This window comes from Aegilops tauschii, chromosome 4 (genome assembly GCF_002575655.3).
Source record: "Aegilops tauschii subsp. strangulata cultivar AL8/78 chromosome 4, Aet v6.0, whole genome shotgun sequence".
Lineage (NCBI taxonomy): Eukaryota > Viridiplantae > Streptophyta > Magnoliopsida > Poales > Poaceae > Aegilops > Aegilops tauschii.
The window spans coordinates 469,139,149-469,211,237 of record NC_053038.3 but is presented as its reverse complement, the minus strand read 5'-3'; the positions used below and the strand labels follow the sequence as shown (position 1 = coordinate 469,211,237).

Below are 72,089 nucleotides of genomic sequence, written 5' to 3'. Positions count from 1 at the left end.
CTCATGCCTGCATGACCAAGTCGTCGATGCCATAGCCAGCCTTCTGAAGCTTTTGCAAGTAGGCATACGGCTGGTTGTGGTCCTGTAGAGAAATCAACAATATACAAGTCTCCTCTCCTAAAGCCTTCGAAGATTTTGGAATGGTCAGCTTCCATGATCACAACACAATGATACTTGCCAAAGACAACAACCATATCAAGATCACAAAGCATTGAGACAGACATGCGGTTGTATCCTAAGGACTCGACAATCATGACTTTGTCCATGTGTCGGTCCTTTGAGATCGCAACCTTACCTAGACCCAATACCTGAATTTTTCCTTTGTCAGCGAAGATGATATGCTTCAGATGCGATGGAGATAAGGGAGCATCCATTAATAGATTCCTGTCACCAGTCATGTGATTTGTACATCCACTATCGAGGACCCACTCATTGGCTTTGGGTTGATCATCCTGCAGATGAATTAGTGCAACTTACGAACTCATATACTTCATCAGTGAAGAATATGACATCAATTTCATCAGATCAATTTCATCAAGTAATAGAACATATAAAGCAATATGAGGACGTGAGAAATGAAAGTTCATTTCTTCATGATTTGCCTGCGTCCTTTCACGCAATTTCAGGTCTCCAGCAAATTCTTCAGACATTTAAGCACGTCTGGAGACCTGACACTGCATAAGAGATTAGTTCTTTTTCTTCACCACCCACATCTGAAGGGGTGGCAAAGAGTTCATCACTCCGCGAGCTCCATACGAGAAAGGTGGCATAGAAGCCAGTCCACTTCGTTTCACATAAGAGGAGTTAGGGTAAGCATATGAATAAGCAGAGACATTCTTCGAGGACTTATGAACATAATGATTAGAAGAATAATGCTCATATTCATAGCCCTTAGCTCTTTCCTGCGAAACAAAGGTGTTAGCACGATGATGATCATATGAGGACTTTGATCCTTTTGAGGAATTTGATCCACGTGAGGAATTTGGTCCATATGAGGACTTGGATCCATATGAAGAATTTGGTCCATATGAAGAATTTGATCTGGGGTTCCTATTCTTCACAGGTGGTGTCATGAGGACATTCACCTGAAGACTTTCAAGGCATCTTTTGGGAACCCAGATTTTCTTCATAGGGGAACCGTTCCTGGAGTTAGTGCCAACATATCTAGCAAATACTTCACCATTCTGATTTTTTAACAGTTTATAGTTGGAGTCAAATAACTCATCAGAAGAATGAGGAGATTCACATGTAAAGCCAGATAAATTGGAGGGATCAACTGGAGGTCCCTTTGCAGCAACCCATGAGGTTTTGGGGTACTGATCAGGCTTCCAATAAGTACCATCAGCATTGAGTTTCCTCTCAAAGGCAATACCCTCTTTCCTAGGGTTCCTGTTGAGGATCTTCTTTTTAAGCACATCACAAAGAGTCTGATGCCCTTTGAGGCTTTTGTACATGCCTGTCATGTACAATTCCTTCAGCCCTGCATCATCAATGATACTAGCAATGTCCTCAGGTGAGGAATTAGTGATAGCAGAGACAGGTGAAGAATTTGTAGCATTAGAAGCATTTGAACATTCAGGTTAAGAATTAGCAGATTCACGTTCAATGCACTTCAAACATGGAGGAACAAATTCTTCCCGAGAAGCGCTGATTTGTTGAGCAAGTAATGAATCGCGCTCCTTCTGAAGATCTTCATAACTCACTCTTAGCTTTTCATGATATTGCTTTCTTTGAAGAAATTCATAAGAAAGCTTCTCATGATCAGATAAGAGAGTGTTATGATGACCTTGAAGGTTGTCAAACCTGGACTGAAGTCTCTGAAGATTTTCAGTCAAGGTCTTAGTGCGATCCATTTCTTCACCCAACATATCAGCACTTTTGTCTAGCATGTTTTGAACCTTTTCAAAAGCCTTTTGTTGTTTCACAGCAATCTTAGCAAGTTTAGAATAGCTGGGCTTTAGGTTTTCATGAGATTCATCCTCACTAGATTCAGAGGAGGTATATTTGAGTACCTTGGCACCCTTTGCCATGAAGCAATAGGTGGGAGCGTAGTCATCATTGCCTTCATCAGCCTTGTTGGTGAAGCCATTTTCTTCAGAGTTGAAGATGGACTTGCTGACGAATGCAGTGGCGAGAGCTAGGCTCGCCACACCGGACTCGGACTCCTCAGATGCCTCCTCTTCCTCATGTTCCTCAGATTCAGCCTCAGAGTCCATTTCCTTGCCAATGAATGCCCGAGCCTTCTTGGAGCTACTCTTCTTGTGAGATGAAGACTTCGAGGATTTTGATGATGAAGACTTTGAAGATTTCTTCTTCTTCTTTGAGTCATCAGAACTGTAATCTTATATTTCTTCTTCTTTGATTCCTTTTCCCACTGAGGACAATCTTGAATGTAGTGACCAGGTTTCTTGCATTTGTGGCATAGCCTCTTATTGTAGTCACTGGATGAGGAATCATTGCTCCTTGAGGATTTTCCAAAGCGACCACGTCTTGAGAACTTCTGGAATTTCTTCACGAGCAGTACTAGCTCCTGGCTCAATTCTTCAGGATCACCAAGGCTACTACCAGAATCTTCACCTTCAGATTCAGAGACAGCCTTGGCCTTCAGGGCACGTGATATTCCATAGCTCGAACCATAGAGATCTCTCTTCTCAGCAAGCTGGAACTCATGAGTGTTTAGCCTCTTGAGGATATCAGCGGGATCAAGTGACTTTTAATCAGCACATTCTTGTATCATCAGTGCCAGAGTATCAAATGAAGAATCAAGCGATCTCAGCAATTTCTTCACCACTTCATGGTCGGTGATGTCAGTGGCACCAAATGCTTGAAGCTCATTTGAGATGTCGGTGAGGCGATCGAAGGTTTGTTGACCATTTTCATTGTCGAGTCTTTTGAAGCGATTGAAGAGATTGCGAAGAACGTCAACTCGAGAGTCACGTTGGGTTGAGACTCCTACATTCACTTTGGACAGCCTATCCCAGATAAGCTTAGCAGTTTCCAAAGCACTCACTCTTCCATACTGCCCTTTGCTCAGATGGCCACATATGATGTTCTTCGCTTGAGAATCGAGTTGCTTGAATCTCTTCACATAAGGAGAATTCAGAGAAGGTGTGACTGAGGGAACACCATTTTCCACAACATACCAGAGATCGTTGTCAATTGCCTCAAGATGCATTCACATCTTATTCTTCCAGTAGGGGTAGTCCGTCCCATCGAAGGTAGGACACCCAGGAGAGACCTTGATCATACCTGCGGTCGACATAACTAAAACTCCAGGCGGTTAAACCAAAATCAAACAGAACAAGGGAGTACCTTGCTCTGATTCCAATTGAAAGTGCGTTATATCGACTAGAGGGGGGTGAATAGGTGATTTTTATGAATTCTTCACTGAGGAATTTCAGGGTGAGGAAATTCCTAGATGAAGAACTACTTGCAGCGGAATAAGTACTCATATGTAAACATAACAGAACACAAGCATGGTCATCATCATGAAATGAAGACAAGCACAGAGTACAGAAAGCGTAAACATAGGATAAAACAGGATGATGACGAACAGACTGAAGAAATTGAACTGAGGAAATTGAGAAAGTCTTCAGTCAAAGTCTTCAAACAGATATGAACAAGCACACAACAACTGTAATGAGGAAATGAAAGAATTGAGGAAATAGAACCGGTAGGCTTGGTGAAGACAATGATTTGGTAGACCAGTTCCAACTGCTGTGACAGTTGTACATCTGGTTGGAGCGGCTAGGTATTTAAACCTGAGCACACACAGTCCCGGACACACAGTCCTCACCGTATTCTCCTTGAGCTAAGGTCACACAGACCTCGCCCAATCACTCGTGGTAGGTCTTCAGGTGACTTCCAAACCTTCACAAACTCGGTCACTCGGCGATCCACAATTTCCTCTTGGATGCTCTAGACCATGACGCCTAACCGTCTGGAAGATGCACAATCTTCAAAGGTAACAAGCGTCGGATCCACACAGGATCAATCTCTTAAGTGATGCTCAATCACTTTTGGTTTGTAGGTGTTTGGGTTTGGGTTTTCCTCACTTGATGATTTTCGCTCAAAGTCCTCAGAGGATGGGATGCTTTCAAATGACAAGTGTCAGTTTCTCTCGGAGCAGCCAACTAGCTAGTGCTTGTAGGGGGGGCTATTTATAGCCTAGGGAGCAGCCCGACATGATACGACATAAATGCCCTTCAATGATATGACCGTTAGGTGGGTAGATATTTTGGGATATAGCTGGCGCGTAGCACAGCAACGGTCGGATATTTGAGGCTCAATTTCCTCAGGGCTATCATGTTCCTCACTTGTAGGCAATCCACATTGGCGAATTCCTAACTCCTCAGTCAGAACAAATTCCTCAGAGACCAGAAGAACTTCGTCTCTGTCACTGAAGAAATTGACTGAAGTGTATGAGATTTCCAATGGCTTCACTCGAAGGGACTGGTAGGTGTAGGATTTTGAGTTGAGCATCACATGGAAATTTTTCCTTAGTATTTCCTCGACCCCCTTTAACAGTACGGTGTTTCCTATGACTCAAGAAAGAGAAAACGAAACTATAAAAACAAAAGTCTTCACGCTTCATGTTCCTCGAATGAATGCCAAGTCTTCAAGGTCACACCAATTTCTTCACTTTCAAAGTCTTCAAAAAGTCTTCAGAAATCCAAAGTCTTCAGTCGAAGAACTTCATTTTTAGGGGTCGACTTTCTCTGTAAACATCAAACTCCTCATAGAGTTACAGACCTGTGTACACTCAAAAACACATTAGTCCCTTAACCTATAAGTCTTCAATATACCAAAATCACTAAGGGGCACTAGATGCACTTACAGTAACCAAGTGTGAAGCGTGCCAGTTCCATTCAAAGAAGCTTCATCAACCAGCTCAAGCTCTCCAAACAATCCCTCTTTCCTAGCCATTCTCGGTCTGGGAGCTCGACATACTGGGCCCCTTTCCCCGTGCTATCAGGGGCTTTTAGTACTTGTACGTCGCAATCGACAAGTTCACAAAGTGGCCGGAGGTGGAGGCAGTGAGAAAGGTGACAGCACAGTCGGCCGTCAAATTCTTCAAGGGACTATAGTCTGCTGTTTTGGTGTGCCAAATAGATTCATCACCGACAACGGCACGCAGTTCACGAGCCGCGCCTTCATGCAGTACATCCAGGACCTCAGCAGCTAGGTCTGTTTTGCTTCCGTTGCACACCCACGGAGCAACGGCCAGGCTGAGAGGGCGAATGTTGAAGTGCTGCGAGGCCTTCGGACAAGAACTTTTGACAGGCTACACAAGTGCGGACGGCACTTGATTGATGAATTGCCGGCGGTTCTTTGGTCAATCAAAACGACACCAAATCGTGCCACCGGCTGATACGTCCATTTTGCATCATGCTTTTATATCGATATTTATTGCTTTATGGGCTGTTATTACATGTTATGTCACAATACTTATGCCTATTCTCTCTTATTTTACAAGGTTTACATAAGGAGGGAGAATGTCGGCAGCTGGAATTTTGGCTGGAAAAGGAGCAAATATTAGAGACCTATTCTGCACAACTCCAAAAGTCCTGAAACTCCATGAAAGTTATTTTTGGAAATAATAAAAAAACTACTGAGCGGAAGAAATACGTCAGGGGGCCACCACCTGCCGACGAGGGTGGGGGCGCGCCCCCCTGCCTCGTGGGGCCCCTGTTGGCTCTCTGGTGGCCATCTTCTGCTATATGAAGTCTTTCGTCCAGGGAAAAATCATAAGCAACCTTTCGGGACGAGACTCCGCCGCCGCGAGGCGGAACCTTGGAGGAACCAATCTAGGGCTCCGTCAGAGCTGTTCTGTCAGGGACACTTCCCTCCGGGAGGGGGAAATCATCGCCATCGTCATCACCAACGCTCCTCTCATCGGGAGAGGGCAATCTCCATCAACATCTTCACCAGCACCATCTCCTCTCAGAACCCTAGTTCATCTCTTGTATCCAATTCTTGTCTCCAAGTCCGGGATTGGTACTAGTAGGTTGCTAGTAGTGTTGATTACTCCTTGTAGTTGATGCTAGTTGGTTTATTTGGTGGAAGATCATATGTTCAGATCCTTTATGCATATTAATACCCCTCTGATTATGAACATGAATATGCTTTGTGAGTAGTTACGTTTGTTCCTGAGGACATGGGAGAAGTCTTGCTATTAGTAGTCATGTGAATTTGGTATTCGTTCGATATTTTGATGAGATGTATGTTGTCTAGCCTCTAGTGGTGTTATGTGAACGTCGACTACATAACACTTCACCATTATTTGGGCCTAGAGGAAGGCATTGGGAAGTAATAAGTAGATGATGGGTTGCTAGAGTGACAGAAGCTTAAACCCTAGTTTATGCGTTGCTTCGTAAGGGGTTGATTTGGATCCATATGTTTCATGCTATGGTTAGGTTTACCTTAATACTTTTGTTGTAGTTGCGGATGCTTGCAATAGAGGTTAATCATAAGTGGGATGCTTGTTCAAGTAAGAACAGCACCCAAGCACCGGTCCACCCACATATCAAATTATCAAAGTATCGAACGCGAATCGTATGAACGTGATGAAAACTAGCTTGACGATAATTCCCATGTGTCCTCGGGAGCGGTTTTCTCTATATAAGAGTTTGTCCAGGCTTGTCCTTTGCTACAAAAAGGATTGGGCCACCTTGCTGCACTTTATTTACTTTTGTTACTTGTTGCTCGTTACAAATTATCCTATCACAAAACTATCTGCTACCACTTATTTCAGTACTTGCAGAGAATACCTTGCTGAAAACCGCTTATCATTTCCTTTTGTTCCTCGTTGGGTTCGACACTCTTACTTATCAAAAGGACTACGATAGATCTCCTATACTTGTGGGTCATCAAGACTCTTTTCTGGCGCCGTTGCCGGGCAGTGAAGCGCCTTTGGTAGGTGGAATTTGGTAAGGAAAAATTTATATAGTGTGCTGAAATTTACTGTCACTTGTTACTATGGAAAGTAATCCTCTGAGGGGCTTGTTCGGGGTATCTTCACCTCGACCAGTAGAGCAAAGAGTTGCTCCTCAACCTACTGAACCTATTGAAAATGAAAATGTTCCCTTTGAAGTTCCTTCGAGTATGTTAGAAAAACTGCTAGCTAATCCTTTTGCAGGAGATGGAACAAAGCATCCTGATGAGCACCTAATCTATGTGGATGAAGTTTGTGGATTATTTAAGCTTGCAGGTATACCCGGTTATGTTGTTAAGAAGAAGGTCTTCCCTTTATCTTTGGAGGGAGATGCATCGACATGGTATAGGCTATGTGATGATACGGGGTCATGGAACTACGAACGATTGAAATTGGAATTTCATCAGAAGTTTTATCCTATGCATATTGTTCATCGTGCTTGCAATTATATATATAATTTTTGGCCTCGCGAAGGAGAAAGCATCGCTCAAGCTTGGGGGAGGCTTAAATCAATGTTATATTCATGCCCCAATCATGAGCTCCCAAGAGAAATAATTATTCAAAGTTTTTATGCTCGGCTTTCTGAAAACAATCGCACCATGCTCGATACTTCTTGTGCTGGCTCTTTTATGATGAATACTATTGAATTCAAATGGGATTTATTGAATAGAATTAAACGCAACTCTGAAGATTGGGATCTCGACGAAGGTAAGGAGTCAGGTATGACACCTAAGTTTGATTGTGTTAAGTCTTTTATGGATACCGATGTTTTCCATAAATTTAGCACTAAATATGGACTTGACTCTGAGATAGTAGCTTCTTTCTGCAAATCTTTTGCTACTTATGTTGATCTCCCCAAGGAGAAGTGGTTTAAATATCATCCTCCCATAGAAGTAAAAGTAGCTGCACCTACTAAAGTTGAAGAAAAGACTATTATTTATAATGATCCTGTTGTTCCCACTTCTTATGTTGAGAAACCACCGTTCCCTGTTAGGATGAAGGATCATGCTAAAGCTTCAACGGTGGTTCGTAAAAGCAATATTAGAACTTATACACCTCCTGAGCAAATCAAAGTTGAACCTAATATTGCTATTGTTAAAGATCTCTTGGCTGATAATATTGATGGGCATGTTATTTATTTCTGCGGTGAAACTGCTAGAATTGCCAAACCTTGTGCTAAAGATAAACATAGACCTGTGGTAGGCATGCCTGTTATTTCTGTTAAAATAGGAGATCATTGTTATCATGGCTTATGTGATATGGGTGCTAGTGCTAGTGTTGTACCTCATGACTTATACAAAGAAATTATGCATTAAATTGCACCTGCTGAGATAGAAGGTATTGATGTTACCATCAAACTTGCTAATAGAGATACAATATCACCCATTGGAATTGTTAGAGATGTTGAAGTCTTGTGTGGGAAAACTAAATATCCTGCTAATTTTCTTGTTCTTGGTTCCCCACAAGATAGCTTTTGTCCCATTATATTTGGTAGACCCTTCTTGAACACAGTTAATGCTAGGATAGACTGCAAAAAGAGTGTTGTTACTATTGGCTTGGGTGATATGTCTCATGAGTTTAATTTCTCTAAATTTAGTAGACAACACCGTGAAGACGAATTACCTAGTAAGGATGAAATTATTGGTCTTGCTTCTATTGCCGTACCTCCTAGTGATCCTTTAGAACAATATTTGCTAGACCATGAAAATGATATGTTTATGAATGAAAGAAGGGAAATAGATGAAGTATTCTTTAAACAGGAACCCATTCTGAAACACAATTTGCCTGTTGAAATCCTAGGGGATCCTCCTCCACCCAAGGGTGATCCCGTGTTTGAGCTTAAACCGTTGCCTGATACTCTTAAATATGCTTATCTTGATGAAAAGAAGATATATCCTGTTATTATTAGTGCTAACCTTTCAGAGCATGAAGAAGAGAGATTATTGAAAACTCTGAAGAAGCATCGTGCTACTATTGGAAATACTCTTGATGATCTTAAGGGCATTAGTCCCACTCTATGTCAACATAAAATAAATTTGGAAGAAGGTGCCAAACCAGTTCGTGATCATCAACGAAGGTTGAATCCTAAGATGAAAGAAGTGGTAAGAAAGGAAATACTAAAGCTCCTTGAGGCAGGTATAATTTATCCCGTTGCTGATAGTCAGTGGGTAAGTCCTGTCCATTGTGTCCCTAAGAAGGGAGGTATTACTGTCGTTCCTAATGATAATGATGAATTGATTCCGCAAAGAATTATTGCAGGTTATAGGATGGTAATTGATTTCCGCAAGTTAAATAAGGCTACTAAAAAGGATCATTACCCCTTACCTTTTATCGATCAAATGCTAGAAAGATTATCCAAACATACACATTTTTCCTTTCTAGATGGTTATTCTGGTTTCTCTCAAATACCTGTGTCAGCCAATGATCAATCAAAGACTACTTTTACTTGCCCTTTTGGTACTTTTGCTTATAGACATATGCCTTTTGGTTTATGTAATGCACCTGCTACCTTTCAAAGATGCATGATGGCTATATTCTCTGACTTTTGTGAAAAGATTTGTGAGGTTTCCATGGACGACTTCTCCGTCTATGGATCCTCTTTTGATGATTGCTTGAGCAACCTTGATCGAGTTGTGCAGAGATGTGAAGAAACTAATCTTGTCTTGAATTGGGAAAAGTGCCACTTTATGGTTAATGAAGGTATTGTCTTGGGGCATAAAGTTTCTGAAAGAGGTATTGAAGTTGATAAAGCCAAGGTTGATGCTATTGAAAAGATGCCATGTCCTAAGGACATCAAAGGTATAAGAAGTTCCCTTGGTCACGCTGGTTTTTATAGGAGGTTCATTAAGGACTTCTCAAAAATTTCTCGGCCTCTGACTAATTTATTACAAAAAGATATACCATTTGTCTTTGATGATGATTGTGTGGAAGCATTTGAAATACTTAAGAAAGCATTGATCTCTGCACCTATTGTTCAGCCACCTGATTGGAATTTACCCTTTGAAATTATGTGTGATGCTAGTGATTATGTTGTAGGTGCTGTTCTAGGGCAAAGAGTTGATAAGAAATTAAATGTTATTCAATATGCTAGTAAGACTCTAGACAATGCTCAAAGAAATTATACTACTACTGAAAAAGAATTCTTAGCAGTTGTATTTGCTTGTGATAAGTTCAGGCCTTATATTGTTGATTCTAAAGTAACTATTCACACGGATCATGCTGCTATTAAATATCTTATGGAAAAGAAAGATGCTAAACCTAGACTTATTAGATGGGTTCTCTTGTTACAAGAATTTGATTTGCATATTGTTGATAGAAAGGGAGCTGAGAACCCCGTTGCAGACAACTTGTCTAGGTTAGAAAATATTCCTGATGACCCACTACCTATTGATGATAGCTTTCCTGATGAACAATTAAATGTCATAAATGCTTCTCGTACTGCTCCATGGTATGCTGATTATGCTAATTACATCGTTGCTAAATTTATACCACCTAGTTTCACATACCAGCAAAAGAAAAAGTTTTTCTATGATTTGAGCCATTACTTTTGGGATGACCCACATCTTTATAAAGAAGGAGTAGATGGTGTTATTAGACGTTGTGTACCTAAGCATGAACATGAACAGATCCTACGCAAGTGTCACTCCGAGGCATATGGGGGACACCACGCTGGAGATAGAACTGCACATAAGGTATTGCAATCCGGTTTTTATTGGCCTACTCTCTTCAAGGATGCCCGTAAGTTTGTCTTATCTTGTGATGAATGTCAAAGAATTGGTAATATTAGTAGACGTCAAGAAATGCCTATGAATTATTCACTCGTTATTGAACCATTTGATGTTTGGGGCTTTGATTATATGGGACCTTTTCCTGCCTCTAATGGATACACACATATTTTAGTTGTTGTTGATTACGTTACAAAGTGGGTAGAAGCTATTCCAACTAGTACTGCTGATCATAACACCTCTATTAAGATGCTTAAGGAAGTTATTTTTCCGAGGTTTGGAGTCCCTAGATATTTAATGACTGATGGTGGTTCACATTTTATTCATGGTGCTTTCCGTAAAATTCTTGCTAAGTATGATGTTAATCATAGAATTGCATCTCCTTATCACCCACAGTCCAGTGGTCAAGTAGAATTGAGTAATAGAGAGCTCAAATTAATTTTGCAAAAGACTGCCAATAGATCCAGAAGAATTGGTCCAAGAAACTTTATGATGCATTATGGGCCTATAGAACTGCATATAAAAATCCTATGGGTATGTCTCCGTATAAAATGGTTTATGGAAAAGCGTGTCACTTACCTCTCGAACTAGAACATAAGGCATATTGGGCTATTAAAGAGCTAAACTATGATTTCAAACTTGCCGGTGAGAAGAGGTTATTTGATATTATCTCACTTGATGAATGGAGAACCCAAGCTTATGAAAATGCCAAGTTGTTTAAAGAAAAAGTTAAAAGATGGCATGACAAAAGGATACAAAAGCGTGAGTTTAATGTAGGTGATTATGTATTGCTATACAACTCTCGTTTAAGATTTTTTGCAGGAAAACTTCTCTCTAAATGGGAAGGCCCTTATGTCATCGAGGAGGTCTATCATTCCGGTGCCATAAAAATCAACAACTTCGAAGGCACAAATCCGAAGGTGGTGAACGGTCAAAGAATTAAACATTATATCTCAGGTAATCCTATAAATGTTGAAACCAATGTTATTGAAACCGTAACCCCGGAGGAATACATAAGGGACACTTTCCGGAACCTTTCAGACTCCGAAAAGGAATAGGTATGTGGTACCGTAAGTAAACCGACTCCAAAATAATTTTTATGGCAATATTTCTCCGTTTTGGAATATTTAGAAAAATAGATAAATAAGAAGTAGTCCGGGAAGGACACGAGGCCTCCACGAGGGTGGAGGGCGCGCCCTACCCCCAGGCCCCCCCTACCTCATGGGCACCTCGTGTGCTCTCCGGACTCCGTTTTCTCGCACGATACGTATTTTGGTCGGTAAAAATTCATTATATAATCTCCCGAAGGTTTTGACTCCTGTATCACGCAATTATCCTCTGTTCTTGTCTCGAGCTGTTTTTCTGACAGATCTAGATTATCATGACGTCTCCAAGTGCCCCCAAGGACAAGTTCTTCGAGAAGCTCATCAACCCTTACCTCGCGGAGGTGCTGCGACACCCTCAAACCATTGAGATGCGTGATGGGTTGCTGCACATCCGCGATGTTGAGGGACCGAAGGGGACCGGAAGCGTGGAGACGAGGCTCGAAGCAATGGAGCAACAAGTTTTCAAGCGCCAGGGGATGGTGGAACGTGGACTCAACTCCAACCACATGATGATCGCGGAGTTCACCAACAACCACAAGCTGGATGCCGACAACATCGGGGAGACCATCTTCAAGCTTCACGAGAAGATCGAGCACCTTCAAGCCCAAATCTATGACCTGCAAAACCAAAACGGTGAGTATGAATATAGATTCAAAAGGATGAGTTTGGCTGCATATTTGAGGATCCCGGAGACTCGATCATCCTTCTATGATGGTGAGCCTATGCCTTGGAAGATGGACGACAAGCCCGCATCATCAACAACACCGCCACCTTCTTCACCAGCAAAGGAGACATAATCACATGGGTATGGGCACTCCCCTTGACAACTGCCAAGCTTGGGGGAGATGCCCCGGTATCGTATCACCATCACACTCCTATCTTTACCGTTTTCTTAGTTCGATCCTATTAGTAGTATCTTGATCTAGTAGAATAAAGTTTATGGCATGATCTAGTTTTGAGTTTTTGCTTTATGATCTCTCTATGTAATCGAGTCCGTGAGCTATATAATAAAGATTAGCGTTGAGTAAAGGGCTTGATTATTTTGCCATGATCTTGAGTGAATAAAAGAAAAGAGAAAAAGAATAAAAAGAAACAAAGAGATCATATTGATCTTATTGAGAGTAATAACTTCACATAGAAAGGGTATGATGATTAAAAGTTGTTGGGAGTTGGCAAACATAGCTTTGGTCATCGTTGCAATTAATAGGAAGTAATAAGGAAAGAGAGGTTTCACATATAAATATATTATCATGGACATCTTTTATGATTGGGAGCACTCATTAAAATATGACATGCTAAAGAGTTGATGTTGGACAAGGAAGACAACATAATGGGTTATGTTTTCTTATATCTGAGATAAAGTATATTGTCATGGATCATCCAACATGTTGAGCTTGCCTTTCCCCCTCATGCTAGCCAAATTCTTAGCACCAAGTAGAGATACTACTTGTGCTTCCAAAAACCCTTAAACCAGTTTTGCATGAGAGTCCACCATACCTACCTATGGATTGAGTAAGATCCTTCAAGTAAGTTGTCATCGGTGCAAGCAATAAAAATTGCTCTCTAAATATGTATGATTGATTGGTGTGAAGGAAATAAGCTTTATACGATCTTGTGATGTGGAAGAAATAAAAGCGACGGACTGCATAATAAAGGTTCATATCACAAGTGGCAATATAAAGTGACGTTCTTTCGCATTAAGATTTTGTGCATCCAACCCTGAAAGCGCATGGCAACCTCTGCTTCCCTCTGCGAAGGGCCTATATTTTATTATTACCTTCTACCTTATGCAAGAGTCATGGTGATCTTCACCTTTCCTTTTTTACATTTTATCCTTTGGCAAGCACAGGGTGTTGGAAAGATCCTGATAGATATATCTAATTGGATGTAAGTCAGCATGAGTTATTATTGTTGACATTACCCTTGAGGTAAAAGGTTGGGAGGCGAAACTATAAGCCCCTATCTTTCTCTGTGTCCGATTAAAACTCCGTAACCACAAGTATTGCGTGAGTGTTAGCAATTATGAAAGACTAAATGATAGTTGAGTATGTGGACTTGCTAGAAAGCTCTGACATAGACTCTTTTTGATGTTATGATAAATTGCAATTGCTTCAATGACTGAGATTATAGTTTGTTAGTTCTCAATAATGTTTCTGATTCATACTTTACATTGTGAATAGATTATTACTTTAGCATAAGAAATCATATGACAATATCCATATATGTTGTTGTTATGAGAATAATCATGATGCCCTCATGTCCGTATTTTATTTTATCGACACCTCTACCTCTAAACATGTGGACATATTTATTGTTATCGGCTTTCGCTTGAGGACAAGCGAGGTCTAAGCTTGGGGGAGTTGATACGTCCATTTTGCATCATGCTTTTATATTGATATTTATTGCTTTATGGGCTGTTATTACACGTTATGTCACAATACTTATGCCTATTCTCTCTTATTTTACAAGGTTTACATAAGGAGGGAGAATGCCGGCAGCTGGAATTCTGGGCTGGAAAAGGAGCAAATATTAGAGACCTATTCTGCGCAACTCCAAAAGTCCTGAAACTCCACGAAAGTTATTTTTGGAAATAATAAAAAAATACTGAGCGGAAGAAATACGTCAGGGGGGCCACCACCTGCCCACGAGGGTGGCGGGCGCGCCCTACCCCCCAGGGTGCGCCCCTTGCCTCGTGGGCCCCCTGTTGGCTCTCCGGTGGCCATCTTCTACTATATGAAGTCTTTCGTCTAGAGAAAAATCATAAGCAACCTTTCTGGACGAGACTCCGCCGCCACGAGGCGGAACCTTGGCGGAACCAATCTAGGGCTCCGGCAGAGCTGTTCTGCCAGGGACACTTCCCTCCGGGAGGGGGAAATCATCGCCATCGTCATCACCAACGCTCCTCTCATCGGGAGAGGGCAATCTCCATCAACATCTTCACCAGCACCATCTCCTCTCAGAACCCTAGTTCATCTCTTGTATCCAATTCTTGTCTCCAAGTCCGGGATTGGTACTAGTAGGTTGCTAGTAGTGTTGATTACTCCTTGTAGTTGATGCTAGTTGGTTTATTTGGTGGAAGATCATATGTTCAGATCCTTTATGCATATTAATACCCCTCTGATTATGAACATGAATATGCTTTGTGAGTAGTTACGTTTGTTCCTGAGGACATGGGAGAAGTCTTGCTATTAGTAGTCATGTGAATTTGGTATTCGTTCGATATTTTGATGAGATGTATGTTGTCTAGCCTCTAGTGGTGTTATGTGAACGTCGACTACATAACACTTCACCATTATTTGGGCCTAGAGGAAGGCATTGGGAAGTAATAAGTAGATGATGGGTTGCTAGAGTGACAGAAGCTTAAACCCTAGTTTATGCGTTGCTTCGTAAGGGGTTGATTTGGATCCATATGTTTCATGCTATGGTTAGGTTTACCTTAATACTTTTGTTGTAGTTGCGGATGCTTGCAATAGAGGTTAATCATAAGTGGGATGCTTGTTCAAGTAAGAACAGCACCCAAGCACCGGTCCACCCACATATCAAATTATCAAAGTATCGAACGCGAATCGTATGAACGTGATGAAAACTAGCTTGACGATAATTCCCATGTGTCCTCGGGAGCGGTTTTCTCTATATAAGAGTTTGTCCAGGCTTGTCCTTTGCTACAAAAAGGATTGGGCCACCTTGCTGCACTTTATTTACTTTTGTTACTTGTTGCTCGTTACAAATTATCCTATCACAAAACTATCTGCTACCACTTATTTCAGTACTTGCAGAGAATACCTTGCTGAAAACCGCTTATCATTTCCTTTTGTTCCTCGTTGGGTTCGACACTCTTACTTATCAAAAGGACTACGATAGATCTCCTATACTTGTGGGTCATCAAGACTCTTTTCTGGCGCCGTTGCCGGGCAGTGAAGCGCCTTTGGTAGGTGGAATTTGGTAAGGAAAAATTTATATAGTGTGCTGAAATTTACTGTCACTTGTTACTATGGAAAGTAATCCTCTGAGGGGCTTGTTCGGGGTATCTTCACCTCGACCAGTAGAGCAAAGAGTTGCTCCTCAACCTACTGAACCTATTGAAAATGAAAATGTTCCCTTTGAAGTTCCTTCGAGTATGTTAGAAAAACTGCTAGCTAATCCTTTTGCAGGAGATGGAACAAAGCATCCTGATGAGCACCTAATCTATGTGGATGAAGTTTGTGGATTATTTAAGCTTGCAGGTATACCCGGTTATGTTGTTAAGAAGAAGGTCTTCCCTTTATCTTTGGAGGGAGATGCATCGACATGGTATAGGCTATGTGATGATACGGGGTCATGGAACTACGAACGATTGAAATTGGAATTTCATCAGAAGTTTTATCCTATGCATATTGTTCATCGTGCTTGCAATTATATATATAATTTTTGGCCTCGCGAAGGAGAAAGCATCGCTCAAGCTTGGGGGAGGCTTAAATCAATGTTATATTCATGCCCCAATCATGAGCTCCCAAGAGAAATAATTATTCAAAGTTTTTATGCTCGGCTTTCTGAAAACAATCGCACCATGCTCGATACTTCTTGTGCTGGCTCTTTTATGATGAATACTATTGAATTCAAATGGGATTTATTGAATAGAATTAAACGCAACTCTGAAGATTGGGATCTCGACGAAGGTAAGGAGTCAGGTATGACACCTAAGTTTGATTGTGTTAAGTCTTTTATGGATACCGATGTTTTCCATAAATTTAGCACTAAATATGGACTTGACTCTGAGATAGTAGCTTCTTTCTGCAAATCTTTTGCTACTTATGTTGATCTCCCCAAGGAGAAGTGGTTTAAATATCATCCTCCCATAGAAGTAAAAGTAGCTGCACCTACTAAAGTTGAAGAAAAGACTATTATTTATAATGATCCTGTTGTTCCCACTTCTTATGTTGAGAAACCACCGTTCCCTGTTAGGATGAAGGATCATGCTAAAGCTTCAACGGTGGTTCGTAAAAGCAATATTAGAACTTATACACCTCCTGAGCAAATCAAAGTTGAACCTAATATTGCTATTGTTAAAGATCTCTTGGCTGATAATATTGATGGGCATGTTATTTATTTCTGCGGTGAAACTGCTAGAATTGCCAAACCTTGTGCTAAAGATAAACATAGACCTGTGGTAGGCATGCCTGTTATTTCTGTTAAAATAGGAGATCATTGTTATCATGGCTTATGTGATATGGGTGCTAGTGCTAGTGTTGTACCTCATGACTTATACAAAGAAATTATGCATTAAATTGCACCTGCTGAGATAGAAGGTATTGATGTTACCATCAAACTTGCTAATAGAGATACAATATCACCCATTGGAATTGTTAGAGATGTTGAAGTCTTGTGTGGGAAAACTAAATATCCTGCTAATTTTCTTGTTCTTGGTTCCCCACAAGATAGCTTTTGTCCCATTATATTTGGTAGACCCTTCTTGAACACAGTTAATGCTAGGATAGACTGCAAAAAGAGTGTTGTTACTATTGGCTTGGGTGATATGTCTCATGAGTTTAATTTCTCTAAATTTAGTAGACAACACCGTGAAGACGAATTACCTAGTAAGGATGAAATTATTGGTCTTGCTTCTATTGCCGTACCTCCTAGTGATCCTTTAGAACAATATTTGCTAGACCATGAAAATGATATGTTTATGAATGAAAGAAGGGAAATAGATGAAGTATTCTTTAAACAGGAACCCATTCTGAAACACAATTTGCCTGTTGAAATCCTAGGGGATCCTCCTCCACCCAAGGGTGATCCCGTGTTTGAGCTTAAACCGTTGCCTGATACTCTTAAATATGCTTATCTTGATGAAAAGAAGATATATCCTGTTATTATTAGTGCTAACCTTTCAGAGCATGAAGAAGAGAGATTATTGAAAACTCTGAAGAAGCATCGTGCTACTATTGGAAATACTCTTGATGATCTTAAGGGCATTAGTCCCACTCTATGTCAACATAAAATAAATTTGGAAGAAGGTGCCAAACCAGTTCGTGATCATCAACGAAGGTTGAATCCTAAGATGAAAGAAGTGGTAAGAAAGGAAATACTAAAGCTCCTTGAGGCAGGTATAATTTATCCCGTTGCTGATAGTCAGTGGGTAAGTCCTGTCCATTGTGTCCCTAAGAAGGGAGGTATTACTGTCGTTCCTAATGATAATGATGAATTGATTCCGCAAAGAATTATTGCAGGTTATAGGATGGTAATTGATTTCCGCAAGTTAAATAAGGCTACTAAAAAGGATCATTACCCCTTACCTTTTATCGATCAAATGCTAGAAAGATTATCCAAACATACACATTTTTCCTTTCTAGATGGTTATTCTGGTTTCTCTCAAATACCTGTGTCAGCCAATGATCAATCAAAGACTACTTTTACTTGCCCTTTTGGTACTTTTGCTTATAGACATATGCCTTTTGGTTTATGTAATGCACCTGCTACCTTTCAAAGATGCATGATGGCTATATTCTCTGACTTTTGTGAAAAGATTTGTGAGGTTTCCATGGACGACTTCTCCGTCTATGGATCCTCTTTTGATGATTGCTTGAACATACGAGACTTCGCTCTCTCTCATACCATCTTGCTCCCTCTGTCCCGTGTCCGAAACCTTACTTTGGGCCAGAACTTGGTTGTAGTGCGATGGGAAGGGGACGAGCGAAGGGCCTAATCCTACTCGGCCCCTACCTCCGCCAAGGGCGTGAGTGTAGCCGGGCTATAGAGCAGGAAGATGGCAAGGCCTGTTGCCGGGGTACAGTGTTTATCTTAAGATAATGAGGACTCGTTCCTTGGTGTGGCCCTTGCCCACGCGCAAACAAAACCCGACAAACACCCTTCTCCTCATTAATACGTTGCTAACAAGTACAATTCGTACGAAATGCATACATGAGCAAGGGGGTTACAAGATTTAAATCTTACAAAGTCCCGTACGCTTAAAAACTGAAAAGAGATAAGTGCCCCATGATCCCCGTTCTTGCCCCTTTCCTCCCAGGTGCGGCAGGTGAACGCAAAAAGGGGGCGACGGGGAACGCACCGATGGAGAGCTTGACGAGGAAGGCCCTCGGCAGGGCGCGTGGCCAAGGGAGGGGCGACGCGGTCAGTCGGAGTCGGCGTCCCCCGCTCGACGCCCTCGTCATCGTTGTCGCTGTCCTCCTCGTCACTTCCGCTTGAGGAGGAGTCTTTGTCATCGGAGGAGCTCTCCACGCAACACTTTAGGCGAGTTCCAAAGTCCCCAAAGACCTTGACGGAGAACGGGCCGTTCTCCATTAATTTGAAGTAGAGAACGAGCCCCTCCGTCAGGCTGTGGACACGAGCGAAGGTCTTCCATCCGCGACAAAGATACATGGCGTGAGGGGCGGGAAAGTCAATATCAACCCGCGTGCCGCCATTTCTGCAGCCCCTCATGTGCAACCTCAGAGTCTATGGCAGATGAGCTCCATCTCCCGAGCGAATGGAGCAGGGAGACGAAGACGACGACGCACTGGCCGGTGCAGCCTGATGAAGAACTCGCGGGGCTGGTCCCCGACGTGGCCCTCCATTGGGGCAGGGACCACTGGCGGAGGCGAGGCCGGCGCACCACCCCGTCCTCCTCTTCCCCGAGCGCCATGGCGACCTCGGCCTCTCCCCCTCCCCCTTCCTCTCGCAACCGGCTCCGCCGCCATGACCTCTTGGGAAGGAGGGGCGCGCTGTCGAGCGGAGAGCCTCGTCGCCACTGTCGAAGTGCCAGCGCGCCCTCTCGCCATTGCAGAAGAAAGGAAGGAGCCAAGGTGGAAGGAGATGGATGATGAAAGATTGAGGGGTACCATCCCCCTCCCCTTCTTATAAAGGGGCGGGGTCGGAGCTCGGCCGCCCCACTCAACCAATCCGGCCATCAGGGGCGCAGGGAATTGAGACCGACCCGCTGCTCCAATCGGCGGCGACCCAGTTTCCCGCCTCGTCATTTAAGGCCCGTGCCCCCCCCCCCCCCCCCGCATCCGCCGCCTACCATCCTCGAGGCATGGGAGATACGTGGCGAGCAAGCAGAAATCGAGGGGACGAGTGAGGCGACCGTTTTCCACCACGTGATCATAGGGCACGGGCGCCTTGAAGGCCACGACTCGAGTCCACTCAGTAAATGAGCCGCGCCTCTGCGTTTTCCTCTTTTTATGGGGAAGGCGCGAGCCGCCTATTTACCACGATGTGACGCATGAGGGCAATAACTGCCCCACGCATGCCCCCCACGTCACGCACGACCCCCACGTCGCGCATTCAACGCGGGTCGTGGGGAAGCGCAACGAGCGAGGGAATTACTGCGGTAAAAACTCCACAGCACGTGCGCCTGCGTACCGTTCTAGGCCTGGCCCAATAACGCCCCGCGCTTATATGTGGCCCGGGCCTGGGGGCTCCTGTCGGTGTACAAAAGTAGGGGCCCCTTTTTGCACCCCTTTACTTGTGCGCGGGCAGTCGCAGCCCCACGCCCCTGGCCACGCTTGGCGGGGCAGAAGAAGAAAGGGCACAAGACGGGCTAAGATCAACGCCAATACGAAAACACAAAGAGCAGAAGGGCGACATGGACTCCCCCGGCAAGCCCTTGCCGGGGTGGCCTCCGCAGCCCCGGCAAGAACCTTGTCGGGGCAACTTGCCCAACGCCAGCAGAGCGCGCCACCCTTGAGCCCGAGGTTTCCAACACCATCAACTACATTGGAACCAAGGCTCGGGAGGCACCTCCATGGTGGCATGCAGATCTTTGTGAAGATCATAAGCACACAAGATCAGATGAGGACCAGAAGACAACGATCCTCGGCAAGATCCTTGCCGAGGAAATCCACGAGACCCCCGGCAAGATCCTTACCAGGGACATCCACGATGCCACGACAAGACCCTCGTCGGGGCCCCGGCAAGACCCTTGCCGAGGACACCTGCGAGGCCACAACCAGGCCCACGTCTGCCAAGACTCTACCGCCGTTCCCATACAGCTGCCAGCCCAACCAGCTGGGCAAGCACCTGCGTGGCGACGCGCGGCCTCCAAGCCAACTCAGCAAGCACCTACGTGGTGGCATGCAGATCTTCGTGAAGACTCTGCCACCGCGCCAGCCCAGCAGCCAGCCAACGTGGCGCTACAACGCCTCATCAGCTCGGACGCGCGTCGGAACCAGGCGAGGCGGCGACAGCTCGTCCCCGATAAAGCAAGAAGGGCACGACGGCAGCACATTAAATGCGTTTGTCCGGCGGTGTCAGAGGATAGACTTAACCACTGTATACCTTTCCACCTCTTGTGTGCCACTGTGGCGACCCCTTTTGACTATAAAAGGAGGCCCGAGGCGTACTGGAGAAGGATTCGGATCTTTTGGACGACACACACATCGTAGCTAGTTCAAGAACTCAAGAACACTCAAATATACACCAAAGCAGGACTAGGGTATTACACATCCTTGCAGCCCGAACCTGGGTAAACGATCTTTGTGCTGGTTACTAGACCCGCTCTTTGCACAACCCCGCGCCCGTCAACCGTAGAAGGGATCCCAGTGATCCCATAGGTGTCGTTTCCACCGACAACCCCAGCGTTCGAACCTCAAGGGTTTTGCCGGAACCCGAAATCCGACAGATATCACAATGACATGGCCTATAAACAATGCAGTGAAATGGGTTGGTAGCATGCCGCGATAATGGGCTGGCAAAAGTGTATTCAAACTAGCTAACAAAAAGATGCGCGACAAACAAATAACGACCAGCAACACGGGGGATTGAGCACTTGCATGAAAAATACAGAAACTAAATCAAAATGTGACAAACTTAGATCAGACATCATTTTCTATCAAAAATATTCACAAATTTAGAAGATTTCACAAACTTAAAAAATCCAAATTGTATAAAATTCACAAAAAACTTATTCAAGTATTTGAAAAAAAGAAAAAACATAAAAGAGAAAATTGGAAAGAAATAAAAAATAGACACAAAATGAAACGTCATAGAGATAATAGTAAGAAAATGACCGGGAGGTAGAAGAGAGAGCGACAACAGAATTACATAGCGCTCATGATTTGCATGGCCAAATCTCTAGCAAGGCAATAAACAAATGAAAAAAAAGGAAAAAAAGGGGTCGAGCCCAACATCCCAGCGACCAGGCAACTGGCTGACAGAAAAATAAATACAGAGTACTCCCTCTGTCCGGAAATACTTGTCATCAAAATGAATAAAAGGGGATATATCTAAATGTATTTTAATTCTAGATACATCTTTTTTGTCTATTTTGATGACAAGTATTTTTGGACGGAGGGAGTATAAAGCAGCCCAACCAATGACCGCGACGGACTCCAAGGCAGAACCAGGTGGACCAGCTTTGCACCAGATTTAAAGCACAAACAAATCGAACGGTCAACAACTTAGATGTGAGATAACTATTTCACATCTACTCCCTCCGTTCCTAAATACTCCCTCCTTTTCGGTTTATATGGCTCAGTTTAAAAATCTCACCAACCAAGGTAGATGGTGAGTGGTGGAAACTTTTTGTAGTTTGCAAAAGCACCCAATTAATGCTCTTGTTCTCTCAAAAAGTTATGTTTATCAATGCATTAATTGCAATGCATGCATGCATAAAGTACATGCATTGGTCAATTTTCTCTTAATACTTGCATGCAATAATTTAATGCACCTTGGAATCTGAACTTGTGATGGGGAACAACCAAATTGAGCCTTATAAAATAAAAAAACTAAAATTTTGAGATAAGCCCTATAAATCGGAAAAGGAGGGAGTATAAGTCTTTTTAGAGATTCCACTACAAACTGCATACGGATGTATATAGACATATTTTAGAGTGTAGATTTACTTATTTTGCTCCGTATGTAGTTCATTGTGGAATCTCTAAAAAGACATATATTTAGGAACGGAGGAAGTAGATGTGAAATAGCATACCCCAGGATCTATAAAATGGTTTAAGTGATTTGTAAAATACATTGTGCTTTAGTTTATTATGGGCATACCAGTAAAGTTATGGCTAAACGTCCTCTGACGATGGCATATTTGGTGTTTTTCCTTTGCAATTCGGCGGGATGCATCAGATCTGGATCCTGATGGCGCCCAACCCAGCTGCTCCTCCATGGGGTCCCGAGTGAGGACAGAGATCAGGTGGCATGCACATTTTGCATGTCACCGTGTGCCTTGCGGCCGGAATTTAAATTTAAACATTGCGAAAAAATCTGAAAAAAAATCATGCATATTCACAGCACATATTAAGATAATCTTTAAAAAATTCAAATTAAAATTCGAAATATACATAAAAAACAAAAAAGAGAAATCTGTCATGAATAGTTCGCGAATGGTTCTCTGTAGACTATTCACATCTGTAAACTATGCCACATTGTAGCGATGCGTCCCGTCGCTGTCGACCCTCCAAGAAACAGCCCGCGACGCGTCGCCAAAGCTCACCTCGTGCTGCAGAGCGCTCTCCCTGTGCATCACCAGCGACACATGAGACCCTAAAGTAATCAACCCGGGAACCTCCATGACGCGGCGCCACGTCTTGCATCGAATGTTGTAGACGCCGATCCAGGTCTCAAAGTGGAGGAAAATCTCCTCGCCCTCCCCAACGCCCTCCACCACCTCCACCTCCACCTCCGTGGCCGCGTTGAACGTCCAGCTTGACACAAAACTGATCCGTTCTTTGCGCCGCCAGCTGCTCCGCCGCACGGTGGCGCAGTAGCCGTCGAGCACCCACACGTCCATGCTGCTCATCGATGGAGCCACAGAGAAGATGCAGAGCTTGCTACCGGACCGCGTACCCAGTCGCACCTTGGTTAGGTCCGCTGGTCCACGCCCGAGCTCCGGCGCCTCTATCTGCCGGAACCTATCCTGTGACGACGTGTCGAACGCGAGGATACGCAGCGTTCCCGAGCCCGACAGTGCCAGCCAGTGCAAGTTGCCGCGTAACCCGACGCAGCGGGCGTTGCGGTTGCTGCTTATAAAGATCTTTGATGGCCGCGCATCATCCGTGGGGCTTGCTTCCTCGAGGGGAATCTCACGCCAGGCCATATCGTCTCCAACCCTTCCGATCAAGAAGGTCGTCGGGGCCATCAGGTGATCGTTTACAACTTCGCCGGAACCGTGGACGAGGTGGAAGGCCCGTGTGGTCGGGTGCGCGTAGGCGCCAATGATCTTTCCGCGGTCGGCCGGGGGGCACACGGTGGCGCAGGCCTTGGTGACTGGATTCCAGAGCAAGTACTGCTCCACGTGGTAGCGCAACGGCCGCGGCTTCCACTTCCAGACCCCGCGCTCTATGCACAGCACCCCGTCCCACGAACCACGGACGGTCGTAACGATGCTGGAACGCGAGTCGGATATGAGCCGGACTTCCAGCGGACATGGCGGTCGGCGGCGCCAGCGGAGGAATAAGTCGAAGACGACGCGGGTCCTGCTGACAAGCGTTGGCGTTGTGCCTTCCAAGGCGTAGGCGTAATCGGTGTGGAATTCGAACCCCAGACGATCAGCCGTCACCGTGGCGACGGCGGCCGGGCGTCTGGCGAGGGCCATGTCGAAGGTGGCGTGGGAGATGGCAGAACGCCAGGCCCTGCAGACGGCGCGGCAGCGGGCGATGGAGTGGGCTGGCAGGCGGACGACGATCTCCACCAACACGTCATCGGGCAGATCGCTGAGAGCGTGCATCGTCGAGGTGGGGGATCGAGATCAAGAGCGCGACCGACCGACCGTCCCTGGTTCCTGCGACTACTTATGTCCGGCCTCCTTGCTCAACACGTTGGTCCTTTTTTTTTTTGGGATAATTCAGAGAGCTTTATTAAATCAAGGCGTTCCCAGGACAGTCAGCCAACAGGCTGGTCACTAGGAAGATAGGGGTCTCATCGAGCCAGCACTCAGTCACACTCAGCGTGCAAGCATACTTGGCACACAGATGTGCCGGAACGTTTGCTGACCGATTTACATGAAGTACATCAAATAACGAAAAATCGCTAACTAGCTCTCCAATTTCTAGTAAGATAGGGGCCACAATTGAACGAGAATTATGACGATTGCTCCACAGTTGCACTGTAGCGACCAGACCTCAAACAGTCTGATATCTGTGCATCAGTGTCATCCCTGGATCGGTAATGCTGACACGCACAGTACTTGAAGGATTTATAACAGAGTAGCAATCGCACACTTATTACATCAAATAGTCTCAAGAGAGAACCTATTACAATAAATATGGCTTAAGGCCATCTAATTACGATAACAGCGGAAGGCTTGGAAGATAAAGTGAGTCCATCAACTCCAACGGCATCACTGAGTATAAGACCACGACCTAAGGCAATTTAATCGTCGACTGAAAAGTCTGCAACATGAACGTTGCAGCCCGAAAACGGGTCAGCACATGGAATATGCTGGCAATGTAACACATATAGAGTAATGAACAGAACAATGCTATCACTACATGCATATTTGGCTGGTGAAAAGCTCTATGGTTACTATTTTGCGAAAAGCCATTTTTTTCCTACAACAAAGGAATAAATTTTATTTAACTATTATGGTGGTTGTTAAACATTGAGAAGGTTCACCCAACTCAATCCCAATTAAGCAATCTTCATTAAACCCAACAAAATTAATTAAGTAACATGATGATGAGATTTACATGATAATCCAAGAACTAGATACTCAAGACGTCCATAACCGGGGACACGGCTAACCATCATTAGATTGTACACTCTACAGAGTTTGTGCACTTTTCCCCACAAGACTCGATCTCCTCTGTTGGATTTCTCGCACTGCATGATGTTTGAGAAACGGATGACCGAGACACAGTCTTTCAGAAGCGTTTGCACCTTACGACGGGTAGACAGTACCACCTACATCCCCTACATCTGCTAGTCTACCACTGTAAGAGTTCACACGACTTAATCAACTATGCTAGAGCCCATAATAGCTTGTGGCTGCACACGGAAGTTTCTAGTATGAATAATCTCATGATCCCTTTGAGCGTGGGTGGCGGTCCATAGGAGAATCACACGGTACCCCGGGATTTCCAAAAAAACAGGCAACACTGGGTTCCCCAGATGCCTCAGTCCACCCAGATGTGTATTTAAGTAGCCATCTTAAGTTAACCATTAATTAACAATCTCATATCTGTCATGGAAATTCACTCAAACCCAATCCACGTCTACAAGTATAGCATAGCAATATAAGCAAACGTAGAAGTAACTCCCAACGTTTGATAACAAACAGGACAATAGGTACTACCTCATCTACTTCCCAAAACCCACATATTAATCAGATCCTAATCATGCAATTGTTTGACGATTGATCTAATGCAATAAAACTGCGTAGTAAAGAAATATGGTCAAAGTGTTACTTGCCTTGCTGATGATCCGTGAAACCTATAGACTCGTAGTACCACGCTTCGCACTCCGGGAACTCTATTGCAAACAAACAATACATACATAAACAATCAAGCAAGGGGGCACGGGTAAATCTCAAATAAGAGATCTAACCAAAAATTTCAACTTAAGAACTCCGGTTGGCAAAAAAATCAAATCGAACGAAGCAACAAAACTGAAACTGCGAAAGAAACAAACTTCGTTTACTAATCTGGACCTAAGTCAAATTTTACAGTAGAAAAAACTTGTTTAAGTTGGTTAAACGGAAAGAGGGTTTCGAGACGAAACTCTAGGCGCTTGAATCGCCTGATTCCGATAAACGAGCGAAAAGTTATACTAAAACGAAAAACAGATCGGAAATCGCGATCGAAAATAATCGCAAAAATTTCGAGAAAAAGAAAAACTGACGAACAGGCTAACGAACGAACGTTCGCTGTCTGTGGCTAAACGACGAAAACGGTTCATTAAAACGAACGTACGGACGAACGTCCGCAAAATAACTAAACCGGAAAAAAAATAAACCGATGTAGAAAAAGAATAAACCGCGGTTTCTAAAAAAACAGTTCGGTCTTCCGAAGAAAACCGGCGGTCGGGCGGGGCAGCGGCGGCTAGCTCCGACGAGCGGGACGGCGGCGGGTGGCGGCGGGACGACGGGGCGGCAGGGGCGGCTCCGGCGGCGGCGGCTACGGCGGCGCAGGGCGCGGTTAGGGTTAGGGTTTGCGGGGGTCGCGGGCCGCGGCCTTTAAAGGGCCGGCCGGGTCGGAGTCCCGGACGGACACGGCCCGGTTAGGTTGGTGGACTTTTTTTAATAATTCGGACGTGCAGAAAAAGAAAGAAAAGAAATACTAAACGGACTCCAAAAATCCCGAAATAAATTTTCCCCGTCCTCTAAAAATAATCCGGACAAGATGAACATTTATTTGGGCCTAAAATGCAATTTTGAAAAATGCATATTTTTTCTAGGCAATTAAAATAGCAATAAAATCCGAATAAAATCAAATATTTGTTTTTAATATTTTTCCTCCAATATTTTATTATTTTTGGAGAAGTCATATTATCCCCTCTCATGTATTTTGATATTGAAATATTTTTCGAAGAGGAAATAATTAAAAACAAATGATGCTCGTTTCGATATTTGATAAAATTCAAATATGAAAATCGTGAAATCCCTAACTCTCTCCGTGGGTCCTTAAGTTGCTTAGAATTTCGAGGATCGCAAACCGAAATGCAATAAAATATGATATGCATGATGATCTAATGTATAACATTTTAAATTGAAAATTTGGGATGTTACATGCACCGTCTCTAGGCAATCCATCTCCATGATGACATGCGTGAGTCCACGAATTTTGGCAAAGCGAGCACCATCACGCATTGCCAAAGCTTCCGCGATAAGTGGGTCAGAAATACCCACATGTGGTTCACAAAGCTCCCAGGAATGCAGTGCTCGAGCGCGCGACACCACCCGCACCACTACAATTTTGAGCGAAGTTGATTGCCCCATCCGTCGTGATCTTAACAGTACCCGCATCCGGAGGCCTCCATCCATAGCCTGGGAGTATTTTGGTAGCACTCCGTGGCAATTCCAGCAACGCAAGCGACTCCTTAATCGAGCGCAAGGAAGTAGCAGGATCCAGGCCCTTTTGGTCATGTTTTAACATGTTGCGTGAGTGCCAAATAGTCCACATGATGGTGATAATTTTAGCTTGGTCCATCTCTGCCATCATAGGATCACATAAGATGTCTTTCGCCCAAGAGCAAGAGTGTAGTCTGGGCAGTCGTATATCAAACCAAGCATATGCTTCTTTCCAAAAACTTTTTGCATGGGGGCAGAACATCAGCGCATGTTGGAGATCCTCCTCCATAGCTAAACAAAATTTGCACCTTCTTATCTCTGCAATGTGTCGCCGGTTCAGAGTGTGTTCCTCTGGAAGAATTCCGCGCATGACTCGTCACCAGAAAACTCAAACTTTTGGGACCACATTCAGTTTTCAAAGGGCTTTCCATATCTATTTTTCATTCGGTGAGGTTTAGTTAGCCGTCCCTTCCTCGAGAGCAGATTGCTCTTTTTGAGTCACTAGAATACGGTACACCGTTTTTACAGTGCCGTTGCCTGAGGGATCAAAGGCCCAAGCATAGCAATCTTCACCGCCTCCCTGCCGTAGCGGTATATTAAGAATAGCTGCAGCATCAGGTGCGATAAAAGAATCTCGAACCAGTTGTTGATTCCATGTCCAATTATCTGTGTCAATAAGAACCGACACATATTCAACATTAGTCGCTGGTGGTCTAGACAATGGAGTCATCATTGTAGTTTCTGATCCATTTGTCCGTCCAGACTGAAATAGAACTCTGTCTCCAACCCTCTTGATCAGACTAGCATTAAGTGCCTCTCTTCCTGCTATGATTGCACGTCATGTCGCCGAAGCAGACTTGGGCACCGATGCATGTAAGAAATCAGTGTCAGGGAAGTAGCGGCCCTTCAAGACCCGAGCACACAGGGAATTAGGTTTGGTCATGAGTCTCCATCCATGTTTTCCAAGAAATGCAAGATTGAAGAGTGGCATATCGCGTAACCCCATACCTCCATTGCACTTGGGTGAAGCAAGTTCTTTCCAAGAGACCCAGTGCATACCTTTTTTGTCAAGAGAACTACTCCAGAAGTAACGGGCCATAGGTGAAGTAATGCTCTTGCACGTCTTTTTTGTCAAATGGAACGTACTCATGCTGTAGGTTGGCATTGCTTGCACAACTGACTTCAACAAAACTTCACGTCCAGCACACGCAAGTAACTTTTCAAACCATCCTTGGATTTTGGCACGAGCTCTCTCTTTAATATGATCGAAAGTGCCACTTGTAATCTGCCCTACTGCCGTGGGAAGACCGAGATATCTCTCGCTGAAAGTCTCAGCTTGAATATTCAGAGACCCCTTCAGTAAGTGACGAACTAGCTGCGGTGTGTTTGTACTGAAATAAATATCACTTCTCTCACGGTTAACATACTGCCCAGAAGCCGAAGCATATATCTGTAGAACTTCATTCAACCGCTGAGCACTTTTTTGTTTCGCACTAATGAAAATAAGACTATCATCGGCGAATAATAAGTGGCTGACCCAAGGAGATCTGTAGCTAACTCTGATTCCTCTATCAATGTAGTCACCACCATAATATTTCAGCAAAGCTGAGAACCCTTCTGCACATAGAAGAAAAAGGTAAGGTGATACAGGATCACCCTGTCGCAATCCCTTTGAAGGTGTGAAAAAGGGTAAAAGATCACCATTTACTCTCATTTATAATCTGACCGAAGTGACCACTTCATGACAAGACGAACAAACATGCTGCTGAAACCCAATTTGAGCATAACAGACTCAAGATAGTGCCACTCAACTCGATCATAGGCTTTCATCATATCAAGTTTAACAGCACAAGCATAGTTCTTTCCTTTCTTTCTTCTTTTCATAGTATGAACAGTTTCATAGGCCACTAGTATGTTGTCCGCGATCAGTCGGCCGGGGACAAACGCACTTTGTTCCTCACTAATAACCTCTTCCAATAGATCTCTCATCCTGTTCGCGATAACCTTTGATGCAATTTTATATAGCACTGGACAGAGAGCAATTGGACGGTACTGAGATATGAACTGGGAATGTCATACCTTTGGTATCAAAGTAATCGAGGTATCGTTTAGACCCGCTGGTAATTCCCCACCATTAAGAAAATCCAGGACCGCCGATGTGATATCATCCTTCAGAATATCCCAGTGGCGTTGGTAGAAACCGGCAATGAAGCCGCCGACACCCGGAGCCTTGGAAGGTGCCATTTGAAATAGCGTCGTCCGTACCTCATGCTGGTCGAAAGGTTTGTCAGCTGCTCGTTCATATCAATCGTAACCTTCGCCGACACATGTTGCAACAGTTCACTGGAATCTGAAAACCCTTGCGACTCAAAAAGCTGCTGGTAGAACGACAGCACCTCCTGTTTATCCTCCTGCTCATTGGCACATACAGAGCCGTCCGAGCGCCGCAACCCAGATATGCGGTTGATTCTCCGCTGCTGTGTTGCTTGCGCATGAAATATCCTGTGTTGCGGTCCCCTTCACGTAGCCAAGGCACTCTTGAGCGTTGCCGCATCCACACTTCCTCTTGGTACAGAGCTTCTCTAAGCTTCTTGACCACCGCCTTCTCCTCATCTGACGGTCCCCGACCGATGAAGAGGCTACGTAATTTATCAAGTTTCTTTTGTAACTGACGGACCGTTCGAGTTAGAGACCCAAACTCTTTGGCTCCCCAAGGTTCAAGTGTTTTCTGCAGATTAACTAGTGCCTGAGCAACACCTTGAAGCCCCGGGCCATGTTGATAACTTGTCCAAACATCCTTCACCAGCTGGTCATAATCCGTATGTGTCTGCCACACATTCTCATATCTGAAATACTTTTTTGATTTATGACTTGTTGGCAAATTTTCTCTCATCTCCACTACAACGAAGCAATGATCCGGCTCAGTTGCACTGATATGCCTAACACTAGTATGGACAAAGCGTTGCCGGAATTCTTCGTTAGCAAAGGCTCGATCTAACCTTGCTTTAACATTAGCATCTCCTTGTTGCCGATTATCCCAAGTGTATGGGATTCCTGTCCAACCAAGATCCTGGAAGGAAATTTCATCAGTCACTTCCCGAAAGGCACGCATTTGCCACTCCGGTCTTGCAGATTTGCTAAAGTGTTCACAAGCGAATAGTGTCTCGTTGAAATCTCCCATACAAAGCCACTCCTCATGTTGCACGGCATGACGTGTACGCAGGCGCCGCCAACTATGATGTCTATCTGTAGCTCGCGGTGCCCCGTAAAAACCCGTAAATCTCCACGCCCGAGAATTCTGTTCATTGTTTTTTACCATAACATCAATATGGCTTGAGCTAAAGTTCTTCAGCTCAACCAAAACGTCTCTGGACCAGAAAAGGCCTAGTCAACCACTTAGGCCAACACTGTCCACTGCAAAGCAACCACCCAAACCCAAACTATTCTTCATATCTTCCACTCTCCTTCCTCTAATCTTCGTCTCCATGACAAAGAGAAGAGAGGGCACTTCTTGATTCACAATACTGCGAAGCTCTCGAACTGCCTTGGGGTTCCCAAGTCCCTGGCAGTTCCAACTCAAGACAGTCATTGGGACGGGCAGGGCTGTCCAGCAGCCTCTGCCGAATTTTCAGGTGTTTGTTTTTTCTTTTTAGGATCACGTTCTGTCCCCAAATCATCCTCATCAATCATACCTTTCTCCGCAGCTAGCTTATCCAAATCAGCCTGGCTTAGGTTGCCCACATCATCTCCCAAAGTAAGCATGAGTGGTTTGTTAACAACCAGCCTGTAACTTGTTCTTGAGGACCCCCTTTCCGTTTGTGCTGCTGCATTCGCTTTTTTGTCGAGTTAACTTCTGCCTCAGAACCTCCCCCTCCGTGCGAGCTAGAGTTCTTTGATTCACGGTGACTGCTCGTTTTCGACCCTTGCTCTTTGGAGGAGTTCTCGCCAGAGGCCGGTTTCTCGTATTCTTCGGGTGCCCTGAGATTGGCGCCCCACTGCAGATTACCTCGCTCATCCCTAGAGCCCGGAGTTGGGCAGTGGAGATCCGAGTGACCCAGTCGTCTGCACGAGAAGCAAAAATATGGCAGCTGCTCATATTGAATATCATACGGATCGACCTTCTTCCTTCTTGTGGAATCTATCAAAATCCACATTCTGAGGGGCTTGTCAACTTGGATGGAGACACGAGCACGCAAGAAGCCCCCCACATGATCAAACTGCACCATTGTGGCATCCTTATCGATCCGTGCAGCTATCGACGGACCTCAAGTATCGTTCCTCATATGATAAGGAAGGTTCAAAATCCGAGCCCAGATATTGAGACGATCAAACTTGACCTCATCAGGCCGCATACACTCCTCGAATTCTGCCAAGATCACAGCGTTCTTACTGATGTGCCAAGGGGAACCGGCCCAGACCCTATCTCTATCTCGCTGATTTTCAAATTCTGCAACAAAAGGGTTGGTGCCCGGGGAGACAAAACTCAGACCTCTAGGGTTTCCCCACGTCGGCTAAAGAGCGTTTCCGGTAAAGTACTTTCCCAGCCAGCAGCCACTTCTTCGGCCCCTCTTCACGATCATCAATTATCATAGGCGTAGCTTCTTCCTCACATATATCCAACTTGCCCAAAGCTTCCTCCAAGGGAGACCGAGCTGACCTCGCCTTGTCTCCTGATCCCGTCCGGCTACCGCTGACTGCCGCAGCCGCCATCGTCCCGGGGTCACAGGTGCGCGCCGTCGAGGAGATCGATCGGCCGCCGGCAATATTCACTCGAAACCCCAACACGTTGGTCCCTGTGGCCTGCGCCTTGTCGTTTCTCTCGAGAGTTTCTACACAGCAAAAATGCTACACCTACGTAGGCTCTTACTTAATGTTACGTAATCTTCCTTTCTATAAACTAATCAGCCACGTTGATTTTCATGGGGTGGCCCTGGGTCGTTTTTACATCCAACCAAACTAGGCCACATAAGCTTTTACGTAAGTTTCGTCAGACCTTTTACGTAGATGTAGCAAAACTGTTCTACACAGATAGTAGGGAAAAGTAGTATTTGAACCCAGCTCGGTGCACCCACGCAAAAAACATAGCAAAACATTTCAAAAAATTCTGAAACTTTATGGGAATGATCATCAACAAATGTTTGGGGTACTTGATGATGTTTGTCAAGACTACGTCGGTGTTTCCCCCAAGAGGAGAGGATGATGTAGCACAACAACGATAGGTATTTCCCTAAGTAATGAAACCAAGGTATCGAACCAGTAGGAGAACCAAGCAACAAAACGTAAACAACCCTTGCACACAAATAACAGCCACTCGCAACCCGACGTGTTAAAGGGGTTGTCAATCCCTTCCGGGTAACGGCGCGAGAAATGGCTAGTTGACGGGATAAAATTGTAATAGATTGAAATAATAGATCGCAAATAAAATAAAGTGCAGCAAAGTATTTTTGTATTTTTTGGTTTAATAGATCTGAATAGAAACGCAAAGGAAAAGTAGATCGCAAGGCAAATATATGAGAAGGAAGACCCAGGCGCCGTAGGTTTCAATAGTGGCTACTCTCGAGAAAAATAGCAAACGGTGGGTAAACAAATTACTGTTGGGTAATTGATAGAACTTCAAATAATTATGACGATATCCAGGCAATGATCATTACATAGGCATCACATCCAAGATTAGTAGACCGACTCCTACCTGCATCTACTACTATTACTCCACACATCGACCGCTATCCAGCATGCATCTAGTGTATTAAGTTCACGGAAAAACAGAGTAATGCAATAAGAACGATGACATGATGTAGACAAGATCCGTTTATCTATATGGCGGTAGATATAGATCTCGTCTTTTTATCCTTAGTAGCAACGATACATACATGTCGGTTCCCTTTCTGTCACTGGGATCAAGCACCGTAAGATCGAACCCACTACCGGGCAACTCTTCCCATTGCAAGATAAATAGATCAAGTTGGCCAAACAAAACCCAAATATCAGAGAAGAAATACGAGGCTATAAGAGATCATGCATATAAGAGATCAAAGAAACTCAAATAACTTTCATGGATATAAGAAGATATAACTGATCATAAACTCGAAGTTCATCAGATCCCAACAAACACACCGCAAAAAGAGTTACATCATATGGATCTCCAAGAGACCATTGTATTGAGAATTCAGTGAGAGAGAGAAAGCCATCTAGCTACTAACTACGGACCCGAAGGTCTACAAAGAACTACTCACGCGTCATCGGAGAGGCACCAATGGAAGTGGTGAACCCCTCCGTGATGGTGTCTAGATTGGATCTGGTGGTTCTGGACTCTGCGGCGGCTGGATGAATATTTTGTCGACTCCCCTAGGGTTTGTGGATTTTTGGGGTATTTATAGAGCAAAGACGCGGTCCGGGGGGGCACCCGAGGTGGGCACACCTGGGCCTCCTGGCGCGCCCTGGTGGGTTGTGCCCCCCTCGGGGCACCCCCCAAGTGCAACCAGGGCCCATTGCCTTCCTTTTGGCCCATAAAACATCATCGTGGAGTTTCGTGGCATTTGGACTTCGTTTGATATTGATTTCCTGCGATGTAAAAGACATGGAAAAAACAGCAACTGGCACTTGGCAATATGTCAATAGGTTAGTCCCAAAAATGATATAAAATGATTATAAAACATCCAAGATTGATAATAAAATAGCATGGAACAATAATAAATTATAGATACGTTGGAGACGTATCGGCATCCCCAAGCTTAACTCCTACTCGTCCTCGAGTAGGTAAGTGATAAAAACAGAATTTTTTATGTGGAGTGTTGTTCATCAAGTCATATCATATTCTTTTCTTTATGGCATGGACATTTGGACTTTTATGTGATTCAAAGCAATAGTCTAGTTTTGACATAATAATTTAGATACTCAAGCATATCAACAAGCAACCATGTCTTTCAAAATATCAATGCTAAAACAAGTTATCCCTAGCCCATCATGCTCAAACATTGATCCATTCATGAAACACACTCGAATATTAGCTACACCCAATACTTAAGCACGCTCATATTGCCTCTTAGTTGGTGCTTTTGTAAGAGAAGATGGAGACTCAAAATAAAAATTGCATAAAGTAAAAGAAAGTCCCTTCGCAGAGGAAAGTAGGGATTTGTAGAGGTGCCAGAGCTCAAAGCGAAAAATTTGAGATAAACACATTTTGGGAGGTGTATCCATCCCACCAACGAAAATGACGTAGAGCTACGAACACTTTCCATGCTAGATATGCCATAGGCGGTTCCCAAACAGAAAATAAAGTTTTTTCCTTTTTCCACCATACTTTCACTTTCCATGGCTAGCCGTATCCACGGGTGCCTTCCATACCAACACTTTCCAAGGAATTTATTATTTGTCAACACAAAGTAAATTCATTTTTGCATTTCGAGACTGGGCATCCCTAAAACCTTTGCCTTACTCTCGTGCAATGACAAGTGAATAAACACTCATCGTGAGAATAGCACATCCATCATGGAAAATATTAGCCACCCGTTACCGTTTCGTGAGCGAAACAAATACAAACAAGAGAAGTTTATTTTGAAAATTAGAGATGGCACATACAAATTTGCTTAGAACGGCAAAATAATACCACATATTGGTAGATATAGTGGACTCATGTGGCAAAACTGGTTTAAAGGATTTTGGATGCACAAGTAGAGATCATACTTGGTGCAAAATGAAGGCTAGCAAAAGATTGAGAAGCAACCAACCAAGAAACGAATAATTTCGTAAAGCAAGCATTAAGCATAAGTAACACCGAATAATGCACCACAACTAGGATATAATTTTCATTGCATGATTATTGACTTTCGTGCATGCATAGGGAATCACAAATCTTAACACCAATATTCTTACTAGAGCACAATTACTTATCAACATAACACACATATCGCATCATCATATCTCAAAGCTATTACTAAGAATCAAGTTTATTTTGTCCAATGATCTTCATGACATTTTTTCTTTATCCTTCTTGGATATCTATCACTTTGGGACTAATTTTCATGTGTTGCTTTTCATAAGCTCAAACAAATATAAGTGAAGATCATGAGCATAACAAATTTTCTTTCTCTCAAAATAATTTAAGTGAAGCAAGAGAGAATATCTTCAAAATTTTACTAACTCTCAAATAAATCTAAGTGAAGCAAGAGAGCATTTTTCAAAAATCACAAAGCACACCGTGCCCAAAAAGATATAAGTGAAGCACTAGAGTAAGTCCTAGCTCATACAAGATTTAAGTGAAGCATAGAGAGCAATTCTAACAAGTCATGAAATAATTTTGGCTCTCTCAAATAGGTGTGTCCAGCAAGGATTGATGACTTAAAGCACAAAATAAAACAAGCAAAGACACATATCATACAAGACGCTCCAAGAAAAACACATATCATGTGACGAATAAAAATATAGCTTCGAGTAAAATACCGATGGTCGTTAGAAGAAAGAGGGGATGCCACTCGGGGGCATCCCCAAGCTTAGTTGGTTGCTCATTCTTGGATAATATCTTGGGATGTCGGGGCATCCCCATGCTTAGGATCCTACGTCCTTCCTTCATCCATCATAAGATAACCCAAAACTTGAAAACTTCAATCACACAAAACTCAGCAAAACCTTCGTGAGATCCGTTAGTATAAGAAAGCAAACCCCTACTATAAGTGATGAATCAAACCAATTCTTATTTTTTTTTTGTATTATATATACTGTATTACAACTTTTCTACGGCAAAAACTCATCAAAGAAAACCATAGAGCCATCAAAATAAGCACACAACACAAAGAAAATAGAATCTGTCAAAACAGAATAGTCTGTAGTAATCTGACTTTGGCGAATACTTTTGTAACTCAACAAATTTTACCAAAATAGGAATGCCTGGGTAATTGGTATATTAATCTTCTGCAAAAAGAATTGGCATTTTATCACGTTCTGGTGATTTTTAACAATTATTTTCGTGAGCACAAAGTTTCTGTCTTTTTCAGCAAGATTAAACAACTATCAACCAAAAAGATCCTATAGGCTTTACTTGGCACAAACACTAATTAAAACATAAAAAGCACTATCATACCAGTAGCATAATTATGTAAACACACAAGAACAGAAAGCAAAAAGCAAAAATAAATTTTATTCATTGGGTGGTCTCCCAACAAGCGCTATAGTTTTACGCCCTTAGCTAGGCATAAGATTTCAACGATGCTCACACGAAAGATAATAATTGAAACACAAAGAGAGCATCATGAAACATGTGACAAACACATTTAAGTCTAACATACTTCCTATGCATAGGAATTTTATGGGAAAACAAATTGTCAAGACAACAAATATCTAGCATATGCAAAGGAGAGGAATAAAACATTGACGATCTGAACATAACGAGAGGCAATTTAGTAACATGAAAATTTCAACAACCATATTTTCCTCTCTCATAATAATTACATGTAGGATCATAATCAAATTCAATAATATAACTATCATATAAAATTTTCTCTTTATGATCCACATGCATGCAAAGTTGACACTCTTCCAAAATAGTGGGATTATCATCAAATAAAGTCATGACCTCTCCAAACCCACTTTCATAAAAAAAATCATAAGATTGAACACTCTCCAAATATGTGGGATTATTTTTAGCTAAAGTTGACACTCTTCCAAACCCACTTTCAATATTATCGCAAACATATTCATCATGAGGCTTAAATAAATTTTTCAAGATCACAAGAAGCATTATCACCCCAATCATGATCATTGCAATAAGTAGCAGACATGACAAAACAATCATCCCCAAGCTTGGGGTTTTGCATATTATTAGCACAATTGACATTAATAGAATTTATAGTAAAATCATTGCAATCATGCTTTTCATTCAAGGAGCTATCATGAATCACTTCATAAATTTCTTCATCACAATTCTCAGATTCATGAATCTCAAGCAAAACTTCATAAAGATAATCTAGTGCACTCAACTCACTGGCAATTGGTTCATCATATTTGGAGCTCTTAAAAAGATTAGCAAGTGGATGAGGATCCATATCAATAGATTATTAGCAAGCAAAGATGCAAGCAAATATAAGGCACATGGCAACACAAGCAAACATGAGATCTAACGACAAAACGGCGAACCAAAAAAGGCGAATAAAACGGATAATTTTTGTGAAGTGGGGGAGAGGAACACGAGAGGCAAATGGAAAATAATGTAAATTGCGAGGAGATGAGATTTGTGATTAGGAACCTGATTATGTTGAAGATCTTCCCCGGCAACGGCGCCAGAAATGGTGCGTGGCCGGGAGACTATCTTGACTTGATCCTCCCCGGCAACGGCGCTAGAAGTTCCCTTGATGATGTTTGCCAAGACTACGTCGGTGTTTCCCCCAAGAGGAGAGGATGATGTAGCACAGCAACGGTAGGTATTTCCCTCAATAATGAAACCAAGGTATCGAACCAGTAGGAGAACCAAGCAACAAAACGTAAACAACCCTTGCACACAAATAACAGCCACTCGCAACCCGATGTGTTAAAGGGGTTGTCAATCCCTTCCGGGTAACGGCGCGAGAAACGGCTAGTTGACGGGATAAAATTGTAATAGATTGAAATAATAGATCGCAAATAAAATAAAGTGCAGCAAAGTATTTTTGTATTTTTTTAATAGATCTGAATAGAAACGCAAAGGAAAAGTAGATCGCAAGGCAAATATATGAGAAAGAAGACCCGGGGCCGTAGGTTTCAGTAGTGGCTTCTCTCGAGAAAAATAGCAAACAATGGGTAAACAAATTACTGTTGGGCAATTGATAAAACTTCAAATAATTATGACGATATCCAGGCAATGATCATTACATAGGCATCACGTCCAAGATTAGTAGACCGACTCCTGCCTGCATCTACTACTATTACTCCACACATCGACCGCTATCCAGCATGCATCTAGTGTATTAAGTTCATGGAAAAAACAGAGTAATGCAATAAGAACGATGACATGATGTAGACAAGATCCGTTTATCTATATGGCGGTAGATATAGATCTCGTCTTTTTATCCTTAGTAGCAACGATACATACGTGCCGGTTCCCTTTCTGTCACTGGGATCAAGCACCGTAAGATCGAACCCACTACCGGGCACCTCTTCCCATTGCAAGATAAATAGATCAAGTTGGCCAAACAAACCCAAATATCAGAGAAGAAATACGAGGCTATAAGAGATCATGCATATAAGAGATCAAAGAAACTCAAATAACTTTCATGGATATAAGAAGATATAACAGATCATAAACTCGAAGTTCATCAGATCCCAACAAACACACCGCAAAAAGAGTTACATCATATGGATCTCCAAGAGACCATTGTATTGAGAATTCAGCGAGATAGAGAAAGCCATCTAGCTACTAACTACGGACCAGAAGGTCTACAAAGAACTACTCACGCGTCATCGGAGAGGCACCAATGGAAGTGGTGAACCCCTCCGTGATGGTGTCTAGATTGGATCTGGTGGTTCTGGACTCTGCGGCGGCTGGATGAATATTTCGTCGACTCCCCTAGGGTTTGTGGATTTTTGGGGTATTTATAGAGCAAAGAGGCGGTCCGGGGGCACCCGAGGTGGGCACAACCCACCAGGGCGCTCCTGGGCCTCCTGGCGCGCCCTGGTGGGTTCTGCCCCCCTCGGGGCACCCCCCAGGTGCAACCAAGGCCCATTGCCTTCCTTCTGGCCCATAAAAAATCATCGTGGAGTTTCGTGACATTTGGACTTCGTTTGATATTGATTTCCTGCGATGTAAAAAACATGGAAAAATAGCAACTGGCACTTGGCACTATGTCAATAGGTTAGTCCCAAAAAATAATATAAAATGGTTATAAAACATTCAAGATTTATAATAAAACAGTATGGAACAATAAAAAATTATAGATACGTTGGAGACGTATCAGTACTTGCAAAGTTTTGTGGTCAAATAACATTCGAGGAGCGCTATACAAAAAAGACAAAATTACGAAATACGCTCAAACAGTGCACTTACATTTTGACTAATTTGCAGTGATTTTGTCTTTTTTGTACAAAGCTCCTCGAATGTTATTTGACCATCAAACTTTGCAAGTGCCCATAACATTTTTTGATAATCATTCCCACAAAGTTTCAATTTTTTTTGAAATGTTTTGCTATGTTTTCTTACATGGATGCACCGTGGGTACACCGAGCTGGGGTGTAGAAAAACCACTCTCCAGATAGTAGTATGTATCCAGCTGACCTAAAATAGAGCCCCGTGCGCAACCACAACCATATAGCAAGTCGATACATAAAAGAAAGGTTGGACAGGGCAATAGGGAATCGTAGCTGGTGCAATCGATTCCCAAACTACAGAGTCATAAATGAGGATCCGAGACATTCAGATCACCGTCATGTAACTATATTGATGGAGAGCACAAATCATAGACACAATACAGGAGGGTATGCCAAAGCTTTTAGATTTGAAGCCAAATGGTTCCAAGAGGAGGATTGCGAGGCAGTGGTGAACAATGCATGGGCTATTGCTGCGGCGTGGGGAGTAAATAAAGCAGCCGACAGGTTGCATGCAGTAGCTTGTGACCTAAGAGAGTGGGACACAAACATCTTAGGCGATATAGAAAAGAGCATAAAACAACTCAAAAGAGAATTAGAGGAAGTAAGGAGGAAAGAGATCAGCCCGGTTAATTTTTCAAGAGAATTTTTTTTGAAGGAAAAGCTGGACAGATTAGAGCATCAAAGGGATATTTTTTGGAAGCAACGAGCTCATGTCAAATGGCTTGAATCAGGAGATAAGAATACTGCTTTCTTCCATGCTTTTGCATCAACTAGCAAAAGAGCCTGTGCGTTGCAACGGGAGGACAAAATTTTCGTAAGCGCCAAGCAATCCATTCGTGTTGCCACTTCTGTACGGCACCATCATTGACGATGGTCATGTGGTCCAACTATTCACATCTTTCAATTCCAAGCCGATGAGCTTGGCAAACCTCCTGCTATATGGTTGAGGTGGACATTCCCTCTAGGAAATCGCGAGTGCATATTGCGTATTAGAGTCCTTTCAATCAACTCCATACCCTGAGCTAATGTTTATTTAGGAACTTGGTACTTTAAAAAAATTATTGGACCAAAATTTGATACCCTAAACTAATTCTGGAGCTAATGCTAGCCCTTGCTCCTCATGTGTACAGTAAAATAGAAAAAAAATCAAAAAATTCTGAAAAACAATTTATGTGATTTCGTGATGGAATATTGCATGCACAACAAACATTTATGAAAGTATGCCACAAAAAAATCAATTTTTTAATTTTTTTTATTTTACTGTTCACACCAGGACCTGGGTGTAGAAACTCCAGGTCTTTTTTCTTAAACTGTAGAAACTCCAGGTTCATTTAAGTGGTCTTCCACTTGCCTCTGACATTGGCCATGCGCTGGACGATTTGTGCGCGATCGATCGTACTGATCCAACCGTACATGCGGTAGACAAAGTGGAGGCCGTCCGCTAGCTGTGCTTAGTACTGTAGTTCCGATTAATCTTCCCCCGAGGAAGCCAAGGATGGCACGCCATGGTACTTGGGACACGCGCGCAGCCGGCCAGTATGCTTTGCCGCCCGCGTATGTACCACGTCACAAACCATGCTGACTGGACAGAGCCTCTGCGTGCCAGCCAGGCACACCACGAGTTATCCAGTCGCTGCCGTCTCCCACCCCGACCAGTAGCAACACACAGCTGCGGCAGTTCCGCGCTGGGCGATGTAGCCAGGGAGGACGCCCTGCGAGACGCGGGAGTGCGCGCCCGCTATTTTTTTTTAAATAATACATTTTTTTAAATTACAGAAATAATACGCAAAAAAAAGAATTTTCAAAAATAATACACCATCGGCCTACTGCAGGCCGACTGAGCCCAGTCGGCCCACAGCAGGCCGACTGGTGGCCCATCAGTTTGCTGCTGGCCGATTGGGCTGTCGGCCACCCAGATCAAGCCCAGTCGGCCTGCAGTTGGCCGACAGGGTCCAGTCGGCCTGCAGTACACCGATAGGCCTGCAGTGGGCCGACTATGCTCAGTTGGCCTGCTGTGGGCCGACTGGTGCATGCCTATTTTTAATAATACATGATGATATTTTTTTTAAAGTATATATTTTAACACGTTATGAATAGATGGTAACATTTCTTCAAATACATTTTTAATGGAAATACCATTTTTTTAAACCACACAACATTTTTTTAAATGCTTTTCTGAAATTTTCACAAACTTTTTTTAGAAACACGTGAATATTTTCTTAAAATGTCATGATCCATCTAAACATTTTTTAACCCACGTGATATGTGAGTATATTGATTGTAATATCATCTTATATTATGGGATGAAGGGAGTACCATTTTTTACAATGTCATGGATATTTTTTGGAAACACGAGAATATTTCCAGCAAAGGTGACGTACATTCATTTAGTGGCACGAACCATTTCTTTTCATATTTTCCAAAAAAATTGCATGCATTTTTTGAAAGGCGGGAACCTTTTTCCATTGTGATGAACATTTGTTTTGAAAGTTATCGACATTTCCAAACTGCGCTTTTCCCGCCAACCCTTTCCCGCCACCCATTTCCTGCCAACCAATTTCCCGCCACCCGTTTCCCGCCACCCGTTTCCCTCCTCTCATTTCCCGCCAACCTTTCCCGCCATACCGCAGTCGTTCTTTCCCGCCATTTTCTCGTCTCTACCTATAAAACCCCTTTCAGACGGAGCTGGATAAGCATTGCAGTGTAGTGTAGTTGAGATGTCCCATTATCCTTTCGATCGTAGTTTTCACCCTGGGATGAGCAGGACTCTTCTGAGGCTAGCTACCGATTTCAGGATGGATAATAGGATAGTTCCATGGGACGAACTCACCGGTAGTGACACCATAATGAATGAGTTGGCTCACCAATTACGTAGGTCTGGGTGGCCTGAAAGGACCTATGAGGAGGTACGTAAAGAACTTCTTAGGTTGCATGACAGGTGGAAGAAGGTAGTGGTGTCGAAGAGTGGAACTTTCAGAAGGATTGCAGCAAATAATCCATGTTTATGGACTGAGGAGAGCGAGGACGAAGATGATATCTTCATGCCGCCGCTTCCGGGTTCTGCATCGTCGAAGGGCAAGAGTTCTTCATCATCGAAGGGCAAGGTTTCTGCATCGTCGAAGGGCAAGAGTTCTTCATCATCGAAGGGCAAGGTTTCTGCATCGTCGAAGGGCAAGAGTTCTTCATCGTCGAAGGGCAAGAGTTCTGCATCGATCGAGGATGACGATGATGACTTCATGTAGTTTTTATGCTGTATGTTGTGAGTTCAGTTACGTGCCATTTAATTTAGATGTAGTTCTATCTAGTTGTTTGTAATGTCTCGTTGTATGAATATTATGTTCTATCTAAATATGATCTTGTAGTTCCGATAACAGAGTACTAAAATAGAGTAGGCATATGTCTCGTACATAAGTACATAGTCATTTGTCTCATACATAGAATAGACATAAGTCTCACACAGAAATAGATGGTAATGTCTCTACTGATAGATAGGAGCGGCAATGACGACGTCTGGCCTGCCGGGGAGGCGGATCTCGAATGACAAATTCATCACATATAACTCGGTTTCCTGTAGCAATGCAACTGAACAACCCTTTTCCATTCCCATTCGCTCAACATTTCTTGAATCTTGCCATCATCAGTTATGTCAATCAATTTTCTTTCCCCAGGGCCATCTGAATGCTTCCTGCTGACGTAGTACACAAAATCGTCTTCCTTCAACCCTTGCTTCAACATGAATTTAGTCTTCAACCAATCAAAAGTGAGGTCCACTTCACTAACTTGCACAACACTTGGAGACAAGCCTTGGACATGAACAATAGGGCTAAGCACCCACTGAGTACCCTCAGTCATCTGCAACACACAAATCGCATTGAGTACCTAACCTACCCCTTAATATCCCCACTAACAAATATTAGACATGTCTATATATTACGAAGCTATATATTACAGAATATTAACGGAGCAACTAATACAATTCACCCACCTACAAGTATATTACGAATATTTGCCGTAGCAACTACAAATATTGACAGATTAATATATTTGACTGGACTGCCTATATTACGGACCTTTTTTCTGGACTCCTACATATACTGACACTCCTAAATACTTGACATCCACATATAGGACGGATTATTACCGGAGCAACTACACATTTTTACACAACTAATTAGTTGACATGTAAATATATTAACAAATACTACCGGAGCACCTACGAAAAATAAAATGTGGGCTGAAATATACCCTTGAAGCGTGCGTGCGAAGGAAGAACGACGAACGGCGGCCACCAAACTGCCGGTGCTCCGGCTCCAACGAAGAACGACGAACAACAGCTTCACCTCCACCACAGTGCCCCAACTTCACCACCAGCACACTGCAATGCTTATCCAGCTCCGTCTGAAGGGGGTTTTATAGGTAGAGAGGAGAAAATGGCGGGAAAGAACGACTGCGGTATGGCGGGAAAGGGTTGGCGGGAAATGGGAGGAGGGAAACGGGTGGCGGGAAACGGGTGGCGGGAAATGGGGCGGGAAATGGGAGGAGGGAAACGGGTGGCGGGAAACGGGTGGCGGGAAAAAGTTGGCGCGAACATATGGTGGGAAAAAGTTGGCGCGAACATATGACGATGATGACTTCATGTAGTTTTTTATGCTGTATGTTGTGAGTTCAGTTACGTACCATTTAATTTAGATGTAGTTCTATCTAATTGTTTGCAATGTCTCGTTGTATGAATATTATGTTCTATCCAAATATGATCTTGCACTTCCGATAACAGAGTACTAAAATAGAGTAGGCATATGTCTCGTACATAAGTACATAGTCATTTGTCTCATACATAGAATAGACATAAGTTTTACACAGAAATAGATGGTATTGTCTCTACTGATACATAGAAGCGTCAGTGACGACGTCTGGCCTGGCGGGGAGGCGGATCTGGAATCGGGGACCATCCCAACCTGTCGGGTGCCCTAATGTGACGAGGAGGAATCTCAGACTCTCCCTGGTCATGCTGTGTATCCTGTGTGGGGCCTGGTGGAGGAGTCGAAAACATGTTCATCCACTGGGTGTGCTGCGACATCCGAGCCTGTATGTTGTCCTCGGGATGTTGATCACTCCCCCACGTATCATGTGATGCCGACATAGACGCCTGATATCCATAGGCCCCTACGCGATGGAACGTTTCATCATGAAGAATGAGGTCGCGTCAATTAATATTGAAAACAATAAATATGAAGACACATACCTGCTGGGTGTGACGTCTGCTCTGGCTGAAACACGAAACTGGACGAGGGACCGTGCTGCTGTGGCTGTGGAGATAACACGAAGCTCGACGAGGGACCGTGTTGCTGTGGCTGTGGAGAAAACACGAAGCTCGACGTGGGACCATAGTGCTGCGGGTGCCACGTAGAACTGCCAGGTTGGTCAGGACGGGGTGGCCTGGTTGTCGGCTGCTGTGCTAGACGTGGACGTGGTTGATGTCGGTGCATGGAGTGACGCGGCTGCTCCTGCTCGTGCTGAACAACATCGGTTCTCCGGGTGCACGTGATAGCCTCGTACACAGTCCGTATCTTATTCTGAATTCTTTCCAAGAAGGGCTGTACCACTGGACGATGATGAAGAAGAGGTCTAGACGATAGTGATCGTCCAAAGGTGGTCACGTCGTCGTACAGTTCGCGTGTCAAGGTAGCCTGCAAATTTCCATGACGATTAATAATGTCTGTCTCTTGCACGTCAAAGTATGTGACAACATTACGTAAAGAAAAAATATCTTACCGCGTACTGCCTAGAGCCCGAAGTATCATAGCTCGGGTACATATCCGACGGAGTAGGATCCGGTAACTCCTCTGGGTGGGAGTACTCAACAATGCGTAACCGTGTTCCGGTCATGTAGCGCCGCAAATAGAGATTGAATTCATCGAGATCGAAATTGTGATTCTCGTGCCATAGATTTGTGTTTGCTGTCTCCCATTCTATAACATACGGCTCTAGTCTAACTAGCCAGTCAGCAGTTGTCCTGTTCATGCCCTTCCTTGTCGTCCTAAAATTGTGGTGTGTGTTCAACAATTACCTAAAGCTTCGAATGGAGTACTATGAAAGAAAATGCAACATTGAAAAACTGGTTAATACCTGTGGATGTGTGATGGCACCGGGTTCTCTATAGGGGGAGGTAGCTCCAACTGCAGAAGACCAAATTGCCTCATAACCCTCTGTTGTGCCATCTCCTCGACGAAGACATCGAAGATGATCTTCGATTTTGTCATCCAGTAATCTCGGTCCCTTGTGCATAGCACAGACATACCAGCAGGGTATCTCTCTTGTATGGCTGCTTCCGTGTAGGGCTGCCAGATGACCCCGGTGTACGCATCGAACTGCTCGTTCAATGCTGTGTATGCCTTCCTGGTCTGATCACTAGCAAAGCGTCTCTGCAGAGAATAAAAGTTAGTAGCCGCTAGCATCGAACGATCTCTTGTGCAGAAAAAGTTGCATTAAACTACAACACGGTGCATACCTTGCGACGAGTCCAACACAGACCGAAAGTAGGCATGTCGATGCCATCAACATCAAACATGGCGTCTATAGGCTCATGAACACGTACATCTGGTCGCCCTATAGAGAACCTCTCCCACGACCACAGCTGGAGGAATAGAGGGCATCCAAGAAGGGCTGGCTTTCTCGATGTAAGCTGGCAACCGTTGCACATACCTCGGTATGTAGCCGCTAACACCGCCGAACCCCAACTCCTCTGTCTGATCTGATCCGCTGTTTGAGCGCTCGCTATCTCGAGTGCCATAGGGATGTAGAGGGCGCTAATAGTGGTGACATGGTTCTCCGTGAACATCACCTTGCCGAAAAGCCACAGTAAGTAGGCCTCGAGGCTCCGAGTGATCTGTTCCGCAGTCAACGGCGCCCGGAAGTTCTGGATCTGCATTAAGCGAAGAGAAAGTTTTAGTAAGCCGCAATTATTTTCTGTAAAACTTTATGCGCGATAACTTGAAGATAATAGGTAGGGGAAATTACCCGGAAATTTAGCAACCACTCATACTTAGGTCCGTGATGCTCCCATACCGGATCCGGAGCATCCAGAAAAACACCGTGAAAACGTTCTGTAAGAGCTCGCTCCCAACCAGCCGGGGCGTCCTACGGCATGACCTGCCAACGGTAGTCCGAGCAAAAGTGACACATCCTCCAGAGTAGGAGCCATCTCTCCCCATCTGAAGTGAAACGTGTGGGTCTCTGGCCTCCAACGGTCCACTAAGCATCTCAGCAAAGACCCATCGATGGCGACGCGTTTCTCACCCGGGATAGACTCAACCAGACGCGCGAAAGGTAAAAGGCCGGCCCATTTCAACCTTCATCAGAGAACTTTTCAGTTAGTGTCTCCCATTTCAACCATTAATATGCATGTCAGTGTGCAAATTAATAAAGCACGTACCGCTGAATCCATCCTGAGTGTATCTTCCAGTTTTCCTTAGGAGTGCGAGTGACCAGAGGCTCAAGCTTGCGCTCATACCATATCGCAGCACGATGACCCCTATCAATGTCCCCATTCAGCAACCACAATCCCGACATTTCTGCACATACAAAATTCAGAACATAGTGTCACACTTAATAAAAATTCAGAACATAGTGCCACACTTAATAAAAATTCAGAACATAGTGCCACACTTAATAAAAATTCAGAACATAGTGCCACACTTAATAAAAATTCAGAACATAGTGCCACACTTAATACAAATTCAGAACATAGTGCCACACCACACTTAATACAAATTCAGAACAAACTAGTGCTGGCTTAGCTTCTTCCTCTCGCCCTTACTCCTCTACTGCCTCTACCTCCTCTTCTTCCCTAGTTGCCTCGTCCACGCCCAGTGACGAAAGTGGGACAATTAGTGTCCCTATGGCCAAATTCATTGCATAGAATGCATTGCCTAGTCGGACCTCCTACTTCAGATTCATCCATATCATTTCGGATGCGTTGACACTGCCGTCTGCCTCTACTTGTACGCATATGCTCTGGGTTTGGAATGTAACGCCTTTCGGCGGGGTTGACGCTGTTGAAATTACCCATTGATCGAAAACCCATCAGCTCACCTGTCCAGGTATTGAGGACAGCCTCTTTCAGAAAATATGGAGACACAAACGATATTGCGTCCATTCCAAGCTGCCCGCAAGCAGCAAGTACATGTGAGCAAGGTAGGTGAAGCAATTTCGGTTTATTGCATGTGCACTCACACGTTGGCCAGGCTTCATTGCGAATTTTCACCTCATGCGTCCTCAACTCATTTGCACATCCGAATTTGTTGTTGGCTAAGCGGACCTCAAACCTTCTTTCTTGATTACCGATGGCGACTACAGTGTGTGACCTAGCTTTTTGCATCTTGTTGTCCATGTACTTCGTGACTCTTTCACAGTACCGTGTATTTGGGTTGTTCAAGATATGCTGCTCTGCTATTTGACGTCTGTCTCTGAAATACTTGACGGTGCCATAGAAAATACCCTCAACGATGGCTGTAAGTGGCAATGCCCGGTTTCCTCTGAGGACAAAGTTGTATGTTTCCGCGAGGTTCGTTGTCATGACACCGTACCTTGCTCCATGTGTGTCATGTAGCAAAGACCACCTCTCCAGAGGCTCATGCTCTATCCACTGCTCGAAGGTTTTAATCGACCTCCCGAGCCTTCTCCTAGTACCAGGTGGGTCAAAGCCTGGCAGGTCACATAGCCCAACAGCCTCCTCCTCCACGGCCGATGTTCCTGTTGCCAACTGTGCAGCTACTGCTTCAACATGTGCCCTCACCGCTGCATCTCTTGCAGCTTTCCTGTCCCTCACGTGTCTCTGCGTGCACACATTAAGTCTGTCGCGTATCAAATTGTACTTCCATAACTGGTTCTGCTTGCAGAGTTTTTTGAACAAATTCATCAGGTTCTTATTTCTAAACTGCGAGAAGAAATTAGCCCCGAGATGGCGCATGCACCAACGGCTCTGCAAGTCCTGCCATGGAACTTGTTCCTCAGGGCCTGGGTTTGTCAGTGTCCTTATCCCACTGAGTATACCTGCATGCCTGTCATGAAGGATGCACACATTGGGCTTCTCCTTCACAACTGATATTTTCAACTGCCCGAAGAACCATGTCCAACTTTCAATGTTCTCACTCTCCACAAAAGCAAATGCCAGTGGGACGACTTGATTTTGGCCGTCTTGACCTATGGCTGTCAGGATCTGACCCTTGTACTTGCCTGTGAGAAAAGTACCGTCAACACATATCACCGGTCGGCAATGCCTGAAAGCTTCGATGCATACACCGAAAGAGAAGAAGAGACGATGCAAAACCCTCACAGTTGGGAACTCTGGCATGAACATGTCTTGGATATCGATATAGGTGCCTGGATTCCGCTACTGCAGGGTGTGGAGGAGGTGGACAAGAGAGTCATATGCATCAAAATAAGAACCAAATCTCCTCTCAAGCGCTGCATGCTTAGCCCTCCAAGCCTTGCCATAAGAAATTCTGTACTTCAACCTGGCGAACACTTTTGTCTGCACTGCCTTCACTTCCATAGCTTTGCCTTGCACTATCTCATCGTAAAACAGTCGAGCAATAAGCGTGGATGAAAGGTTGGCATGATCTTGAGGGATGCAGGGAATAAGACAAGTGTGATTAACTAAGTCACTTATCACCCAACTTGTGCCATACTTAGGGAGAAAGCCGTGCACCCTTGCGGGACAATCTGCGTTCTTGCATACCATTGTGAGGAATTTCTGACTGGACACCTCAGCTTTGAAAACCCTTTGCGTGGACATTGCCCAATTAATTATTGCATCCTTCAGGGCTTGCTTGTTCGGATACATAGCACCCGTCGCAATATTGTTCTGGTGATATTGCCAGGCTGAATCATGTCCATCATTCACGGTCATTGCAGATGATAAGTCATGATTCCACCATGCAGGATTCGGGACCTCCTCTGCATTTTCTTCTTCATCTGACTCGTCAGAATCATCGGCATGACCCCTTTCAACATCGGTGTCTTCTTCTTCCATCTGGTTCTGCATGTGCCCATCTACCTCGTCAGCGTCCACCTCGCCATTGTAATCACCATCGACATTTCCTCCTTCTACCTGACTACTCTGCCCTGGTTCATAACCATAAGCATTTCCTCCTTCTACCTGACTGCTCTGTCCTTGTTCGTAACCATAAGCATTTCCTCCTTCTACATGACTGCTCTGTCCTTCGTAGCCACCCTCCCCTTCATGTGCAGTGACCTCCTTCACGACGGGAAGCAATAAAGCAACAGGATTGCATCCCCTTCGTTCACAACCTTGTAACCACCGCACCCAATCGGAGTCTCCCTCTATTGGCCTCAAATAGAAGTAAATTTTTGAACTTGACCGTGTCCACAATGCATGAACACCGACGGTGTGTGTTTCAGTATCAAGACCTAAACTTGCCGCAATCCATTCTTTCAACTGACTAACAGACCATGTTTGTGGTGCGCTGATTGCCACCTCTATGTGAGTAAATTCACTCAGATCTGCTCCCAACTCATTTGTTTGGACAGTACCAGGACCATAGTAAAATCTCAACTTCACTACATCGGACATCTCGACTCACCTATTTTTTTTCAACATAGAAATACAAGTATTAGACATGTCTATATATATATTACCAGGACCATAGTAAATTTCACGATCAATATAATTTAATCTATGTGGACGATTATGATGAGTTCCTTGACTCTTGTTTTAATAATAATATAATAAATAGGCCCATGTTTACTAATAATAAATAGGCCTCAAATAATAATAATAATATAACCGACAAATATGATAATTCAGTTTATTTGAATTATATGGCCCATGTTGATGTATTTTTTATTTTAATCTATGTTAAGAATAATTTAGAAAAAGGCATGCGTCTTATTTCTACGATCATGTAAAATTCTTCCTTGCAAAGAAGTTTTTATCCGAAGTTTTTTTGTTAAACTACAGCGTGGCCGTTTAAAAAAAACAGTGTGGCATTGCTTGTTATGGGTTAAACTTTAGAAAATACGCATAATAAAGGTTAGCGGGTAATCCGCTTCATATTGGCATCGGGTACGGACTGAAACATTTTTTAACATGTAGTTCTACTTTTCCCATTTTTTGTTTGCTTGTTAAATTTCCATCACACTGACATGCTATGCACATGCCGACCCCAACTCTTTAAAAAAAACTTGTCTCTTCTTTCCAACTTTTTATTCATGTTTCCAACTTCTTATCCCGCACCTGTGTACGTGTCAAGTATTAAGCAACAACTTATTATCCCCACTAACAACTAATACAATTCACACACCTACAACTATATTACGAATATTTGCCGTAGCAACTACAAATATTTACGTATACTACTGGGCAAATAACAATAATCGCACACAAATTTAATTTCACATTGAACGAAGCGTGCGTGCGAACGAATAATATTTATGTATACTACCGGGGCAAATAACTTCCGTATACTACCGGGCCAAATAACAATAATCACACACAAATATTTACGTATACTACCGCGGCAAATAACAATATTTACGTATACTACCGGAGCACCTACGAAAAATAAAATATGGGCTGAAATATACCCTTGAAGCGTGCGTGCGAACGAAGAACGAAGAATGATGAACGACGAACGACGAACGACGAACGAGGACGAACGAAAAACTGCCGCTGCTCCGGCTCCAACGAAGAACGACGAACAACAGCTTCACCTCCACCTCACTGCCCCAACTTCACCACCACCACACTGCCCCAACTTCACCACCACCACCTCCACCAAAATGCTCACCACGACCACCACGAGCTACCCCGTCAGTAGATCGACACCTCTTTTGGCTGCCCTAAATGAGTTGAACCCATTCACGGTGCCAAAATCGCGAAAATGTAGCTCATTTAGGTGTACAAATGTGTGCCATTTTTCTGTAGAGAGAGGAGGAGGAAGAACACGGAAGAATGAGCCACGGGAGAAGAAGAATGGAGGAAGGAGAGGAAAGAGAGGATAAGGGCGGGCCGGCCAGCGCGCGTCAGGTCGGCAGCACCCTGTCGGCCACCAGGTGGCCGATCGGCGGGCGGCAGGCCGACAGGGGCGCACCACGCCGACAGGCCACTGCCTCCCCCTCGCGACGTGGCCCGACCAACCACAGGCCGCCGCGTGCCAGCCCGGCCTGCAGTCGGCCTCCTGCTAGCCGATCGGCCTGCTGTGGGCCGACTGGGCTCAGTCGGCCTGCAGTGGGCCGACGGTGTATTATTTTTGTAAATTCTTTTTTCTGCGTATTATTTCTGTAATTTAAAAAAATGTATTATTTAAAAAAAATTAGCTGCGCGGCCCCGGGTGTCCGACCAGCCGCAACTGCCAAGGCTGCTCTTTCTTTGTTCCAATCCCGCCCGCCCCCGGTACGGTACCGCCTCGCCTGCACGCGCCCCCTTCTCCCGCGCCTCCCCTTCGTTGCGCTCGTCGGCGAGGTGCTTTTGTCTTCTCTCTGATCCGCGCACCACCGGAGCGCCATGGGCGGTCTGCCTCCTCCTCGTGTGTTCTCGGTGTTGGCCTCCTCCTTGCCCACCGAGCCGTCCCGTTTCTTTCTTCTCGTGTGTGCATAATTCTCATGTCTGTTTGTTGATTCCTAAGGAGACCGGTTGATATTGCAGACAACCTGCGAACGTATTTAAATTGGGGAGAATTCTTTCAATGAAGCAAGGTGGTACTATTCTAGGCTACCTTGATTAAAATCTTCTGATGATAGTATGAAAGGGCGCGTTTGATTATCACATAAGTTTTACCATGGGTGCAGGCCCTGCAAGGCCCATCTGAGCGACAGGAAGAAGCGAGGCGGCAGCCCAACCTAGCTATGTATCAGGAAATCGAACGCGTCTTACGAAGAAACAAAGCGACGGACGACCAGAAACCCAATTTTCTTTATTATTAGGTAAAGAAAATAAAACGCAAAAACACAATTTGAAAGCTGAAGAAGGAAGATGGTAGTTGGATAGAGGGAGAGGAGCAACTGAAAAATCACATTGCTGGCTATTTTTATAGTCTCTTCTCATCCACAGTCAGGCAGGAAAATGAGGCCATTTTGCAAGCAATAAATCCAAAGGTAAATGAAGGCATGAACAGAGTCCTTTGCGTCGAATAGACAGAGGATGAGATTCGGGAGGCCTTATTCAGCATTGGAGATTTGAATGCTCTGGTCCTGATGGGATGCGAGCAATCTTTTTCAAAAAGTTTTGGCAAACTATAGGGGATCAAATAACGTCGGAGGTGGTCAATGTCCTGAAATGCCAGACGGATGGAACAATACGATGATTGTCTTAATCCCAAAAACAGCGAAGCCAGAAAAATTAAAATATTTGAGACCAATAAGTCTCTGCAATGTACTTTACAAGGTGGTCTCCAAGGTGATAACGCGTAGACTAAAACCAATTCTAACTGACATCATATCCTTGAATCAAAGTGCATTTGTGCCGAGGCGCATGATCTTAGACAATATCCTATTGGCGTATGAACTTTCGCATTTTCTCCGTAGAGGAGGAAAGGGAGGCACATGCTACGCGGCACTCAAGTTGGATATGAGTAAAGCATATGATAGGGTAGAATGGAAATTCTTAAATGATATGATGATCCAAATGGGATTTAACAAGAACTGGGTTAAGCTAGTGATGAAGTGCATTACAACAGTTAAATATCAAGTGAAGGTCAATAGAGATGTCACAGAAGTGCTTGTACCGCAGAGGGGATTACGGCAGGGAGACCCACTATCTCCATACATGTTCCTCATATGTGCTGAAGGGTTCCCAACCATGTTACATAAAGCAGAAGCAAATCAAAGATTGAAAGGGATTAAAATCTGTAGGCAAGCCCCAAGTGTCAGCCACTTATTATTTGTAGATGATTCGTTATTGCTAATGGAGGCAAATGCCAATGCAGCCCAGGAAGTGAACAGAATCTTGCATATTTATGAAGCATGCTCAGGACAAATGACCAATAAGAAAAAATCAGCAATAGTGTTTAGCAAGAACACAGAGGAAATAAAAAGAAATGAGATGAAGAGGATCTTAGGCATCAACATTGAAGGTTTTTCAGGCAGATACTTAGGCCTACCAGTATACATAGGCAAGAACAAAACAAAGACCTTCAACTTTATAAGGGAGAGAGTGTGGAAGAAAATCCAAGGAGGAAATGACAAACTTCTATCATAAGCAGGCAAGGAGATATTGATTAAAGCAGTTGCTCAAGCAATACCAGTTTACGCCATGTCATGCTTTGATCTCACAAAATCATTTTGTGAGGACTTAAACTCTATGATCAATCGTTACTGGTGGAGCCAGATGGACAAAGAAAATAAAATTCATTGGGTAAGCTGGGACAAAATGACATAACCAAAGAAGGATGGAGGATTAGGTTTTAGGAACTTACATCTTTTTAACCTTGCCATGCTAGCCAAGCAAGCATGGCACATCATTCAGAACCCTGCTCACTTTGTTCACGAGTGCTAGCAGCATGATACTTCCCTAATGGTTCGATTTTGCAAGCAACTCCAAGTGTAGGCATCTCCTATGCATGGCCAAGTATTCTGAAGGGAGTCCAATTATTAAAAAGGGGATAATATGGCGGGTTGGGAACGGGAAAGGCATTAGAATCTGATGTGACCCTTGGATCCCGAGAGGTAGTACAAGAGGAATAATATCACCAAAGGTGTCGGGGGGATGAACCCCAGGCAGGCAACGGAATCCGGATCCTCTTCAAAAATAACGGGGCCAGCAATGCCCCTCAAGCCGGCCCACGCTTGGCCGGGTCGCTCCACCAGCTCCAGACAGCCGAGCCCGGCGCACCAAGACTTCCCCAACAAGCCAGCTCCACCCTTGGCGTGTTCTCCAACCCGGCCACGGGTCAGCTCCCGTCCCATCCCAGCCGTACGATGGGACGAGTCTCCACCTACCGATGACGGAGGCAACAGTACCCCGCCCATGCCTCAAGTCAGCCGGGGCGTGGCAACAGTGCCCAACCTACCCGCTGACCAGGGCCGGCGTGGAAACAGTGCAATCATCATCACCAATGACACCAGCAAGCGGCGACCTGACGGAGCGCCACTGTAGCGGATTCAACCCGGCCACTCCCTGGCGATCGACAAGACGGCCAACAGTGCCCCTGTACCCAGCGGGCCCCGCATTCGGAGAACCCGGCGAGCACTGGCCCCCGGCGGGTCCCAGTGTCGGCTTCCCGGACAATGACAACACGGCCCCACGGCCTTGTAACATTACCCTTGTACCCCTGGGGGGTTTCCCTATAACCCCCCCAGGAGCCCTCATGCATACGGGCACGATAGGAGCAACCAATCACTCACTCACACACACACGCACCTAGCAAGCAACACCCGAGGAGAGGGAGCAGCCTAAGCCCTGGCATGTCCTCCTTCTTCCTCCATACAGCTCTAGGAGCAACTCTGTACTGTTACATATAAACCACACTCGGCTGGACTAGGGGTGTTATCTTTCAGAAGAGCCCCAAACCTGGGTATGTCTTGCGTCCCACGCTCGCTCATGCCGACCTTGCCGCTGGAGCCCACCAGAGCCCTCGAGCCTCATCCTATCTTTGGCCATCCCTTGGCATCTATCGTGTGCCCACCACGACAAAAGGGAAACGACTTGCTCTCGAAGGTGTCGGTGTCAAAAACGGTGGATCTCGGGTAGGGGGTCCTGAACTGTGTGTCTTGGATCGATGGGGAACAGTAGACGTGGGACACGATATTTACCCAGGTTCGGGCTCTCTCTAAGAGGTAAAACCCTACGTCCTGCTTGATTATATTGCTTTTGTATATGAGGATTACAGAGTAGATCTACTACGAGATCAGATGAACTAAACCCTAACTAGTAGGATGGCGATTGTTCTTCTAGCCTCTACGGACTAAACCCTCTGGTTTATATAGACACCAGGGATACTAGGGTTTACATATAGTCGGTTACCCCAAGAGAACACAGGATCTTCCATCTTGACTTGGAGCACACACCAAGGAACAAAAGGTCTTCGGTCCGGACGCAATACAGCCCAACTGTCCGGCCCATCCCGGATAAGCCGGCCACCCGAGGACCCCCTAGTCCAGGACTCCCTTAGTAGCCCCCGAACTAGCCTTCAACACCGGCTTCCTGTAACTCCCATGACTGCAGAGTCTGGCTTGCAGGCAGGTTCCCTCTTCTTCTAAATATTCGGAATAATCTTCTCCAATTAGGCCTTTAAATGGTGCTTGATCCAGTTCAGCTATGCGCCGGGCCATATCCGGATTCTGAACTGTCGATTTGACTTAGCCTCGAAGGCCAACCACTCCAATGTGAATAGTATTTTTGATTGACAACTTTTGTCAAAGGGTCACGACCAATCGAACCATTATGAGGACTCGATGCGCGGCTCGAGGCGCTCCCTCCAACAACACGTTCCATCGAGGTGGAGATCGTGTTTCGTTCTTTAAGGGGTTTGATCAATGATACCCCATATCTATGCGCGTGTGATGCTTCAGATATAGCGGGAAGTGGCGATGCCAACAACACGTTTAAAGGACTCCTGGTACCCCGACTGCTTATAAAAAGAAAACAACCACAGTTATCCCCGTACGCCTTCTTCTTCCTCTCGCCACAACCTTTCCCAATCCACAGAGCTCAAGCGCCATGCAACAACCTTCCTCAAGGACCTCCCCTCGAGCTCGGCAATGGCCAGATCTGGAGCGAAAGGCAAATGGGAGTCCTCGTGCGTCACCAACAAGGACGTCGAGGACCTGAAGCTAGCGGGCTACCTCTCGCCCGATATTGCTCACCGAGCCCCCGAGGAGGGTCAACTCGTGCCGACGCCCTGCGCCGGTGAGCGGGTGGTGTTCATTCCCCATTTTATCAGGGGACTGGGCTTCCCCCTCCACCCGTTCGTTCGGGGACTGATATTCTACTACGGGCTAGACTTCCACGACTTGGCGCCGAACTCCTTCCTCCACATCTCGACCTTCACCATCATTTGCAAGGCCTTTCTTCGGGTCCAGCCACACTTCGGCCTCAGGCTGAAGGTGTTCAACGTCAAGCCAAAGATCATTGATGGCCAGTAATGACCCACAAGTATAGGGGATCAATCGTAGTCCTTTCTATAAGTAAGAGTGTCGAACCCAACGAGGAGCAGAAGAAAATGACAAGTGGTTTTCGGCAAGGTATTCTCTGCAAGCACTGAAATTGTCGATAACAGATAGTTTGATAGCAAGATAATTTGTAACGAGCAAGTAACAGGAATAGTAGATAAAGTGCAGCAAGGTAGCCCAATCCTTTTGTGACAAAGGGCATGCCAAAACTGCCTCTTATAATAAGCAAAGCGTTCTTGAGGGTACACGGGAATTTCACCATATCACTTTCATCATGTTGATTTGATTCGTGTTCGTTACTTTGATAATTTAATATGTGGGTGGACCAGTGCTTAAGTGTTGTTCTTACTTGAACAAACCTCCTACTTATGATTAACCCCCTCGCAAGCATCCGCAACTACGAGAAAAGTATTAAGATAAAATCTACCCATAGCACTAAACTTTTGGATCGAAATCGTTCCCTTACGAAGTAGCGCATAAACTAGGGTTTAAGCTTCTGTCACTTTAGCAACCCATCATCTAATAACTACTCCACAATGCATTCTCATAGGCTCAAGTATGGTGAAGTGCCACGTAGTCCACGTTCACATGACACCACTAAGGGAATCACAGCATACATATCATCAAAATATTGAACACATATCAAGTTCACATGATTAGTTGCAACATGACTTCTCCCGTGACCTCAAGAACAAAAGTAACTACTCACAAACGATAATCATGCTCAAAATCAGAGGGGTTTTAAATAGCATAATGGATCTAAACATATAATCTTCCACGAAATAAACCATATAGTAATCAACTACAAGTTGTAATAAACACTACTAGTCACCAACAAGTTCTAATCTAAGGTTCCGATACAAAGATTGAACACAAGAGATGAACTAGGATTTGAGAGGAGATGGTGATGTTTAAGATGTTGATGGAGATGTCCCTCCCAAAGATGGGAGAGTTGTTGGTGATGACGATGGCGATGATTTCCCCCTACGGGAAGGAAGTTCCCCGGCGGAATCGCTCCGCCGGAGGGCAAAAGTGCTCCTGCCCAAGTTCCGCCTCGAGACGGCGGCGCTTCGTCCGAAAGTCCTCCCCTTATTTTTTCTAGGTCAGAATGACTTATATACCAGAAGATGGGCACCGGAGGTGGGACGAGGAGGGCACAACCCACCAGGGCGCACCTGGACTGCCTGGCGCGCCCAGGTGGGTTTTGCCTACCTGGTGGGCCCCTCTGGTAGTTATTTGCTCCAATATTTTTCATATATTGCAAAACAATTCTCCGTAAATTTTCAGCCCATTTGGAGATGTGCAGAATAGGTAACTCTGATGTAGCTTTTTCAGGTCCAGAATTCCAGTTGCCAGTATTCTCCCTCTTTGTGTAAACCTTGCATATTATGAGAGAAAAGGCATTGGAATTACTCCAAAAAGCATTATTATGCATAAAAATTATAAATAATAGTAGGAAAACATGATGCGAAATGGATGTATCAACTCCCCAAGCTTAGACCTCGCTTGTCCTCAAGCAAAAAACCGAAATCGGAAAACATGTCCACATGCTTAGAGAGAGAGGTGTCGATAAAAAACAAAATACGGACATAGAAGCATCATGATTATTATTATAACAACAAAGAACTTAATCATAAAGCTTTATCATATAACTTTTATCATATAACTTCTCATGAACAAGTAACAATTCATCACAACATTGAAGTATAAAGCACAAACTCTATTGAAAACCAACAAACTATGTTCTTAGTCAACTTTGCAACTACAATTCATCATATTTTCAGGAAGGGTCACGTGTCGGAGCCTTTAGGCAAGTCCATATACTCAACCATCATATAATCTTCTATGATTGCTAAGACTCACAGCATACCCATGAACAAAAAGTTTCCACCGGACACATAGAAAGATAGGGGCTTATAGTTTCGCCTCCCCACGTATTCACCTCAAGGGTGATGTCAATAGTAATAACTCATGCCCGCTCATATCCAACTGGATATATGTGCCTAGATCTTTCCTCACCACATGATGCTTGCAAAAAGAGAAAATAAAAAGGAATAGGGAAGAATACTTTGACACTTGCATAAAAGTAAATACATAAAAGCAGAAGATAGGCCCTTTGTAGAGGGAAGCAGAGGTTGTCATGCGCTTTTTGTTTGCATGCAAATCCCTTAATGCAAAAGAACATCACATTATATTGCCCCTTATGATGGCAACCCTTATTATGCAGTCTGTCGCTTTTATTATTTTGCCATCACAAATTTGTACAATGCTCAATTTTCTCTTACATTAAATGATCCAACACATCTAGAAGCAATTTTTATTGCCTTATTGCACCGATGACAACTTACTTGAAGGATCTTACTCAATCCATAGGTAGGTATGGTGGAATCTCAAGGCATGAATTTGGGTTTAAGGTTTTTGGATGCATAAGTAGTATCTCTACTTAGTGCGGAATTTTTGGCTAGCAAAGATAATGAGCAAACACCACATGTTGAAGGATCTGTGACAATATAACTTCTATGTGAATATGAACAAACATAAATCATTACGTTGTCTTCCTTGTCCAATGTCAACAATTTTGGCATATAATATTTAATGGGGGCTCACAATCATAAAAGATGTCCAAGATAGTGTATTTGCATGTGAATCTTCTCTTACCTTATTAATTCTTTCATGAATTACAATGATCTTTCATGAATGACCAATGCTATGTTTATCAATCTCCAATAAATTTTACCACTTATACTTTTCCTTATGTAATGTCATTACTTACCATAAGATTAGCATATGATCTTTTTCATTTATTTTCGTTTCTTTTTATTGAAACATAAGAAAAAAAACAAAACTCAAACTAAACTTTATTATATATCTCACACACGATTACATAGATATGTAGATCACTAAGCAAGCACTCGAAAAGATATGATCGAACTAAACTTTTATTGAACTAAACCAAAGGATAACAAAAGATCCAACTAAAATATATAAAGGCAAAGATAGTGGTGGTGATACGATACCGGGGCACCTCCCCCAAGCTTGGCACAAGCCAAGGGGAGTGCCCATACCATGAACTCAAGTCTCCTTTGGTGGATAAGATGATGATGGTAGTGATGAGGTAGTAGTGAGCTTATCCTTTTTCTCCAGCTTGCGTCGGAGGGTAAAATTATCTATCCTCAACTCATCGTTCTCCATCTCAAGCTTTACTATCCTCTTGCATAATGCTTTCCTTCAGGAAACAGGGATAAATAGGTTCGTTTTCATCCTTCTCATCTGTAAATTAATTCCATTAGAGTTACGGTTTATTTTCTATGATTTTTAGAAGTTTTAAACATTTTCTAGAATTTCTAAATTTATTTCTAAATAAGAAAATCCCAGCAATTGTGTTTATGGCGTCAGAAGTGTGTCATCCTGTGTCAGTAGGTCAACCGGATTGGCCAGGTCAAACCTAACGAGTGGGGCCAACTAGTCAGTGACTCACCACACTAACAGAGGTTGTTAGCGCTAATTATATATTTAATAGACACGAGGGCACACAAGATCGCCCACTCCGCCTCCACGAGCTCCGGGTGCTGCCGGCGGAGCTTTTGCATGTAGGCCTCGTCGGCGGCCTCGGCCTCGAGACGCTCCCACGCCTCGCGGTCCTCCCGCGCCATAGCCGAGCTCACCACCCCTGGCTCCGGTGGAACGAGGTGGACCGGACGTGTGCCGAAGGGGAAATTGAGCCTAGCCGCCGCGCCGTGGTAGCGGACCAGCCAGCGGTCGTACTCCATGGCCGCGAGCTCGGCCGTGTGGAAGCTACCGAGCCACCGGCGGGTGTGGGTCTCTCGATCTGTAATCTCGGCGACCCACGTCCCCCACCGCTGTTGCCGGACCCTGAGGTAGGACTTCGTCGGCTGTTGGGTCCGGGGGAGGACGGGGAAGTCCTCGAACCGGTGTAGGGGCGCGGCGGCGGGCAGATCGGGGGACCGACGACAACGGATCGGGCCCGCGGAGAACGACGGGGACACCTCGGCGGCCACCTCGCTGGCGTCGCGCGAAAAGGCCGCGATAAACCTCTTTTTGGCCATTGACTACTCGAGCTCCCCGGCACACAGGCAGAGGTTGAGGATGGAGGCATCGGCGATGGCGGCGACCTACCAATGGTTTCGAGGGTTCTGTGTGTCTGTGTGAGCGGAGGCTGTGTTTGAGGAAATACTGCGGCAACTGAAAATTTTACTAGGCGGGAGTAACAAGGCGGGGCTACTGAAAATTTGGATCAAGGACGAGCAAATATTTTTGAGATTATGAGGGATGCAGATGCGGGAGTAAAATGTCGGGGCTACTGAAAATTTGAATCAAGGGACTGAAGCAGAGAGGGATGCAGAGGCAGGAGTTTTGGGGGAGCGAGCTAGTGTGCTTGACACGCCGACTGTGGATTGTAGCCGACGCACCTTCTCGCGTAAGCCATAGGCGTACTATACACCAATGGTGCTCCAAGATATTTTGTACTACATCTCACACGGTTGGTGAGAATAAACTGTGTGGGATCTACTTGATTTGAATTACAAAATGGGGTCACAACGGCAATGGTCGGTGTTTGAACTGCTAGACCTTTTATCTGCAGTGAACATGCAACTGTATGTGTGTTGTCAAAGAATTGGAATTATTCAGGGTTCATTTGGACATTTCATACATTAAACTGGTTTTCTAGCCATTTCAGGTGCACAATTCAAAATTAAACTACATGCACATGCTCCGGTGCATACAAATTGGTTGAAAAGTCATATTTGTGTCCTTCAGTGCATGCTTATGTCCCATGGAAGAAATGGGAATGAATTTTTCGGAGTTCGTTTGGCCTTTTTTATACATTAACTGGGTTTTCTAGGCATTTTATGTGCATAATTCAAATTTGAACTACAAGCACATGCTCCAATATGCACTAAAGTTGGTTGAAAAATCACATGTGTGTCCTTGGGTGAATTTCTAGGTCCCATGCAAGAGATGGGAATGAATTTCAAACACCAGGGCACTGTTGATTGCCGGCAAAACGTTGAGATACCTGGTTTTTAAATTCTAGTAAATCCAAAACTCGTCTGAAATTCATGAAACTTGGCATGCTATCATGGAGCGGCATCAACATGCCGTGGTGATTTTTTTCCCATTTGGGGTAGGTTTGGGTATAAGCTTCTCACAAACCAGAGCTTCTCACAACAAGCATGATGGTTTCGATAGGGAACGTACCACCTTTGGGGACGAGACGATATCCGTTGCCTCTTATTGCTTTCAAAAAAATTCTAGTTTCAACATAGAACAACAGGAGTGTTGTGTTCAATCTTGGAATTTTTCGGGGTTCGTTTGGCCTTTTTATACATTAACTGGGTATTCTAGGTATTTTATGTGCATAATTCAAATTTGAACTACAAGCACATGCTCCAATGCACCAAAGTTGGTTGAAAAATCACATGTGTGTCCTTGGGTGAATTTCTAGGTCCCATGCAAGAGATAGGAATGAATTTCAAACACCAGGGCACTGTTGATTGCAGGCAAAATGTTGAGATGCCTGGTTTTTAAATTCTAGTAAATCCAAAACTCGTCTGAAATTCATGAAACTTGGCATGCTATCATGGAGCGGCATCAACATGCCGTGGTGAAAATTTTGTCCCATTTGGGGCAGGTTTGGGTATAGGCTTCTCACAAATCAGAGCTTCTCACAACAAGCATGATGGTTTCGATAGGGAACGTACCACCTTTGGGGACGAGACGATATCCATTGCCTCTTATTGCTTTCAAAAAATTTCTAGTGTCAACATAGAACAACAGGAGTGTTGTGTTCAATCTTGGAATTTTGCGGGGTTCGTTTGGCCTTTTTTTTATACATTAACTGGGTTTTCTAGGCATTTTATGTGCATAATTCAAATTTGAACTACAAGCACATGCTCCAATGCACCAAAGTTGGTTGAAAAATCACATGTGTGTCCTTGGGTGAATTTCTAGGTCCCATGCAAGAGATGGGAATGAAATTCAAATACCATGGCACTGTTGATTGCCGGCAAAACGGTGAGATGCCTGGTTTTTAAATTCTAGTAAATCCAAAACTCGTCTGAAATTCATGAAACTTGGCATGCTTTCATGGAGCGGCATCAACATGCCGTGGTGAAAATTTTGTCCCATTTGGGGCAGGTTTAGGTATATGCTTCTCACAAACCAGAGCTTCTCACAACAAGCATCATGGTTTCGGTAGGGAACGTCCCACCTTTGGGGACGAAACCATATCCACTGCCTCTTATTGCTTCCAAAAAATTTCTCGTGTCAACATAGAACAACAGGAGTGTTGTGTCAATTTTTGTGATTTTTCGGGGTTCTTTTGGACATTTTTATGCATTAACTAAGTTTTCAATGCATTTATGTGCATAATTCAAATTTGAACTACATGCACATGCTCCAGTGCATATAAATTGGTTGAAAAATCAAATCTGTGTCCTTGGGTGCATGCTTAGGTCCCATGCAATAAATGGGAATGAATTTCAAACACCAGGGCACCGTTGATTGCCGACAAAACATTGAGATGCCTGATTTTTAAATTCTAGTAAATCCAAAACTCGTCTGAAATTCATGAAACTTGGCTGCTATCATGGAATGGCGCCATACATGATGTGGTATTTTTCATGTCCATTTTGAGAGAAGGCGCACTCGAATAATGACAGCCAACAAAGGCATTTTGAAAAAATAGCTGCCACTTAATATCTCAAACGTTTGTATAATTCAAAACGTGTGCGTTCTGTTAACCATTCACGTGACGCCACGTGTCTTGGTTTTAATGGTTGTAGGAGGTGCCGTGCGGACAGCTGCTTGACCTTGACTGAACGGGAGGCGTGCGAGCGCAGTCCGGTGCGCAGGCTGACCGAGAGGCATGCAAGCTGTCCTCCAATGCGCAGGCTCACCGGGAAGCGTGCGAGCTTTACGCTGTGCAGGCTCACTAGGAAGTGAGCCCTTTGACTTCCATGGCCGCCCGCCTTCCTCTCCATTAATGGTGCCCGAGCTGCTGTTTAATACGGGCGGCCTTACTGTTCGCCTCCCATTCCCCTCCCCCCCCCCCCCCGCGCAGACCTCCACCGCCATGGCGCAGAATGATCATCTGCCACTAGTCTTCAAGTTTGGTGAAGTCGACTCCGAGCCGGAGGAGATAGAAAATAAGAAGGAATGGGGCCTCATGGACATGGCCCAGAACGAGCTGGCCGTGGCGGTTGCTGCCCCCGCTCCTGTCCCAGCTCCCATCCACGCACCCGCGCTAGCGACCATCCCCGTAGCATTGACGGGCTGGTCGCCGAGCACTATCATAGAGCTGGAAGCCACGGGCGTCAGCGAGGTCTCCGCAGACCTGCGCGAGCTCGTGTACATGCCAGCGCCAGCGCCCGGGCCCGTGCCCATGCGCGCCCCTCCACCCACCATGTCGCCGGCCCCCCGTGCATTTGGCTGCACCCGCCGCGCCCGTGCGCGCCCCTCCACCCACTGCGGTGCCAGTCCCCGTGCGTTTGGCTGCACCCGCCGCGCCCGTTGAGGGAGTCCTGGACTAAGGGGTCCTCAGGCGTCCGGCCTGTTATCCACTACTAGGAAAAGGCCTACTAGTGGCGCACCAGTTTTGCCTACAAATGGCGCACTACTAGTGCGCCACTAGTACCACGCCACTAGTATTTTTTACTAATGGCGCACCAGTGGTGCGCCATTAGTATCTGGTATACTAATGGCGCACCACTGGTGCGCCATTAGTATATTCCACGGTGCGCCATTAGTATAGGCCACTGGTGCGCCATTAGTATAGGCCACGGTGCGCCATTAGTATTTTTGAATTTTGAAGGCGGGAAAATAGTAGTGGCGCACCGTCTAACCCCCACCGTGCGCCATTGCTATTTTTGAATTTTGAATTTGGATCTGGATCGCGATTTTTTGCCCATTTTTTGCTCTTTTTTTGCACGATATTATTTCAAATTTTGTTCCCGTTTTTGGATCTTGTACGTTCTTTTGCCGTGTTCTTTTGCCGGAGAGGAGTTCGCTAGAGAGGAGGAGGAGGAGGTGACCGAAGAGGCACTCGCCTACATCGCCGGAGAGGAGGAGGAGGTCGCCGGAGAGGAGTTCACCTGAGCATCGGAGAGGAGGAAGGAGAAACCATGAGGGGATGGGAGGAGAGGAGGGAGGAGGAGCTCACCGGAGAGGAGGGAGGAGGAGCTCACCGGAGATGAGGGAGGAGGAGCTCACCGGAGAGGAGGGAGGAGAAACCGTGAGGGGAGGGGAGGGGAGGAGAGGAGGGAGGAGGAGGTCGCCGGAGAGGAGGAGGAGGTCGCCGGAGAGGAGGAGGGTAGTATGGTGGAGGAGAGAAGGGAAGATGGAGTGGAGGAGAGGAGGAGATGGAGTTGAGGAGAAGAATGAAGAGGTAAGGAGGAGAGGACACACCCAGCCATATATACGGCATAGTAATGGCGCACCGTGGGCAGGTGCGCCATTACTTTTTTTTTTTTTTTTATTTTGAAGGCGGGAAGATACTAATGGCGCACCACGGGCAGGTGCGCCATTAGTAACTTTTTTTTATTTTTTGATTTATTTTGAATTTTGAAGGCGGGAAGATAGTAATGGCGCACCATGGGCAGGTGCACCATTAGTAAGTTTGAATTTTTTTGAATTTTTTTGCCTCTCCAGATTTTAAAAGCCCCGTATCTTTTTTTCTGTTAGGTTTTTGAGGATTTTGAAAATGTTTAACGGGGTTCCCCCAGTTAAATTCGGATGTAACTTTTCGAGTAGATGATTTTTCATATAAAAAACTTTTTCATCCGAGTTCGTATGCAATAGTGATGCCCATTTTTACAAATTCTCGAGAGATTTTGCAAAAAAGTCAAAAATTCATGTTTGTAAATTTTGCTAACAACTAGACCACATATCACATGGGAATCTTATTTTCTTTTATTTTTTTGACATTTCTATCATTTTCTTTTTTTTGAAACTGAAAAGGCGGTCCACAGGGGGGGTGCATTCGGGGGAATGTTTGGGCCAAATTACTAATGGCGCACTATGGGATGGTGCGCCATTAGTAGTTTAAAAAATAAAAATAAAAATAAAAAAATTGAAAAAAACTTTGAAACATAAATACTAATGGCGCACCGTGGGATGGTGCGCCATTACTAGTTACTAGTAATGGCGCACCATCCCACGGTGCGCCATTAGTAGTTTTGAAGAAAATTAAAAAAAATTACTAATGGCGCACCGTGGATGTGGTGCGCCATTAGTATTTGCACACTAATGGCGCACTAACACATGGTGCGCCATTAGTATTTAGTAATGCCGCACCACATGTACAGTGCGCCATTAGTGTCCATATTGACTATAGCTGTTTTTGTAGTAGTGATCCATGGGCCTGACTGATGGGCTGTGAAGACATGAAGGCCGAAGACTGCACCGTGTCCGGATTGGACTCTACTTGGCGTGGAGGGCAAGCTTGGTGACCGACTATGAAGATTCCTTCTTATGTAACCGACTCCATGTAAACCCTAGATCCCCCCGGTGTCTATATAAACCGGAGGAGTTAGTCCGGAAAAGATAGATTCATTACCATATACACATAGGCTAGACTTCTAGGGTTTAGCCATTACGATCTCATGGTAGATCAACTCTTGTAACACTCATATTCATCAAGATCAATCAAGCAGGAAGTAGGGTATTACCTCCATAGAGAGGGCCCGAACCTGGGTAAACATCGTGTCCCCCGTCTCCTGTTACCATCGATCCTAGACGCATAGTTCGGGACCCCCTACCCGAGATCCGTCGGTTTTGACACCGACATTGGTGCTTTCATTGAGAGTTCTATTGTGCCGTCGCCAAGAGGATTGATGGCTCGCCTTGTTTTCAAGGATAATATCATCTCCGGAGGAGTCCTGGCCCCAGGCCAAACTCTCCGGCTGGGCGGATTCGTCATGACAGCCGGGTCGGCCCTTAAGCCGACGATGACCTCTCAAGTCATCAAAAATCGCCTCCGCATCGATCCCGAATACTCCGCCCGCATGGATCCAATGGAGTTGTCGTCATTAGGCGAACTCCTGGATCGCATGGCCGCCTTGGGGGTCGCTACAGACTACGACCGGGTTGGGCTTAAACCCGACCAGAGAGAAATCAAAACTCCGCCGATCACCCATCAGATAGCGGTAGTCTTGGAGCGGGGCAACTCTTCTACTATATTGAAGACGAACTATGTTCGGATATCCAATCTTGAAGGGCCGGATATTCTCCGGCAGAAAGGCGTGTCCCGTCCCCCGAACATGGAGTCGGATGATGAGCCTAAAAAATCAGTCGATATCCCGGAGCCCGAACTACTAGGTCCCGTAGATCTTCAAACTCCGAATCCAAAATCGGGTCAGGGTTCGGATTTCGCTCCACCCACCCACCTGGACATAGACACTCTCATGAGCATCAAACAAAAGTCTCAGGAAACGGTCCACCATTTCTGGGCAAGATTCCTCCTTGTCAAAAATAAGGTAAAAGATTGCCGCGATGAAGACGTGATAGCGGCATTCCGCAACAACTGCGGACGAAGGTATCCTCAACGCCATCAACCGCCGCCGCATAGTAAAGTTTGCTGACTTAGCAACTATCGTACAAAAGTACAACGCGATGGAAAGCACCTGGAAAACTCAGGCAGCTCGTTGGGAACCATCGGTCCGAACCCAACTCATCCTACAGGCGAAAAGGACACACCCTCGTGGCACGCCCAGCCGAACAGTCAAAAAACATAAACCCATTACGCTGCACGGCACCATTCCGGAGGGATGGCTCAATGGCCCATGTAAAATACACACGATGCCAGATACCGTGGCAACCCACAGCCTCAGAGCGTGATGGATACGGCAGGTAGCCAAGAGCGGCGAGGACATCCTTATCAAGGACACCCTAGAACAACACCCTCCAGCAAACGACGACAATAGAGTATTAACAGTCTTCGAGACATTCGCTTCAAACAATAAGCGTAAAAGGGCACTACGCGATCTCGCCGAAGTTTGCCAGGTTGCCGCAATTAACCCCTGGAACGACACGGCAATAACCTTTAACGCCAGTGACGAACCCAAATACAGAACAGTCCGAGCGCCAGCTGCATTAGTCCTCAGTCCCATCGTGGACGGTTTTCGACTCACAAAAGTCCTCATGGACGGCGGCAGCGGACTAAACCTCATTTACGAGGACACACTCCAAAGATGGAAATAGACAGGAGCCACATCGAGAAAAGCAGCACAACCTTTCGAGGTATCATTCCCAGCCGGGAAGCACGGTGTGCGAGAAAAATTACACTTGATGTGGTATTCGGCACGCTGGAGAATTATCGGTCCGAAGAAATAACTTTCCAGGTGGCCCCTTTCAACAGTGGATACCACGACCTGTTAGGGCGAGAGACCTTCATGCGCTTTCAAGCCATACCCCATTATGTTTATATGAAGCTAAAAATGCCCGGGCCTAATGGAATAATCACCCTCATCAGCGATCCAGATATAGCACTCCGCGCCGAGAACAAAACCGCATCCTTGGCCCTCGAGGCATTGTCTGAGGCCCTTGCGGCTGAAGAACTAACTGCACTACGCTCCACAATGGATAGAGATGATGTCATCCTAGACAAACGACCCAAATCTACTTCCTTCAAGCCAGCAGAAGAAACGGTCAAATTTCAGGTCCATCCAACAGACCCGAAGAAGACAGCTTCCATCGGAGCGCAACTCAGCCCCACAATAGACGCTGCACTACGAGACTTCTTGCGCGAAAACTAGGATATATTCGCCTGGCACCCCTCAGATATGCCAGGAATCCCGCGCGACTTGGCCGAACACAGCCTCAACATACTAAAGGGATATAAACCGGTCAAGCAAACACTGCGGCACTTTTCCGAACCCAAACGACAAGCTATGGGTGAGGAGCTAGCCAAACTCATCGAGGCCGGATTCATCAAATATATTAAACATCCGGACTGGCTGGCAAACTTGGTAATGGTACCAAAGAAGGATAAATCCTGGCGCCTATGCATCGACTTCAAAGACCTCAACAAGGTCTGCCCTAAGGATCCTTTTCCCCTTCCCCGCATTGATCAAATCATTGACGCCACCGCAGGACACGACTCACTGTGTTTCCTCGATGCATATTCCGGATACCATCAAATCAAAATTAATGAATCCGATCAAGCTGCAACAGCATTTATTACCCCATACGGGCCATTCTGCTTCAATACTATGCCCTTCAGGCTCAAGAACGCCGGCGCGACATACCAACGCATGATCCAAACATGCCTGGAGAAACAGATCGGCAAAACAGTAGAAGCTTACGTTGATGATGTTGTCATTAAGACTAGGCACGTCGAAACACTAATAGATGACTTACGTCTCACGTTTGACAACCTCCGGGCATATGACATTAAGCTCAACCCGGAGAAGTGTGTCTTCGACGTCCCCGCTAGAAAACTGCTGGGCTTCATAGTTTCCAATAGAGGAATCGAAGCAAATCCGGCTGAAATCCGAGCTCTGTCACAGTTAGCTACACCAACAGACCTCAAACAGGTCCAAAAACTGGCAGGATGCGTGGCAGCACTAAGCCGCTTTATCTCCAAACTGGGAGAAAAGGCACTCCCACTCTATCGCCTCTTACGGCGCACGGATAACTTCGAATGGACAGACGCGGTGACTGCCGGACTGGAGGAAATAAAGACCCTCCTAGCAAGCAATCCAATCCTGGCTGCACCAAATGCAGGCGAACCCATGTTGCTATACATATCGGCAACACATCAAGTGGTGAGCGCCGTGCTCATCGTCGAACAAGAACAGGACGGACACAAATTCCCGCTCCAAAAGCCGGTATACTACATATCCACCGTCCTCACACCATGCAAATCCCGGTACCCTCACTATCAAAAGATAGCATATGCAGTCTTCATGGCATCTCAAAAATTGCGACACTACTTTCAGGAGTGCTCGATCACGGTGGCTTCCGAAGTGCCCCTCAATGATATAATCAACAACCGGGATGCAACGGGCCGGATTGCCAAATGGGCCATTGAGCTCCTGCCATTCGACATCATGTACAAACCACGTCGAGCCATCAAATCCCAGGTACTGGCTGACTTCGTCACCGAATGGACAGAGGCCGAACTCCCTAAAGAGTACGGCGCATATTCCAACTGGGTCATGCATTTTGACGGCTCCAAAATGTTGGCAGGGCTAGGGGCGGGCATCATATTAACGTCCCCCACAGGAGATATCGTCCAGTACGTACTCCAAATATTATACACAGATTCCAACAACGCAGCCGAATATGAGGCCTTGCTACATGGCCTTCGGATGGCCGTATCAATGGGCATACAACGCGTGGAGGTGCGCGGGGACTCAAACCTCGCAATATCCCAAATTAATGGAGACTTTGATGCCAAAGATCCGAAGATGGCAGCTTATCGCAATGCCGTCTTGAAGATGTCCGCTCGGTTCGAGGGGCTCGAATTTCATCACGTCGCCCGCGAAAGTAATCAGGCGACAGACGTCCTTGCTTGCATCGGCACTAAGCGCGACCCCATCCCACCTAACATCTTCCTTGAGAGGCTCTTTAAGCCATCCGTGGTGTGGCAAGGGGGAGACAGCAACGACAGTCCTGTTCCGAACATAAACACAGATAGCAAACACGGTGACATCATCGGAGGCTCAGCCACCGAAATAACACCATCGGCCCACCTCATCATGGCAGTAATTGCCCCGTGGACTGAACCATTCTTGGCCTACTTTAATAGGACGGAGCTCCCAGAAGATCAGTATGAGGCTCGCCGCATCGTCCGTCGTTCGAAGGCCTATAAAGTTCACGAGGGAGAGCTCTACAAGAAAAGCACTACCGGAGTCCTTCAAAGGTGTATCTCCGAGGAGGAGGGGCGGCAACTCTTGGCAGAAATTCACGCCGGTCTCGGTGGGCACCACGCCGCAGCCCGGGCACTTGTCAGCAAGGCCTTCCGGACAGGATTTTATTGGCCTACGGCCCGGGCAGACGCACGGGACCTCGTCCAGCACTGCGTTGGATGCCAACTCTTCGCCAACCAAAGCCATATGCCCCCAACCGCCCTACAAACAATCCCCATTACATGGCCCTTTGCGGTCTGGGGCTTGGACATGGTTGGACCCCTTAAAGGGGGAAGCCATAAGAAAAAATATATGTTGGTCATGGTGGACAAATTCACCAAGTGGATAGAGGCTAGACCAGTCAAAAAGGCCGAGTCCGGACCGGTGATCGCATTTATATCCGATGTGGTGCACCGTTATGGTGTACCGCACAACATCATCACTGATAATGGTTCCAATTTCACAGCTGATGAGGTGAAAACCTGGTGTGCTAATCTGGGCATTAAGCTCGATTACGCCTTTGTCTACCACCCGCAAACAAACGGTCAAGTCGAGCGAGCTAATGGTCTTATTATGAGTGGCATCAAACCCAGGCTAGTGCGGTCTTTGAAAGAATCAGACAAACACTGGGTCGAGGAGCTTGACTCCGTACTCTGGGGGCTGCGAACCACGCCCAACCGTGCTACCGGATACACACCTTTCTTCATGGTGTACGGTGCAGTGGCTGTATTGCCCTGTGATATTATACATGACTCACCTCGAGTGCGTATGTACGAAGAGAAAGAGGCCGAGTTGGATCGGCAGGACAGCCTAGACGCCCTGGAGGAGGAGCGCGACGTCGCCAAAGCCCGTTCAACATTTTATCAGCAGCAGGCTCGAAGATATCAAAGCAGAGAAGTACGGCCAAGACTTACAACGTTGGCGAACTCGTTCTACGCTTGTCGAAGAAGAAAAAGGACAAACTCAAGCCCAAATGGGATGGTCCCTTCATAATTGTCGAAGTTCTTACCGGTGGAGTGTACCGTCTTCGTGACGCATCAGACAATCGCCTAGAGCCGAACCCCTAGAACGTGGCCAGACTCAGAGGTTCTATGCCTAGCGCCGAACTCTTTGTTAGTCTCCTTCTCCCCTATAATTTCCATTACTTTTCTCCCTTTTACACAATTCCTTTTTCGCTTTAAAAAGCTCTCATTCGGCTTGACCGAACACTGCTGACGTACACATTTTTACATATGTACGCCCATCATACCTGGGGGCTTCTTTAACAGAAGCTTGTTAATACTATTTTCTGAGCATCAAGCTCATCATACATACGCGTTCTTCCCGTATGTCTTTTCTTCACCA

At 44.9% G+C, this 72,089-nt stretch overlaps 1 protein-coding gene and 2 long non-coding RNA genes across 3 annotated transcripts; 1 reads left to right on the top strand and 2 right to left on the bottom strand.

The window, feature by feature from the left end:
- Nucleotides 1–44,322: 44,322 nt before the first annotated feature.
- On the bottom strand, nucleotides 44,323–46,114 carry LOC123493717 (uncharacterized). The gene is made up of 3 exons (XR_012182880.1): nucleotides 45,517–46,114; nucleotides 44,987–45,431; nucleotides 44,323–44,907 (listed from the first exon to the last, which is right to left on the bottom strand). It is a non-coding gene; the product is annotated as an uncharacterized lncRNA (long non-coding RNA).
- A 791-nt stretch (nucleotides 46,115–46,905) lies between these two features.
- On the bottom strand, nucleotides 46,906–51,701 carry LOC141021368 (uncharacterized). Its single transcript, XR_012182455.1, has 3 exons — nucleotides 51,352–51,701; nucleotides 47,177–47,315; nucleotides 46,906–47,093 (listed from the first exon to the last, which is right to left on the bottom strand). It is a non-coding gene; the product is annotated as an uncharacterized lncRNA (long non-coding RNA).
- Nucleotides 51,702–56,463: 4,762 nt separating this feature from the next.
- LOC141021966 (uncharacterized) lies at nucleotides 56,464–56,847 on the top strand. Its single transcript, XM_073497832.1, has one exon. The coding sequence runs from the start codon at nucleotides 56,464–56,466 to the stop codon at nucleotides 56,845–56,847; it is 384 nt and encodes a 127-aa protein (XP_073353933.1).
- Nucleotides 56,848–72,089: the final 15,242 nt, after the last annotated feature.

What these genes read in the sequence shown, in the direction of transcription:
- LOC141021966 (XM_073497832.1), top strand. Translation starts at nt 56,464, where the DNA reads ATGGCCAGATCTGGAGCGAAAGGCAAATGGGAGTCCTCGTGCGTCACC.